Consider the following 72089-nt stretch of genomic DNA (forward strand, 5'->3'; position numbering starts at 1 on the left):
AATTCGTGATCCTATTTCTCAGATAGCCTGGTATCGAGTTCTGGTGATTTCAGCTATTCGCCAGAGAACATATGGGGTTAAAACAGGCAAATAAACCCCATGTAGAAACTGATGGACGGACACTTGATGGCATTGACAAGGATCAGCAATAGACTATGGTGAATGGGAGTGTTACGGTGTTGATTATATCGGTCATTTGTGTGCCCCCCCTCTACTGAGCAATCAAGTCTCCCATCTCTAGCGGTCTTCTAGGGAACGCGTCTTTTGCCGATGTGTGTCGGCGCAGAATTGACTGAGAGACGAAGAGAAACCTCACTAACAGAAACAGCCCACACAGCGGTACTATAGGTGTAGACATCAATCAGCCGTTGACATATTCTGTTCGTACAGTTACACTTTTATAAAAGAACAACTGGTCTTTTTCAGGAAACGTTTCAAACACCAGAGAAGTGTAGGGGCGTCTTTTTTCTTCATAAAGCAGGAATGTAGATTTTCAGACTGCGGATCCTAACTGCATGGCTCTATATGTACATGATTATTTGTTCAGGAATATTTGTTGTTCAAATCCGTTTGACCTGGTACAACAGACTCAGGTTCGTCTTCTGGACGATCCATTACCTCTGACTTTGGTGCACTGAAATAAACACTGGACGTGAGTAGTCTGTCGATAAAACAACACTACATGAGCCTAAGAGTCTCACATAACGGCTCAAACAGCCAGTTGATGAAGATTAGCACTCCTATCAATTCTGATAAAGCTTCAGTTGTAGAGACACCCTACATTTATGAACAAACTGCCAAAAGAGAACATTTTCTAAAACTGGTCGACAGCTGCGCTCTTTGCGGATTTCTCAGTGATAAAATTGCTATCTGAATTCATATGTCATTGAAAACGTCGTTATTAAAGTCATTTAATAAGACAATGTACAAGATGTGAACAACTTCTCCCATTCTATTATGTTTGCATTTGTGTGTATTGTATCTAAAATAGCCAATTATAAATAAAACACGCTGATCGCAGAAATGTGCCCTGAATATACATCAACGGCTGCCAGTAATATGATTTATGAAATTAGATAAGGTTGTTATGGCCTTGTGAGTTTGGGAAAGACATCGTCAGTCAGTGAAAAAGGAGAAAGTCGTACGAATATATATTCTGTACGTGCATGTGTTGCAGGTAACCCCTGCAAAGCTGGGGTAACCTGTAAAGCTGAGGTAAAATGTAAAGTTGGGGTAACATGTAAAGCTGGGGTAACCTGTAAGCTGGGGTAAAATGTAAAGCTGGGGTAAAATGTAAAGCTGGGGTAAACTGTTAAGCTGGATTAACCTGTTAAGTTGGGTTAACCTGTAAGCTGGGGTAAAATGTAAAGCTGGGGTAACATGTAAAGCTGGAGTAACCTGTTAAGCTGGGGTAACCTGTAAAGCTGAGAAACATGTAAAGCTGGGATAACCTTTTAAGCTGGGGAAAAAGGAAAGTTGGGTTAACCATTTAATCTGGGGTAAAATGTAAAGCTGGGGTAAAATATAAAGCTGGGGTAACATGTAAAGATAGGGTAAAATGTCAAGCTGGGGTAACATGTAAAGCTGGGGTAACCTGTTAAGCTGGGGTAAACCGTAAAGCTGGGGTAACCTGTAAAGCTGAGGTAAAATGTAAATGAGTGAGTGAGTGCTTGGGGTTTAACGTCGCACTCAACATTTTTTTCAGTCATGTGGCAATGAAGGACGGATTTCCACCGCTCTTTTATATAGTGCTGCTTCACTGAGACGACTTATCCAAGGCAAGAAAGCCGCCCCGCCCGAGCCGTTATACTGATACGAGTCAACCAGTCGTTGCACTTTCCTTTTCATGCTGAACGCCAAGCGAGGAAGTTATAACTTCCTCTTTTAAAGTCTTAGGTGTGACTCAACCCAGGAATGATCCTGGATGTACCGCTCTACCAACTGTGTAATCGGGCCGGTTGGTAAAATGTAAAGCTGGGGTAACATGTAAAGCTGGGGTAACATGTAAAGCTGGGATAACCTGTTAAGCTGGAGTAAAATGTAAAGCTGGGGTAACCTGTTAAGCTGGGGTAACATGTAAAGCTGGGATAACCTGTTAAGCTGGAGTAAAATGTAAAGCTGGGGTAAACTGTTAATCGGGGGTAACCTGTAAATCTGGGGTAACCTGTAAAGCTGGGGTAACCTGTAAAGCTGGGGAACCTGTTAAGCTAGGACAACTGTTAAGCTGGGATAACCTGTAAAGCTGGGGTAACCTTTTAAGCTGGGGTAACCTGTTAAGCTGGGGTAACATGTAAAGCTGGGAAAACCTGTTAAGCTGGGATAACCTGTTAAGTTGGGGTAACATGTAAAGCTAGGGTAACAAGAAAGTTGAGATAACGTGTTAAGCTGGGGTAACCTGTTAAGCTGGAGTAACATGTAGAGCTGCGGTAACCTGTTAAACTGGGATAATCTGTAAAGCTGGGGTAACATATAGAGCTGCGGTAACCTGTTAAACTGGGATAATCTGTAAAGCTGGGGTAACATGTAAAGCTGGGGTAACCTGTTAAGCTGGGGTAACCTGTAAGGCTGGGGGTAACCTGTAAGCTAGGGTAATATGTAAAGCTGGGATAACCTGTCACGCTGGGGTAACCTGTTAAGTTGGGGTAAATGTAAAGGTGGGATAACCTTTTAAGCTGGGGTAACATGTAAAGCTGGGGTAACATGTAAAGCTAGGGTAACAAGAAAGCTGGGGTAATATGCAAAACTGGGATAACCTTTCAAGCTGGGGTAACATGTAAAGCTGGGGTAACCTGTTAAGTTGGGGTAACATGTAAAGCTAGGGAAACAAGAAAGCTGGGGTAACCTGTTAAGCTGGGGTAACCTGTTAAGCTGGGGTAACATGTAAAGCTGGGGTAACCTGTTAAGCTGGTGTAACGTGTAAAGCTGGGGTAACGTGTAAAGCTGGGGTAACCTGTTAAGCTGGTATAACCTGTAAAGCTGGTGTAACCTGTAAAGCTGGGGTAACCTGTTAAGATGGTTTGGCGAGGTGTTCGTCATTTACATTTAACTTACACAACAGATGCTGTTAGTATGAATGCTCCTCGCCTAACTTGCTTAGACATTATTTAGTGTGAGAAACCCCTTTCGGGTCACAAGCCAATTCTGTCTGTCGGGTGATTTTCTTATGGGATTAGAGTCCTGTGTGGAATATCATCAGGATTCTGTCGCCGATGCGTACCCATTAACCAGAATCATTTTCTCGGCATAGCGGCGGCTACATGCCCTGCTAATAATTGTTTCTGAAAGGCGATATATTCGTGGCAAACGTCTAATTTCACCCATGCGATTTATGGAAAGTGAAGGCAACAATATACTATGATAGCATGGTGAATATTGCATTCTAATGGAATTTTTTCATTTCTTTCGTAAATATTAGCGTAGAAATGCGACCCCTGGGGTCAGGTGGTGTGTGCCGGGAATGGGAATACAGACTAATGGCGACTCTTCTTTATTCCACTTCGTGAAGGTCAGAACCGTGGCACCTTTTTTTCGTCTTGGGAAGATTGCGGAATCGAGTCGAGGCTGCGGATTGTGGACCCCTGCACACAGTTCCTCTCAGGTCGTTCAAGCCGTTTTACCTACGCATGTCAGTTTTAATTATCCAAATGCCCGCCACAAACAAACCAATCTACCCGTGGTTTATGTGGATGTCAGTCTGGTGAGAGGCGAGAATGTTATTCAAAACAGAATTATAACAAAAACTATCCAAGTTATTTAATGAGGAATTGCGCCATTCGTTAGCATTTCTTGATGATTCCTAACGACTTAGTTTATTTCCGCGGGAAGACACACTTTTTGTAATCTTCAAATTGGACTATAATAAATTAAAAAAAAAACACCATAAAAATTCTTAAGGAGTGTTCATAAATGGCACGTAGTTAAACAATATTGGTATCTGATTTTTATGTTCGATTGATTAAACGGCGTTATTCTGTATTCAAGAATATTTTACATCCAATGGCGGCCATTTTCTTGGATGAGTGAGCCCATGGTGCGTGTACTAAACAGCTGGACCTACGACTTCTGCCTGGCGGTTATCGCTTGGTGTGTCAGCCGCAGTCAAAGCCCAAGACTTGTTTTTGCTAAGGTTGTTTTTTTACCTGGATGGCACCGTAACAATTTTCCACGAGTTTGTTCGCTTTGATACATGTTTTTTTTTATATATATGAAGATAGTCAAGTTGATAAACGTAATTCTCTATACACGGATTAATATCCAAGATGCATAACTTACCATTCCATTGAATATGCAGAAGATGGCAGCTACAAGGAATCCCTGTGAGAGAAAATTAAAACAAACTAGAAAGAACTGAATAAAGATGTTTTCTTAAGTACACTCTCTGGCATGGAAGTAACGACTGTCTCTGTTTAGACAACCATTCCTTTACCCAGGGTACAGCGTGTATGAATCCAGCTCGCACATCATCGGCTGCGACCTCATGTCAGGAGGTTTGACAGGTACGTGGCGAGATGCGGTGTTTTCAGGATCGGCTGTCTTCATGTATAGCCGTCATAAACGTAATATTACTGGGAGCAGCATTAACACCAATCCAAAATAGAATCCAAATAAAAAAGAATATCAACACATGAATAATAAATTGTTCCTTGGTATCTCCATCAAGTATATCTCCATACCTTGATATAGCAAGGTAAAGCAATTAAACTGTTATCTAATGAAGGCTATTAAATAATGCCAAATGGATGTAAAATATAAAGCAGCAAAATGTAGATTTAAATGTATTATTTTATATAAATTGGCCTTAGTTATAGTTAATTTGGAAAGGTCCCATACCTCACCTAAAGTGGAAACAGAATATGTCGTTTATGCCTTAAATCACACTTAAAACTAACCGGAGCCAGTTGTGAAAATCACACACTGACGCGCGAAGTAGTCTTACCCTGGTCAGTTATGATGCAATAATCAACTAGGTAACAAAATGAAAACAAAACATGATCAGCTTTAGTTTATATGCAATCATATTATTTCGTGATTATTAAAAAAAATCAGCCTCTCCTGTCTCTATTTCAGACAAACTGAATTGATCTGCGATCTGTACATCTAACACAGTGCATAAAGATTTGTGATGAGACACAAAATATGAAATAACGTAAACGTCACATTACCATATGGAAAATTTTGCATTTTTCTTTTGCAAAACGCAATATCAAGTCTTTGATAGGTTTCTTTTTAGATAAATGTGTACAAAATTATACTATTTGCTGGTGGCCATGTTTGTTGTTTTAAGTTCGGTACATGGCTGTCCTGTTATCGACAGCCTCAAATAACCAACCCCCTAAAATCACTAGGTGTGCTATCTCTCTATTTGTCATCTATGTTCAGCATACTGCCTGATATTTATGATTAAAAGCTGACCACGGCAACTAGCACAACATATACAACCTCCGATGAACTGATTTAGGAACAATATTCACTTTGGTGTAATAACTATTTTCAGGTATAGTAATTTGTTGTCAAATAACGGACAGCATCACATGGCCACCTGATTAAGGGTACAAGAATTTGTCATTTTAGCCTAGAATATTCGCATGGTCATTGCGCGATCAATTTTAACGAAGCAAAATTGCCGTATCTAATCACCTATTTAATGAAGCAAACTGTTTTGTATCTTATCACCTTTTTAATGAAGTAAACTTGTCCAGTATATCACACGTGGATAGGTAGCTTAATTTTATACCTACCTTCATAACTACGTGTATATTTTGCGTCTTCGCAATGAATCATTTTTTTCTTACCTGTGAATTTATGACTATAGATGCTATGTATTCATACACCAGAGCAGCCTTTGCGTCAGGGGATGGGCGATAGATGATGAAGACAAGCTGTATACCGAACAAAGGCACCAAGGTTACCGTGGCCCGAAGTGCTCGACTAGAACAGATAATTTACACAACGACTGGCTGAGACACATGTATTAACAATGACAAGTTTCACATTTAAACCGCTAAAAAACTTATCAAAAGCTCAAAGGTGAAATCCCTTATTTTTACCAATTGCCCATATGTGTGTTCGGTGATGAAGTAGAGAATGTCACAAATGTCACTAAACAGAATCTCATACATAGCTCTCTGCCACCCGTGTCATTTACCACATAACTGTGCATGTAGAATGACTCGCTTTAGTCAGACGTTGAAAATCAGACAATGAACAGATCCTCGCGGAAATATATAATGTGTTGTAATAAAACTATCACCCTGTTATGAGATTAACCTGTCTTTAACTGTTATCTCTGTGAATAGTTCTATCACAGTGGAGTACTAATACCGTCATCACTGCCCGTTCAGGAGCGAGGATGTCCTCCAAAGGTTGAACGAAACGTTACTTACCGGTAACTAGCATTTTCTGTGGCTTGACTTTTTATTCTTTGCAGAAAGGTTTTCAACAAACTTGATAAAAATATGACGTTGCACTGAAAGTGAAAGCAAAGGTAGTTTTCATAGAGGTGAAATTTCATGATGCAATGCGGTTTATTGTAAGAGTGTAACGTACAGAGCTTTTAGAAAAGGTTTCTGTCTTAGTTTTGAGGAATATGTTCACAACGTTAAGACCTGAAATTCCTCTAATGTGATGTGTGGTCATTTTCATAGTGTATATAATATATACTGTTATGAGAATCTCAGAATCAGTATCTCAGAATTACCATTTTCAAATGCATACAATACAAAATATATTTGTCGCAATTTTCATCTGGTTACAGAGAACTACAGGGATATGAGCAAATCATGCTTTGTACGTCAGAGATCTGACAGCGTCAGGGAAAGACGGCACACCCTTGACAATGGAGAATTGACTAAGCTAGGATATCTGATTTATTTCTACATTAAAGTTCGTTAATGACATCGGGAAACTTGCTTTACATCTTTTTTTCATGGAGATTATTGTTCGTTATTTCCGTCATCGTGACAGCTTCCAACACTTGCAACTTCCATCCATATCGAAAAAGGTTACCTGACGACTGTATTGCTTTCTTCTCAGGTCTGTATCCTTAGATGAAACAATTTATTGCGAATCATAATCTATGAAAGTCTACTGACCTCATATTCCTGACGACATTTTTTGACATGCAATAAAAAGAGGGGTAGCTTTGTGCACCTCATCAATATCTGGCCTGAAAATAACAACAACCAGTGCCTAAATCATTTCTGCCACAAAAATGTAATCTATTACACCGAGCTCTTTATCTCATCCAGTTAACTTCCGGCGAAGGGAGGTCACTAGTCACTTACTTATCCCTGAGGATCTGGTATCTGGAGCTGATCGATTTAGGTATATCAGTAAAGCATCACCTATGTGTAGTTGTTCAATGTAATCTGTGTTATCTCCCCACCTCTAACCCAGGTACAGACCTGCGGAGCTAAGCCGGTCGGATCAGCTCAAGTGCACCGCCCGAGATACGAACTGTGATGTATGAACAACACAGAATGATGAGGACTGAACTTACCGCCAGACAAATCAGATTAGGGGTATAAATAATCCATTCGAAGTTTCCGGCGTTTTTCACCCAGCAGCTGATGAGAAAGATGGAAGCAAATCATAAAGAATCATTTATGAAATAAACGGAGTAAACCAGGCACTACGACAGACTCTTTCTTGAGCACGAATTGTCGAGTCAACCAGCTCTTAATCTCACAGATAGAACTTCAAAGGCACGGATGCCATTCTGAAGCTGATAGCAAACTAACCGATAACCTGGGTAATACGTACAGTCCCTGTCTATTTTCAATTGATGGATTGAACACAGTATAAAAAAGGGAAAATCAGCAAAAGGGCTGGCTATAGCAAAATGATAACAAATGATATCTTTAGTCCCACCGCGCGGTCTCGTTATCATTATACTATAAATGTACAACCCAAAGATATTCAATGCACATCTGAGAGCAATAAATACAGTGTAAGGGCATTTCAGCTTGAAATAAGTGAAGGTTTCTCAACTTAAGCAGCAAGACAACACATACGCATATGTATGTGACTACGCATGCAACAATGCGGCAAACAAATGTGAGAAGATTTACACTGAAGCCTCTGATCTCCTGTCTACTGTGCATAGACTGTCCTAATAGCCACTTGGGTATCGAATGGGGAAGAACATAGAAGGACACTCAGGTATTCGGGAGAAAACTTCAGTCTAAAACACAGATTTTATGCATCAGGTTTAACTGATCTAATATATGACGTCTACAACCACCAACACCCCAGCCCATCTTGTCTCTATACGCATAGATACTGATAGCATATGTCAGTAATTTTGTGGATAACTCATACTGGCTACTGGCTTTCGTAATTATGATCCAACGTCAATATGCCACTGGATAAAACCTTTGTGGAGACAGTTGTTACAGGAGGAACTACGTCTTTCCTGGGTCCAGGATGAACTAAAAGGGAAATATTTGTCCAGTCTGATCAGACCTGTCAGTAAGTCTGTGTTCAAATTTGGCTTACCTGTCGTCCGCATGAAGATACCGCATTATACAGTACACCCCCATAGGAATAATCGGGCCCCCTGTAGCAATGAAAACAGTTGCCAAGCGTCTATTAATGTGGTGAAACAGACGGAAGCATCGGGAATACTCACTTCATTGCCTCTGGCGTGTACAACACACAATTACAAAAAGGGTTTCATGTCTATTATAGCGTTCTGGATAAAAAAAAACAGAAAGAGACTGGTGCAATGTACATTTCATATGTAGAGCGGAGTAGACTGCAGGTGGTAAATAGCTACATATTAGGGTCCCATTGTACAAAGGTATTTATGATTTCAGTGCCCCTTTATAGCACAGTTTTGGATCCTAGAAGTCAAAACAAATGCGTCAAAATTTCAAGTTCCATAATCAAACACTAAGCATTAAAACCAGATAATGTCCATATAACGCTGCCTCACTCTAATCATCACGTCAAAGACACCTGACAAGAAATCCCAGCTGACCAGCGCGACGCTTTCGCTTTTACCTCAGCGCTGAGAAGGGTAGCACTGGCTCTTCACACTGCTTCCACCCGGCCTCTAAGGGGCACATTTCACAACGCGCGCACAGAGCATATTTAAGTAGCTTCCACGGCAACCAGTACGGTAGGTATTACATCGCCATGGTCGTTATGTGTGTCATAAGAGTCTGAATGTTTATCTGGTTTGTTCCAGGCACTCTGCTGCCCTCCACTCCTACACCCGATCGCTGTCACGTTAGTGACAATTCCTTGGGTATTGCCTCACTCACCATTCTAATAAATAAAACCAATACCGAGTGTAAACGGGAGGAAGAGGAGTTTTTAGAATCTTTGGTATGTCAGGACCAGGAATTAGTTAAATCGTGGTATGAGGAGGACGCTTTTATTCATGGGCAAATAGGGTTAGTACAATATGCCCATATGTCAACTAATAGGGTTAACCCTGATACCCAAGCTCAGGGAATTACTCTAGTCTTACCCCAGGCAAATATAACCATCCCCAGTATTGACTGGAACATACGAGGAGCTCTGACGACGAGATTGTGCAGGAACAAGCCTTGGCAGAACATCCAGAAGAAGTTCGTACATCGGAAGTACCTCGTAAAAATGTACAGGGCTTTACAGGAACCCTGTCGAGCAGTAATAAAGAGAACATCAGTTTTTCGATGAACAATTACGACAGGCAATGGACCTACTGTTATCACCACTTCATTCTATACGGATTCGTACACTAACGACGTCAGGTTTATCTGCAGCTTGACACGCTGTTCCTTATTATCACGTTGTTCCACGTGATCTCCGAGTTTCACATGGAATCTGATTTGTTCGGATGATTTTGAATCAATTACCGAATATGTATAGGAATGTCTAGTTGGATGCTGGATTGCTTTGGGAATGTCATTTAGACGTATTCACTTAGGTCACTTTATTACAAAGATGGCGAAATTTTCTTCAAAGATCCTAAAATCCTGAAATATCTTTGAGTACGACGTAAGACACCAATCAAATAAATACATAAAAGAAAGATCATAGTTTGCGGCTGCGTCTTTACGTGAGGACGTGTTTCAGGTACTTGACAAAGACTCTGTCCGGTTTCCTTCATCTACAAAGCTGACCTCCACCACGAAAAGTAATACATTGTTGATTACGGCGCAGTACACCATTCCAGCATACCGACAGAGAAGCAAACACATTTATAAAATATAGCTGTTAAAGCAGCTATGCCGATGTTCAAGCATATTTCCATCCTATGCAACTTCACTTCCGGTCAAGTGAATGGCGTCTTTATGCTCTGGGAGATAAACGACTTAATTAGAAAGTGTACATTCTGGCTAGCCATCAATCTACGTGACGATCTACGTGTAATTATGCCAAACATAGTAAATCGTCTTGAAACATCTTGAAATCCTACAAGTCCTGTATTTATTCATAAACTTTAACGACTTTAGACACAGACAAAAGATACATGGACTTTTGAACGAAGCAACTTTCAACTAAAACAGTTTACCCTCGACCTACAAATGTGAGAAAATTGGACAATTTCGCACGCTGATCAAACTATGCGACAGCCGTAAAATACAGAAAAGAAATAAGACCCAATTTGTGATCAGCACGTCAAACTCTTTCCGGGTGCATACGCATAATATTGAAAATGACAGTTTTGATCACGTGATAAATATGGTAATCAGCCCACAGTATTCAACATATAAATGTAATTTTCTCAAACTATCAAATTAACCGCTTTGGAGAAAAAAGACCTCTAAACGTTTCGTACCGATGGCAATATGCTGGCATGCATTGGCATATTAAATGTTATTCTTCTTATGTCTCTAGGGTCATTTTGTAAAGGGTATACTATTGCTTCGGTTTCGATGGCATCATTTCTGAGTTGAATAAGTGTTCACTCCTTGCATTCTAATGCTCTTTCCCCCACATCTCTAGGATGATTTGTAAAGGAGATACGAAAACTTCAGGTTTTGATGATGTCACTTCCGGCCCGTTAAAATCACAATTCAGTTTATATGCATTTATTTTCTAATCCACTGTGTGTAAATTTTTAGAGGAATCATTTATTGCTCTGCTCTCCTGTTTTGTTCACTGACAGCTCAAATTTCCTCCTGGCCATATCCGGGCGCATTTATAGTGCAGTTTAAATCCAATTAAAATCGCTGTGCAAATCAAGCCATTCATTAATTTAATACGCTTTTTGTCACACCATGATGTTTACAAACATTTTGGGGTATTCTTTTTTTTAGTTCTACTTGCGTGTTTAACTAATTTTGACCTTTTATCGCATGGTCCCTTTTTTATCTGTATTAATGACGAATGGATTCGAAGACACTAAAAAAAGTTCGGGTATAGCAATTCGGCTCTGTAGGTTCTATGTAAATTGCACTGGGAAACAACAAATATGAAGAAACTGAGCACAGAACGCGGCAAAAAAGGAATATACAGGATTTGAACCGGAAACTTCCAGGTATCACATACAATGGGTCTAGGACAAAAGGCCAGTATGGCGATAACTCGGCTTTGATCCTCTGCTCATAGATAAAAAACAGAAGACAGAAACAACACATTGTTGCAAGGTTCAACGCGTTCTCAAGCTGAACTACAATATATAGATTCATGCAGTCTTGCACGAAGCCCACATTTTAAGTAAGCAGAGACTTTTGAAGAATTTTGAAAATTTTTGTTGCTATTTGCATGAAAACAATACTTAACAGCAAAAAACTGATTGCAGATTCACGATCCTCACATAAAACTATACTAGACAATGCTTTATTCTGGTTATTTTACAGGGTTATTAAAATTAACTCACTTTTGCATAATTTTCAGATCTTAGTCAAAGATTAATCTGCGTAGAAAAAAAATCCGAAAACTACAAATTTTGGAAAAGATCATGAAGAAAGCATCTGCACTATTTTCATATTCGCAGATTCATTCGTCTTACAGGAGATTCAATGTAAAGCGGGTTTCATTAAATCCAATATGGCCGCTAAGTCACGAGTCCGAATTAGCCCAAAAGTTTCGAGGTACACCTTTAACTCATACCCTAAAACATACTAAAGTTTATTTTTCCCTACAAACGTGACACTGTTTTGTGGAAAAGAATAATAATTGTAATACTGACAATAGGGCTTCAAGGCGAACGGCTTGAACCCCTATGTAATAAACAAACAGTCTTGTATTTACTTCCAGGTGGATGTATAGATCTCGGTAGACTAGGTTAAAGGATTTTTTCCATCATGTACTGTGCACAAGATAAATGTCTTAATCTATAGGACAGGTCTTTGAAGCTATCAAATTGCGGTCTTCCTTCAATGAATGGCCTCTGGCTTTCGATTACTTCGTAAAATATAATGTAAGCCAGCGCTGCCGATCTCTTGAGTTAATTAAAGAAGCGTGTAACGAGCCAATGGGGGTGGATTGAAAATAGATCTATCAGGTAGAAGCGTCCGGCGGGCCAAGCAGATTGATGGTGTGTCCATTTCCTTCCCGAGAGACGTACCACTGGTGGAAAATTTCAAAATATGTTTTTTTTTAAAATTTAATTGAATAAAGTGGTATTGGTTAGGAATTCACCACGTTGATCAAGACAATCCTGCTGAAGTTTTTATGAAAGATTTTCATTGTAACTTTGTCTACTTTCACGTTGATTAAGGATATTAAATGATCGTACTTACCGTATTTTTATACATCAAAGTTTCGGAAGGTGGTCGCACAAGTTGGTCGTAGTAGACCAGAGCATCCCACAGAACGTTGGCCAGGGCATTGAACACAAATGACGTCAGAAAGTGGGCTCGAATAGTCCCTCCGGGAAGACCACGTGATTTCCTGCAGACGTGATAAAATATGCAGTATTAAAACCTCAAACTTTTGTAATAACCTTTTCCTGGAACCGCATGAAATCATTTAATTGTGTCTGTCGAACATTCTCATCACTTTAATACATTTTATCTGAGTCATAACCATTTACGGGAGATAGTTATAGGATAATGTTTACTAATTTATGGATGATACATGCACTGGAATGATCTTTTAGATCTTTTCGTTGTGAGAGGGACAATAACAAGAAGATTTTTATGTCTACCTAAGTCTGGTTAACGGCAGTTAGCTTTCTGTAGAATAAAGGCCATTTCTGTAATGGAAGTATCCAAGTTGAATAAATTTAATCAATATAAAATTGAATATTCAGATTCTGGAGTTATGAATTTCCCGATACCATCATCTATTCATTGGTTGTCAGAATTCTGATTCACATTAGTTCCGGCTCTGGGTGAAATTCAGATGTAATAATATGTTCAAAGTGTCCACTGCAGATGGCAATTTTCTAATGACGCCTGTATCTTCCTGAATCCATTGTATTTTCCTGCTCGCTACACCCCGCCAGAAGACCCACAATCTCCTAGCAGTGGCTACGTTCTACTATGTCCTCCAGTCATCAGTCTGTACTCAAAACTAACGGCGTTGAGAAATTCTGGTTTTCCATTAGTTTGACGCTAGCCAATTACTGTGGTTGTTTCAGAAACTCGCCGGCGTAAGATGAAAGCCCCACAGTAGCAGATATGCTATTGGGAATCTAAAATAGACTGTTCTGCAAGACGACTGAAGCATGTGATAGACTACTCTGAAAATCTGCCGCCTCCACCAGCCGCATGTTCCTCGGTTATTAAAGGAAAGGTGTTCATATCGTTCTAAATACGACAAATTAACTTCACACGGTTTAAACACAGAGCATTTGCCTTCAAGTCATTAGTGGGTGTGCACCTTAATTACAAGCTCTGCAGCCCACAAGTTCAGGAAATAGTGCTCTTGAAAGACCCGTGAACCCTTGTTGTTGATTGTAATAACGGTTGTTCCTGTAGGTGCATTGTTATCCATGACTTTGGTAGAAGGTACTGATCCGAGTGCCCTTTAGGCTGCAGGAAGCTGGAGCCTAGATTCGGCAGCGGCTGAGACGCCATGGGCATTGTGGACCCAAACCCAGAAACAATCGGCTTTGTACTATGGAGTCTCGCAACAAGTCCTTTAAATCTGCTATTTTTACAGTGTGGCTTACGGCGACATAAACCGAAATTGCACGTTAGACGACATAAGCGGGGTGGATATGACAAAGATTTATTAGCTGTTCATTCCGGCTTCCATGATGTCAATACTTCCAAGCGATGTTAACAACTGTCCTCTTGCCAACTTTTCATGTGTTCGAATAGCATACTTCACAGGACAGGCGCCATAATCCACCGATTAGCCACCACTTCAAAGCAACTAAGCCCTCAGCACGATTCCAGACGATCAAGAGCAGTTAGTTGTAGTTAATCCCCCACGCTCATTTGAAGATAGAAAACCCGTGATAGTCAGGCCCATAACGCTTTAGTTAGCATACAATGGCTACTGTAAAAGTTTGAACAGTACGCTGCGTTATTCAGGAGCATGCCATTCGCTTGTATGGCTTCATACGACCCATTACGCACACATTGTAAGTTACCTGCATTCTGTCCAGCAAACATTATTGCTTACTAACCTATAGCCCCCAACAATACCAAATAAACATTAATGTCCCTTGAAGAAAATCTCATGAAATCCGAAGATTTCCTGATGGGTTGATACTATACTTCTTGATAGTATCGAGATTGATGTCAAAGTTTATAATGTTAATATAATGTCCTGTGCAAAGCTTTTGGTCCTGTACTTAACGTTCCTGACGTTCTGCTTGGTAAGATAATTTGAAGATGCATACCTCGTGGGGTAGGACGATGGCAGTCTACTGTATACGTGCAGATGTCTGCTGATAAGCGCTCCTTCCACTGCATGGTTTCAGTCCCAGCCTCTGACACGGACTTCCACAGATTCCCCTACTTCCACGGCTCTAGAGGCCATGCATAGCGGCAATAAGGTAGTTGTTGGAAATGGCTTGTTTTCCCCCAGTACCACATTCGTGTGTAAGTCATATTAGAGAAAGTTCTTTAATTGCTTACAAACAGTTACTCCTGGCACTCCACTTTCCTCCAAAATGTATCCCATCGAATAAGGGGATTATTCTTGTGTAAGACGTAAACCCCAATCAAGAAATTCTATATAAAAGAAACTTCCAGTGCGACAGAATCCAGACTGCACCTATTCGTTTCTAGTGCACATATCTATTATGGCTTCAGCCATTATTATGACCGACTTAGCAGGTTTCATTTTCCTCTGAAAGTGAGTCGATCACGCGTGGCTTACGTTCTTACGTACTGAGCCACAAGTAAAAAATGCTCTAGTGTAGAAAACACTCATTCGGGATCACGTGACTACTTACGAGAAATGGGCGTCCGTGGCTCAGTTGGTTAGCGCGCTAGCGCAGTGTAATGACCCAGGAGTCCTCTCACCAATGCGTTCGCTGTTAGTTCAGCTCATGCTGGCTTCCTCTCCGGCCATACGTGGGAAGGTCTTCAGCAACCTGCGGATGGTCGTGGGTTTCCCTCGGGCTTTGCCCGGTTTCCACCCACCATATTGCTGACCGCCGTCGTATAAGTGAAATATTGAGTACGGCGTAAAACACCAATAATAAAAAAAAAAAACTTACGAGAATTGGCTTGATCGAAAATAGGCTCGTGGATAGATGGACACCAACGTGGTGGTAAAGAGAGCTGGGAGATGTTATTTGTATATCCTATATTTTTACTTGATACATAATGAGAATTCAATAAGAAGATTTTAAAACTCTCCTAAAAAATTTAAGTTCAATCTGGACTGTATTTTATACGCCACGCGGTAAGGCTTATTGCAGCCAGAATTTTGATTCTCTATATACTGCATAGGCTTCCCCACACGTGGTGAAGTCTTCCAACAACCTGAGGATGGTCGTGGGTTTCCCCCGGACTCTACCCCCCCCCCACCCCCCCACACACACACATTATGCTGCCAATCCATAGGAGGACAGATGTTCGAAAACACTCATAGTATCATGAGAATATACAAGTATAATGACAATAAACTCTACGTTTACAAGAGATACAGAGATCAATAATCTATTTTCTATTACGTTCTGATTTCGTCGCGCAGGCATGGTTCTAGTGTGCCATGAAATGAATCATAAAGATAAATGATCAAGTTATGAATAGAACAGTAATGGATGACGATTGATGGTTGCAAAAGATGACAATTAATAACAGGAGCATAACATAATAGAGAGGAATACGATGTACAAATGACAAGAATGAGGATGGCAAGCCTGCGGGGAAATATTGTTGAAAGTAGCCAAGCAATACGACGGGCTTGTTATTATTGCTATGTGCGGCTATTACATACTCACCTATCAGCCAGAGTGGCAATTAGCATAGGCAGCAATAAGGCGATGCTCAACACGCTACAGGTTAGCTTCACCGCCAGCAAGGACCTATAGATCTGTAACACAATCAAATATACATAAGGAGATTTATCCAATGTCAGAAGTCTCTTTCGAATTCTCTGGACACGTTGAACCTGTAACAATATCATATGTATAACATTGATAAGAATCCTTTTGCAACACACCAGGTCAAGTGCAAGAGATACCTGTTACACCATATATTGCGCCTTTGTGGCTACCATGGGCATGCGCCAGGTCACGAGCAAACAACGTCACCTGCAAGAGTCATCTGTTAACACACATTGTGACTACCAGGTCACTAGCAAGAGTTATCTGGTAACACATTTGCGCTTTTGTGGCTACCATGGGAGTGGACCACGTCCCGTGCAAAGAGTTATCTGTTAACACATTTTGTGCCTTTTTGACTACCAGGTCACTAGCAAGAGTTATCTGGTAACACATATTTCACCTTTGTGGCTACCATGGGAGTGCACCAGATCACGAGCAAAAGTTTTCTGGTAACACACATTGCGCCTTTGTGGCCGTCATAGAGGTGAACCAGGTCACCTGAGTTATCTTGTAACACGCATTGTGACTAGGACCGCCTCGGTTGTCTAATAGTTAGAACATCCGCCTGTAAGTTGGAAGATCGGGGATCAAACCCGGGTCGGGTCATACAAACCACTATTACAATGGCATTGTTGTTGTCTCTCTTGGTTTTCAGCGCTGAGAGATTAGGGCAAAGGAAACAGGGCCGGTTGGCCTGGTGTCAGTATAATGTTACCAGGTGGGATGTCATGTTTGGTGTGTTCGGCATGATACTTCAGTGGCGGCAGCACTTTGGCAGCACTTTGGCCGCACGGACTCGCCGCGCTACAAGAAGACACAGTATATGTGCCCACACCTAATGATTCGTCGTCATATGACTGAAAAAAGTGCGACGCATAACATAAAGCATACAAACATACATGCATATTCATCATATATACATATACAAATATATACATACACTGTGACTTTGTGTGCATCTGTTCTCTGCTAAAACCCATTGTCCATGTTTGTTTATCTGATCATTTGAATTCTCTAGCAAAACATATTGTACATTTCTGCCATACTCGTGTACCACCTTGTATGGATTTTCTGGTAAAACCCATAGTAAAGTTGTGCCATATTCGAGTATCACCTTGTCAGAATCCTCTGGTAAACCCCATTGTAAAGTTGTGCCATACTCGTGTACCACATTGTATGAATTCTCTGGTAAACCCCATTGTAAAGTTGTGCCATACTCGTGTACCATCTTGCATGAATTCTCTGGTAAACCCCATTGTAAAGTTGTGCCATACTCGCGTACCATCTTGCATGAATTCTCTGGTAAACCCCATTGTAAAGTTGTGCCATACTCGTGTACCATCTTGCATGAATTCTCTGGTAAACCCCATTGTAAAGTTGTGCCATACTCATGTACCACCTTGTATGAATTCTCTGGTAAACCCCATTGTAAAGTTGTGCCATACTCGTGTACCACCTTGCATGAATCCTCTGGTAAACCCCATTGTAAAGTTGTGCCATATTCGAGTATCACCTTGTCAGAATCCTCTGGTAAACCCCATTGTAAAGTTGTGCCATACTCGTGTACCACATTGTATGAATTCTCTGGTAAACCCCATTGTAAAGTTGTGCCATACTCGTGTACCATCTTGCATGAATCCTCTGGTAAACCCCATTGTAAAGTTGTGCCATACTCGTGTACCACATTGTATGAATTCTCTGGTAAACCCCATTGTAAAGTTGTGCCATACTCGTGTACCATCTTGCATGAATTCTCTGGTAAACCCCATTGTAAAGTTGTGCCATACTCGCGTACCACCTTGTATGAATTCTTTGGTAAAACCCATTGTCCACTTGTGCTACACTGGTGTATCACCTTGTATGAATTTTCATTTAAGGTGAGACACAAAATCCACTGTCTAATCTGGCTCTGATCCGCTCATCCATGGTGCTGTAGATGCTGTTTTCAATACTCCTATACAGTTTTGGAAATGAAATAAATGATACCTCACGGGGTAATCGTTCAGGAAACTGACACCCGGGAGTATGGGTGTTACTTGATCCCCAGCAGCATCGCTTCATCTTCATTAAATCTTCAACTCTAGAGAGATCCCTAGAGGGGTATTTGTCACCTAGCTCCCCCGTGTTGTCATTCAAAATCTGGCTTCCTCATAGGCTAAAGGTAATTTGGAGGCGTGGCGGTCGAGCGGTCAATTCACCTGTCCTAAGTGGATTTTCCTGAACTCGCAACTTTAAGGAACAGTCTTCGACTTTTAATCTACAAACACTCTTCTTTACCCAATGAGGCTCCAAAATGTTGGTATATGCATACTTTTGCCCCAAATAGCAGGCACTTATATAAACTAAACTGTATTTTCCCACCTTTTGATACCATCCTGTTTGGAACTACTTAATTTTGTTCTCACCATCTATTTTGCCCGTTTGACTTTAATGCTTAGCTTACTGACATAACTGCAGTTTAATGCATGATAATGAATGTGACAGATCGTGTATATGGCTGGTGCTCAGACAAGGCACAAGTGAATCCAACTGGTCACCGAGTGTACGTGCATGACAAAAGTTTCTACAGACAGGATTATAAGCTATTGATGTGTATCGGATTCAATACTCCTTATAGGCAGCTTTCACTAAATCTCCATCATAATCCCGACAAGGACTGACATTCCCAAAAGTCACAATAATCTGAAAGCTGGATAATGTTACTTACTTACTCTTTGTTGTTATAACTCCACTTAAAGGCATTTTCTGAGAAAATGCATCTTTTGTCCCTTTGAGTAAGTATTAAAAACATGAGCTTTCGTGTTTTCGTGATTCACTTAGTCGATTGGAACGAATCATGATACACCCCGGCTTAATATTCATAGGTACACTTTCGTGATTACATGAATAATACGTGTGATGTACAAGCCACACAGTTTGATATGTACTACCAAGCCGATTTCAATAAAAGAAATATTTGCTACTCGGATTACTCTCTAAAGGTTTTAAGACATCTTGTCTCGGGTGTTCTTTAGGAATATGTATTCACAAGCTTTCATTCGCGATGGTCCGATGACACTAATGCGTCTGACGACTTCAGTCTGTCTGACCGCACTACTCTGATTGCTCCAGTATGGCTTATCTATGCTGGACGCTCCGGGTTGACCACTCCAGTCTAGCAGCTCTAGTCTGACCGCCCTCGTCTGACCACCCTAGTTTTACCGCTCTTTTTTGACCCCTCTAGTCTGGACCGCTCTAGTCTGGACCGCTCAAATCTGGACGGATCTAGTTGGGACCGCTTTAGGCTGGCCATCCTATCTTGACCGCTCTCGTCTGGCCATTCTCATCTGGTCGCTCTAGTCTGGTCTAATCCGCTCTAGACCGGTCACTCCAGGTTGGCCGCCCTTGTTTGACCACGTTCATCTGGCAACTGTAGTTCGGGCCAATCTACTCTAAACTCTGTAGTCTAGTCACTGTACTCTGGACCGCTCTAGTCTGGACGGTCTAGTCTGAGCGCTCAAGTCTAGCCGCTCTAGTCTGACCGCTCCAGCCTAGTCGTTCCAGCCTGGAACGCTCTATTCTGATTACTTTAGTATGTCCTATCTAGTCTGAAAGCTCTAGTATGTCCTATCTAGTCTGACCGCTCTAGTATATCCCATCTAGTCTGACCGCTCTAGTCTGACCCATCTAGTCTGGTCGATCTAGTCTGCCCTATCCAGTCTAGCCGTTCCAGCCTGAAACGGTCCATTCTGACTGCTCTAGTATGTCCGATCTAGTCTGGTCGCTCTAGCCCGTTCGGACGTTCTAGTCTTGCCGACTTCGACTGGTCAGCGGACTGTTAAGTGCTGTCAAAAACAGACAAATAACACTAAGAATGTTCAGGACAAAGGAATACAACTGAAGCTAGAAGAGTTGTTCTTGCGTCACGGTGCAACGAAAAACAAATCTCTCTCACCGTCAATGTTAAGGGAAAGAAAGGGATGAGATCGATTTTCAGCAGTAATCCTGGCCGATCCATTTAATCATCAATCTCTGATGAGGAGACAAAGAAAAGAAATCATCGAAAACCCGATGGAAGATGTCAACCCTAATACTGGATAGGGTACCGGCGCTCTTCTCCCACGATTGTGTTCATCAGACAGTCTAGGTGGGGGCGGAGAGAGAGGGTGGGTTTGAGGGGGTGGTGAATGCTGTCTGACAGAAAAGATTACAAGGATGTCCAATGAAAATTAGAAATTAGCCACATTAAATGCTAATTTGCTGTATGCACCGCAAAGACCAATACTTAATATGACTGAACAAATGTTTAATAAGCAGTATTTTAATAAAAAAGTGACAATTTACATTAACAATGACATGTTACTGCAAGGTGAGGAAGCTCTGAAAAAATTAGTTACGTTTTGCAAAACAATAGGGGCACCTGAATGATTTCAGGCATAGCCTGGTGCAACTACCCAAGTCAAGACTGATGAGCGGGGAAGTCGTTGGCTTAACAAAATAATGCGCGTCCCCGTCTATTTTTTGAGCAGGCAAAGAGAACTTTTAGCTGTCCGCCGTTTCTCCCCGCTTACCACTCGAAGAACTTCCGAGAACTACCACTAACTTGGTGTTTTTTTTCCGATCTTTTTCATGGACAGAACATCACTTATGTTTTCGACTTCCAAAACTTTTTGAGTGTCGCATTTAGGCTTGGGATGCCTGTCTTCTTTTCACCTTCTCCTTTTTTCGCAAACGACAAATTTCGTGACCTTAGCATTAGAAACATTCAAACGATATTGGTCATGGCATGCACTGTTGGCTGATATTCCAGAAATACGCCGATATTTTAGATTAACTTCAGACACACATAGTCTTACTTTATGATCTCGAGTCTGTGATAACATTACTATCTGGAGATCAAAGGAAAGCATTCATTGCTAGCTTATGCTTTTTCTATCACTGAAGCAGTTTATACTTAGATCACAAACATTGCAAGATGTTTCAAGAGGAAATCCCACAAACTTTAAACTAAGCTTACGTGGGGGTTTCATTATATACAGGCCTAATCTAGAATTATTAGACATGTAAGACCAAAAATTTTCATAGATCATAAGCAGGCCTAAGCTCAGAGAAATCCCATGCAATGTACATGTAAGAAGGTGCTGGCGTGTTTTTCAACTTACATCAGTTATCGTAAAATCACAGAATGACATAAATATAGATTGATTACAATGTCAGGAAAATACCAGAAATTCTTACACCCACATGATTTCTTAAATTCCTATTTATGTCACCAAATATTAATTAAAAAGAAAATCTTAAAAAAATACAATTACTGCAATGCACACGTAATTTTAGACAACAGAAGAATAATATTTAGTCCAATAAATCATAAAACTTGTGGTTTCACATAATTATGACCTCATTTTGGGAGAACTTGTCAAGCCGATATAACAAACCATTTATTGCTAAAAACGTAGATAACAGAGAAAGAGTATACTATTAGTTTGTTAGTAAAAAGTATCACGAACAGTTTTAAAAACAATTAAATGAACGATCAGTGAATAGTTTTGAGAGAATACTGTTTTATCTGCAAACGATTATCAAAATTCGAAAGCCTTTGAACATAAAAATCTAATTCTGTTGGCCTTGAATCCTCGCAGCTGTTCATGATGGTGATATATGTGAGCCTGACAATAGTCTATATCTTTTAAACATTCGCCTATGTTAGCTGTCTGTAATTGGCGTGGGGAGTAATTTGTTTTACACTAGGTGCACCAACATGCGGTTAGAACAGATTCCACACAGTAGCACAGCTACACTACTGTCTCAGCGAATATATCACATTCTTTTTATAACAGAATTTCCTAACATGCATCTCTAAAACCATACTGCTGTGAGATCATAAATTTCAAAAGAGCAAAATAAAATTCATTTATAAATGTTACATTATACTAAAACGTTCGAACAATGTCAAATACGGCAATGTCAGAAACAGGGTTTGAATTGGTAACTGGTGTCGCCCATCGTCAAAACATATTAAACTCCGTTCAATATCCAGCATTCCATTGGTTTTTGAATAATTATGACGTCACCCAAGGGAATGGCTTCTCTGTGTGGAAACAAGGTTTATGGAGTTTAAATTTAAAAAAAAGTGTTCTAACTTCTTTGCAAGAATGTGGACTTCCAACATATCAGTGTGTAGAGCTTGTGTTGTTACGTATCACTGGCAAAGGTAATTTAGGTTGCGAGTATGACTGATTTTACAGACAGCTGAATATAGGCGACTGGCTAAAAGAAACAGACTATAATAGTGTCCTGACCGCCTCATTCGAAGTTTCTTTCGGGTAGGGGTATGGGTTGCGGGAAGGAAGAGATGCGTGTCCTTGCTGGGGTGCACAGACTAACATGCGGGCTTACCTCTATCTTGACGCAATCACCGTAAAATGTCCACTCCATATTTGTTAGCGGATTTCTCCACCACGTGCCGTTGTCATCACAGTCCTTATAAGCCATTGCTAAAATACAGAGGAAAACCCATGTGATAACATTGCTACATCACGGAGTAACAATCATGTAATAAAATTGCTACAATATACATACACGATAACACGACCAAAACAAAGAAAGATGTCACGCTGATACAGAATTTGTTCAGTGGCAAATATTGCTACAATACGTAAATCTGGAAACCACAACATCGCTACATCATAGATATTCCAGTGTTACAACAACAATATAACATCGATACTGATATAATAACACTGCTGTGACATAAATACCGATACTAAGATACTGACATGATCATATTGCTACAGCAATAAGAGATGCTTCTGTGACCGTAATGCTGGAGCATAGGCACTGATATCATTACAGTCTTACAGACCTCCACCATGACGTTAATGTGATATAAAGGGATGAGACTTCACCATTTTAAAGCAAATTTAAATCGAAAGCAGGATAATCAAGTTTTCCAGAAAGTATCGTATTTTATTTTCAGATATGATTTCACCCAGTTAATACAGGGCAAATGGCTGGTGTGAATTGAGGTAGCCATCTTGAAAATTTTATCCGATCAAACGCGCGGCTATCTGATTGCGCGGTCTAAGTTGTGACATAGCCATCACCCATTCACTTTGTAAATGGACAACTGATTAAATTGGATTAGTACGTACGACATGATTATCAGATGGTTTGCAACGATTTAGTTACGTGTAGTAGATCGGTCCTTTCGTACAGTGTTGTGGTACAGGTACGGTCGTTAATGGAAGGTCTATTTCACACAGAGTGTTGTCGTACTGGTATGGTCATTGACCAAAGGGCCATTTCGCACATAGTGTTGTGGTGCAGGTATGGTCATTATCTGAAGGGCCATTTCACAATGAGTGTTGTCGTACAGGTATGGTCATTAGCCAAAGGGCTATTTCACACAGAACTATGTGGCACAGGTCTGGTCATTAGCCGAAAGGCCATTTCATACAGTGTTGTGCTACAGGTAAGGTCATTAGCCAATGGGTCATTTCACACAGATTGTTGTGGTTCAAGTATGATCATTAGTCAAAGAGCCATTTCACACAGAGTTTTGTGGTACAGGTATGGTCATTACCCAAAGGGCTGTTTCACAAAGAGTGTTGTGGTACAAGTGTGATCATTAGCCGAGGGGTCATTTCACACAGTGTTGTGGTATAAGTATGATCATTTGCTGAATGGCCATTTCACAAAGAGTGTTGTGGTGCAAGTATGAGCATTAGCCGAAAGGCCATTCGACACAGAGTGTTGTGGTACAGGTATGGTCATTAGCCGACGGGCCATTTCAGACAGAATGTTGTTGTACAGGTATGGCCATTAGCCGAAGGGTCATTTCATACAGAGAGTTGTGGTACAGGTTAGTGTTATTTACTGACCACAACAGATTTACAACTCGTGTAATATTCAACGGCGGTGTCACAAATTATGTGGGAAACATATACTGTCTCGGCTCAAACCACATTCATTTCCCAAATAAGTACAACACATTCATACTGTCCAGAATACAAAAATATACATGTGTGCATGCAGATGTTGTTGTTCATTTTAGTGTATATTAAGCAGCTTGTAAAACAATGAATGTCCAAGTCACTGAAAATGCCTTAGGGATGGAACTCATCGTATAATGTTTCTGGCAGTAATAATTTTTTTCTTACTTTACCTTAAGAGAAAAATATTAATTTGGCTTTTTTATTACTTTTTTGCGACTACGACTGATTTTTTTTATATTTTGTTATTATAAAGTGTCATAAAATTATTCCAGCACGTTTAACCAGGCAGACCCTGTGGTGCTTTCTACCCTCCACACCCAGCTTGGCTAGAAGGCAGATCTTAGAAGCCACTTTGGGAAAATGAGACTTTCTCCATTTCTTGACCCATTTCTTATCACACAGTCTTACCTTATTACTTTATAGTACCTGTAATTTTGCAGCTTGACTGTTTACCAACAGGTCACAAAATGAAATAAATAATGTCCATGATCTACCAACAGGCCAGACATTGAAATAAATAATGTCCACGATCTACCAGCAGGCCAGACATTGAAACAAATAATGTCCAAGATCTACCAACAGGCAAAAAATCGAAATAAATAATGTCCAAGATCTACCAACAGGCGGAACGTTGAAATAAATAATGTCCAACATCTATCAACAGGCGGGACGTTGAAATAAATAATGTCCAAGATCTACCAAAAGGCCAGACGTTGAAATAAACAATGTCCAAGACCCACCAACAGGCCAGACATTGAAATAAATAATGTCCAAGATCTACCAAGAGGCCAGACGTTGAAGTAAATAATGTCCAAGACCCACCAACAGGTCAGACGTTAAAATAAATAATGTCCAAGATCTACCAACAGGCCAGACGTTGAAGTAAATAATGTCCAAGACTCACCAACAGGCCAGACATTGAAATAAATAATATCCAAGATTTATCAACAGGCCAGACATTGAAGTAAATAATATCCAAGATTTATCAACAGACCAGACATTGAAATAAATAATATCCAAGACCCACCAACAGGCCAGACATTGAAATAAATAATGTCCAAGATCTACCAACAGGCCAGACATTGAAATAAATAATGTCCAAGATCTACCAACAGGCCAGACGTTGAAATAAATAATGTCCAAGACCCACCAACAGGCCAGACGTTGAAATAAATAATGTCCAAGACCCACCAACAGGCAAAAAAATCGAAATAAATAATGTCCAAGACCTACCAACAGGCAAAAAATCGAAATAAATAATGTCAAAGATCTACCAACAGGCCAGACATTGAAATAAATAATGTCCAACATCTATCAACAGGCGGGACGTTGAAATAAATAATGTCCAAGATCTACCAATCAGAATCGATTCTGACTGGTTGGTGTGAGAGATAAGGAGGTCCAGGCTGTGTCTTGCCTAAGCTGAATATTAGGTATGGTACATGTGTCAAAGCATGACTAAGGCTGCAACATTTGACCCAGGAAAGCCCATTTCCATTGTTAATCAATTGGCGTCGATTTTGCATCCCTTTAAGGGTGTATTCGAATAACGAAAATTCACGACTGGAGAATGTCAGTGTAATAAAGCAACGTCTGACACCATTTTATCGGGTGACCTTTTTCGACGACCCACAGGTACCACTGACGACACACATTGATGGTAGTATGTGATAGTAGAATAAATTGTGGATTAATCCGAATGTTCCAAATAAACTGTGTTAAATGTGGCCATCTGAGTGCAGTTTAACAAAACTTTTGTAATTGTAAATCAATTTTTCGTAAATTTCTCGCAAATCGTCACTTTATAGCGTGATAACCTAGGCAAACGTCATTTTCGAAAAATGTAAAACTTATTTACGAAGGTTTGTAAAAATGTCCTCTCGGTTCATCTTAGTCAGGTACAAAGCCCCTGACAGAGGTTTACATAAAGGTTTCAGTCTAATTTCACACTGACGTACCTCAGTAAGTCTTCAACTGGTACATTAAACGTCATTCAATACATATGGGGAAATGGCTATGGAACAAACAGAACTTAAGATACATTTGAATAAAACTCAACCTAATTACTGCACAAGGTGTCCAGCGAGAGCGTTAATTAGTGGCGTTCAAAATGCCAGCTGTAATGTGTAACCATTATGACAGGCCTTAATGAGGTTCACGGAGGTTCACAAAGAGACTTTGTACTACAAAGTACTACGAATTATATATACAAGAAAAGACACATTACACTTTGGTTACGATTGACCGTTACTTTTGCGAACGGTGCTAATCTTGTTCACAGATTTAGGGCTGCTGTGATGATTTCACAAATCATCTGTCTGAATCTGACATAACGTGTAAGTTGATGATTTTTGACAAGTATCCATGGAGCGTGTCTCCAGGACGTATTAAATGTGTACTGCATGCGCGACTCCAACCCGGCCATACATGAGAGGAGGGGTAACTCCTAGCGTTAGGCAGGGAGATTTTAGATTCACTGTCTCACTGATCATTAGTCGTGGAATCTTTATTTATCTGACCTTGCGCTGGCACAGGCTTGTTTTCGTTAATAACCAGTTTTTTTCACCAATATCATGATCACACGTAGAATATCATGGTCATACGTAGACTATCATGGTCACACATAGAATATCATGGTCACGCGTAGAATATCATGGTCACACGTAGACTAGCATGGTCACACGTAGCATATCATGGTCACACGTAGACTAGCATGGTCACACCTAGACTATCATGGTCACTCGTAGAATATCATGGTCATACGTAGACTATCATTGTCACACGTAGCATATCATGCTCACACGTAGACTACCATGGTCACACGTAAAATATCATGGTCACAGGTAGAATGTCATGGTCACACGTAGACTATCATGGTCACAGGTTGAATATCATGGTCACACGCAGACAAGTTTGTCAGTAACTTGATAAAGCTCAGTGCAGTTGTTACTGGGGCTGACTGACTACCCTCATAAAAGTGGAAATAAATGAACAGGTACATAAATAAGTATATCCTAGTTGCCAAGACAACTGTATACTTTTCAGAAGCAATGCTAATTTCTTAACTTGTCTCATTGGCGCATTTCAGACGATAAGTCTGAAAGTGTGATAAATTTTGTTGTCGCTGGACCGAGTGAACGAAAATATGCCTTTAAATGGCTTCAAACAAGTGAACAAGAACGTATCAGTACATATCCTTGTTGGGTCATCAGTTACATTTGCGACAACATCCGATAACATTATTTGAACATGCCCCAAGCGGTAACGTTCTAGTATAAACGGCGATTTCCATGTAAAGTTTCATCGTGAAGTGCCACTGTGAGATGTGGTAGAATCGATAAAGGCAAGCGCACTGGAGGCAATAGCTGTGTACTATGAGGACACAAAAAATATGCACAGCGAAATTGTAGCGTTTATTATCACATTTTATTCATATCAAATTGGTAAATCGTTGAATGAGTTGATAACCACCGTGAACTTGTCGGAATTGGGTCAGATTGTTACGGTAGCAGTTTTGATTTAGCTTTAAAATTGAAAATGGAATTAAAAATGGTAAATATGATGATGAATTTCCTTTATTTATTTTCGTATTTAGAAAAGATAAATCCTAAATACAACTCGAAGAACTGCTAGATGTTTGAAACATTGGATTGTCTCTACATCATTATTTTCAGCAAATAAATGTTTGTCGACTATTTAAAAAATAACAATCTACGTTGAACGTCTCGATAAAATTTTCTTAATTCTGATCCTGCCCTATGATATAAAACAATATTTCAATGCCTCGATGCTGAAATCTGTTGTCACTGATTAGTTGTTTTTTTTTTGTATGGACGCATCTCTGTACGCCTGCCATTATCATCATCTGTGTTAAGATCTTTACATCCTCGTAACAATACCATATACCACACCCCGTATTTCACCTAGGTAAACTTAAGGAGATAATATTCAGTGATATCTCAATAGAGTTCTTCTGACAGACAAAAATGCGGATCAAGACTGGTCTGTGGATCATAGGGAAAATGCCTATGTGTAATGGATGGAACAGGGCAAAATGTAACACGCCAAGTCATGTATGAAAAGAAGCAATTACCAATGATGAATAGACGGGAATTAGCTTGTGGGTAATCATTGGGAAAGTACGTCATAATTGTCGTGTTATCACTTATCGCAGCGGAAGTTGGCGCTCTGTTTCCGCGAGCTGATTCAGAGCACAAAGCAAACCTTGCTTGGTCACGTGATCATACTAGTCATGATCCTTGTTCCTTGTCCGCGTGGCCAGAGGCGACGCATGGCCTTCACAGGTCAGATAGTGATACATTCCTGCTGCTTTGTTCAACAATCACCGGACACACTGTCGACGAAGACATTCATAATCACATAAATCGTCAACTAACGAGGCATTTCCGTTCGTGCATCTTCTAGGGATGATGACAAAATGGCATGACATTCCTGGTAGGAATTTCAGTTTTGCGTGCGATGTCTTTTTATCCTTCCGGCTTTTTCTAAAATCGGAAATACATTTCATTCAAACTCTCTGCTTGCAGACAAATTCATTAAGTTACTCACCTATGTTTCTTGTCAATCTTCTCCCGCACTTAGCGACGGTGACCTTTAGGTTGGATATGGTTAAATGTTAACCACTTTTCATTAAGAATTATTTCTACATCTGTTACGTTCTTCTTAATTCCTAATGCATCTTTTTACTAGTATCCCTTTTAACAGGAGTTAAAGCCTTGCCAAATGTCTTCTCCTTCACCCGCTTATGCGTTTAAAAATATCACTGAATAAAAAATCACTGGCCGTTTATAAAACATGGGAGGTTTCAACACTGGCCGTTTATAAAACATGGGAACCTGCGGATGGTCGTGGTTTTTCCCTGGGCTCGGCCCGGTTTCCTTCCACCATAATGCTGGCCGCCGTGGTATAAGTGAAATATTCTTGAGTACGGCGTAAAAATAAATAAATAAATAAATAAATAAAGCATGGGAGGTTTCAACACTGGTCGTTTATAAAACATGGGGGTATGAAACACGGCCAGTATGAAAATACTTTATTGCGTGCTGCATTCCTCAGTAACTGAAACACTTTGGGGGCAATGCTTTCATGTGGTTTAAGGTATATGGTATGTATGTTTAAGGAAAGCTAACATTTACTGCCCCAATATCACAGCGGTCCTCAGCTGTGGTGAGAGTATAATGTTAGTGTCGAAACTGACGGAGGCAGAAGCAGAAGGTTGAGGGTGTAATGGGAAGAGATGAACAAATAGCACGCCATAGGTGGGGACGGCACCAGAGGACTGAGTAACGATCTTTTCCCAATTCACGCTCGTTTTATTAAAGTTTTGGAGACAGATTGCTTGGACAGTTTGTCTGAACAACACCGCGATGATAGGCCTTTGACGCAGAACGATTTTGTTATAGTTAATAAATGGACAACCAATATAAATGCCCTCCGTTTAGATCCTGGCTCAGACAACACAAGATTCCTGTGTCGATTTTTCTCGAATAATTTCAAAAGGTACAGCTTTATAGAAACTGTCTGGCTCTACCTCAAGGCAATTCAGATATGTTAAGTCGTGGGAGGTAGATGCTCACTGATTATATCTGTCAGGGCCTAGGCATCATGGATCAATACCATTGATTTTTTCCGCGCATACACCAGACAGTGATTGACAGCGCACCGTGTTATAGTGGCAGACTTGACCGAATCAGTGTAACATAACTGACTCATTCATTAATTGTTGATGTGCAAGCTAATGGAGAAAATCCAGTTTCTGTGAAATTGTCGAGACGCCATGATCACCGTTTAACTAACAGACATTTATATAGAGACCTGAGAACAAGGGGCTATACCGTACAAACGAAAAACAAAGAGCTATTCCTGTCAAATGAATTCGCCACTTATTTGACTTCAGTTACATCAAGAAACAAACTGAAGGCATTTTAAATAACTGTTCGTTAAACTCTAATACATGTATAGATTATTAAACTGTAAATCACCGGAAGCTCTATGTTACGAGCACCTTGTTGTACTCCCCAGGCTGGGTAACCGTTTTTCACCGCAGGCCGCGAACGTAGGTGTGATCGTTAGTTCATGTTACCAGTGACACCATTAAAGGAACATGAAACTGTTGTGGTTCAGAAAACTACGGCAGCGCGGGACAAATCGCGTTCCCGCGATTGATGTAATGATGTAATCAACTGCTTCACTTCGGACTGGACGTTTACATTAGGTACATCAAAACACTGAAATTAGAAGTCCAAAGCAATTCTGTTTGAATTAGCAGTTGAAAATATAGTGGCCAGACAGATTTTTTAGAGTGTTTCTTTGAAATTATTTGGCAAATATGGCGTACCACGTAGAATTATGTAGAACAATTCTCAGTCTTGCCATGTTATTTCAATTTCATTCTACTATTTTGTTTATTGTGTATCTAGCATTTCTTATAATTCGCAACGTTTATTCTTCTTATTCTCTTCTTTTCTCACATCTGTAGTAAAACGGTTAAACTATATTTACAGAAAGAGACTAGTAAGTTTTCTAGCACCCCAATTGATTCCCAATCCCATTGTGTATAAAGCAATGTGTTCAATTAAATTCTGCCATCTTCTAGGGCTTTTCCAACACATTTCCAGCATTCTTAGTGCGACAGAGACGAGGAGGTAAATGCCGTCATCAAAATGACAAAAGCTCACACTGTCAGAATGATGGTGAAAATGTTTAATTGTGAAACGTACGTCTTTAATTCCCATGCTTTAAACAGAATTGGGTTGAATCAACAGTGTATACTTAACTTAACGGTATATACTGGATCTACGAGGGTCGCAAAAAGTGCATGTCAGGCCATACTGGAATTGCAACTCCATTTTCCTCACTAGCACAGAAAAATGTGCATGTACTATTGACGTCAAGCGTTATAGTTTCGACTATCCACGGATTTTGTGCCGGTACAGCGCCATCGCCAGTTACAAACATCCTAGGCTACTCTTGGGCGGTCAAGCGTGTGAATAAGCAAACGGGGAAAATGGAACTTTCGAAAGGCGAAGACATCCTTCAAAGTGTCTGCTTGTTGCTTTGCTCCCCAATATAGCGGGATCATTCCAGTGTGGAGAAAAAACTAAAACGTGAAACCTTAAACCGTTTCCTGCTCATCAAAAATAACCGAATGATTTGGCGAGAATCCGGAACTAAACTATCCACCCATTGGCAAGCTGTGAGTGCGACCTGGTGCACTTGACATTACCTTAAACTGAAAACCAGCTGCACTACATCTCTTTTGTATACTCAGCCCGAGAGGTATCATGAAGTTAGACATTTCACTGATGTTTTGAGGTGTGCATATTCAGGGGACTGAAAATTACTCCTCCAGGAGGACTGAGTTGGGCTGACGGTCTAGATCAGACAATCACCGCTCATCATCAGCGGAAAGATTTTTAGCAAATATATTTGTAACTAGGGTATTGTTTTATTCCTTTTTATGTATTCCTGTATTTCTGAATGTACTAGTAAATCAATGTAATTGTATTCTGAATTATTTTCATGCATTGTTTAAACTGAACCATCTGGCGTCGTTATAAGATTGTTTAACCAGTTATTAAACAATCCAGCTCCGGTGGTTTACTAAAATGAAAAGCAATCTTGCCCCGAGCGTGTATTTGACAGCTGTACCCATACCGTGTGATGGAATCATAACGCATGTGATATGACAATTTGTTGATTTTCGTCAAGCAAAATATTTCCGTTTTCAGGTGAATATTACCGGTTTAGCACTTGGTAGACGACGTTCACTGGCCATTTACATAGTATCCACAAAGAAAACTTCGACCGCTAACGATGTTATCTCTTGTCATTTTCATATAACTTAATATGACGTAAAACTATACCCAGCTCGTGTTAGATATTTGTAATAAGAATGGAATAAACAAACAGCTCGGCTTGGTTTACTCATGCACTGATTTGGTTTTCTGGTGCAAAATCACTCAACAGTCTTTGTTAGAGCGAATGGAGCGTCAAACTGCCGTCACATATTGATTCGTATGCTGATAAATTTCCTTTTTTATGAAAAAAGCTTGGGTTCTCACGTCACTCTTTTGTGCAGCTTGTAAGTGAGCGAATATTACTGGTGTGTAATAACCGGTTCTCGTCAGCTGTGTTTGTCTGGTGGAATTATGACAACTTTTAAGATGTTCCAGGGCTACTTGATACCTGTTGGCAATGTAAATAGTTCGATGCCTGTTTGGCTGAGATACTAAACTCTTTCTGAAAGCTTTGATGTGGTGGCCTGCCATCAGAGTTAATGAAAATGATGACGATAAAGATCGTCTTACTGGTTAGACTGTGACTTAACGTCACGAGGCTTGCGAAGTACCTGCTGAGGTGCGATTGTCCTTCTTTTCCGGCTTAGATTCCTTCATTCTATCCGCAAACCTAGTCAGCGTCACCTTCAGTGGAATGTTCTTAGCTACGGCGTGAAACATCAACGAAAGATCGAAATCAATTATATTTGACTTTTTGTCACTTGTGTGACGTAAGTTGATGAGCCAAAGAAGTATTACTCAAGGAATTCATCAATGCAAAGTAAAGGTATCAAATTTTAACGTCAAAATACGGAACACTATTTTACTTGTAAAGTGTATGAATGTGTGTGGAGTTTAGCTTCGTATGCCTCCACTGAAGTATCATTTCGAAGACATCAGACATGACACCCAGTCACATTATACTGACACCGAGCCAACCAGTCATGTTTTCTTGGTCTAATCTCTCAGTGCCGAGCGCATAGCGTGACAATAGCAAGTACCATTTTAAAAGTCTTTGGTATGATGCGCCCCGGGTTTGATCTCGGGTTCTCGACTTTGAAGCGGACGCTCTAACCATTAAGTCAGCGAAGAAAAGGACACATCACGTCTGTTAATGTCGTATCTTTGAGAATTCTGTGACTAATGAAGGATAAACCGAGCTAATGACGTGACAACGGAATGTTCTCCATAGCTACAAATGAAGCTTTAGGAGCAGTCGACGAAATTCAGTCGACGAAGGCCAATAAGTATCCTTTTCTATTTGACTGGACTGATTTGATCTCCAGCCCAGAATAACGTACCTGTAAAGATATTGCGTCACAAATCAGACATTAGTCTACTTTTATCGTTGATGTAAGTCCCCTGATGGGCCTCGTTTCCAGAACAACAAAGTCTGCTCGCTTACGACTCAAGGAGTACTGCTATACACGTATTACTAGGTGCCTTTATCTCTAGTTCGTTGTAGTACTAGGCCTGATTTTCTTCCAGCAGCGCATCAACACGTACCATCACCTGTAAGCTGGACCAGGGTGTAACTTGGCCTACAGATGACTTATGATTACTCAGAAAATGTCTGACTCTGAGCTGCCGAAATGCTCCGGTTCACATGTGGACAACACGAAAGACTACAGCATGGAAAGAAAACCCGAGCAGCGACGACAGTGTGACAGCAGACAAAAGGTCACACGTAATCGGTGAAATACTGCCTCTTCTCAGAATACCTCAGTAGGGGTTTTAGCCTAACTGTCCATGTAAATGCCTAAAAGTTAATGTCTTACTCACCCCCTAGCATGGTAGTTTAAGTAGAATTTGCCTGATTAAAAATGCAGTGATGTTAATTACCATGTACTAGGCGCCACTAGTCCAGAATCACTCAAATGCTGTGTTGTCAGTCGCTCTTCGAAAAACTCTCACACTGAAGGACAAAAGTGATTTTGGGGTTTGACATGAGTAGATGTCTACACCTATACAAGTGTCATCAATGTGATCTGTTGCAAATCTATAACCAATCTGGCAGATGAACTGAGTAGTTTATAACGGACGAATTCCTTCACCATGTAATTGAATGTCTTCGCTTTGAAGCAGAAATACCTCGATCACTGCCTTATATAATTCTTCGATCTCGTGTTATCGTCAGGTAATATCCCGTGTTACAAGGCGGAAATGCCGTCAACTGTCAGAATTTGATGAGTTATACCGTGCAGCAGCCGCGACTTGGCTTACATGCGTAATGAGTTATCAGTTTTCATTGTCAACAACGTATCTAAACATCTTGAAATTCTCCAAGGCAATTCAATCTTCGACTAGCACATGATTCATTAGGTAAACTGATAGGGAGCGGAGCCAATGCGCTATGCTCGAGTAGCATCCCAAGTTTACAGCAGAATGTTAACCCTTTTGTTACAGTGCAGAACGGTTTAACCTGCCACCAAAAGCGATGGCATTTGCACAATGTTTTTTATCGGTCACAAATGTTGGAATGTTGTCCACAAAGTCCTAGAAAATTCAGAATGATTTCAATATTTATGTAAACATAACTGCAGAACCAGTTGGTGTTGTTTAAATAATGGATTGCTTCAGCGGTCTTCAAAGAGCAGGTTGAGAGGAAGTAGCAACATTGCAGACCTGTTACGTAAATAATTCTGGCATTTGAAATAAATCTTGTCCTCCAAATTCATCTTCAAAGAAAACTCCATTAGCAGCCTGGTAACACGAGATAACATGAAGAAACTGCAGAGAGAGTGTAATTGACCTGAGCAATAGGCCAACGGTTCCCTTCTCCAGGAATAAAATAGATGTAGTTTAGATGTATGATCAGACATGGAGCTGTTTGAAGTGTAGCCTATGAACACAGATTTGGGTTCCCACGATGTACCCACAACTAGGTTTGCTTTGAAGTAGTTTAAAAGGTATACATTTTCGTATTATTTGTCAGAACACTGGATGCCTTGACATGCCATTTTCAAAACTTAAACTATATCGTTGGTGACATAATCGGTGTTTTTTGTCCAATAATTACATCAAATTATTCACACATCCTTTAGGCTAAACAAAAAACATGTCGATCTATTCAGACTTTCAGATTTCAGTTATTGCCTGCACCGAATCGCTCCTGTTTGAACGGAATATATCTGTGTTTAAGCAATGCAAAATGGTGATGTTTATACACCTTAATGATGAAGGCAAGTTAGCGGATATGTTACGGCTTTGGCAATATTTAATATTAACACGTGTCCAGGTGGTGAACAGAGAAACTTATCATGATCTTCTAATAGGTCAGTCATGTTCTAGTAGGTCAGTGATCTCTAAAGAGGTCAGTGATCTTCTACTTGGTAAGTGATCTCTAATAGGTCAATGGTACTCTAATAGGCCAGTGATCTTCTAATTGGTAAGTGATCTCTAATAGGTCAATGGTACTCTAATAGGCCGGTGATCTTCTAATTGGTAAGTGATCTCTAATAGGTCTATGGTATTATAATAGGTCAGTGATCTCTAATTCTACTCAGTAAACTCTAATAGATCAATCATCTTCTAATAGGTAAGTGGTCTCTTATAGGTTAGTGATCTCTAATAGATCAGTGATTTTTACAGTGTTACCACACCGCCTCATGTGTGTCCTAATGATTTTTCTTTTTGTTTCTTTCGTTCATGTTGTTGTTTTTTTTTTAGTATCAAAGAATATCAAATGAATACTCAAGCCACTGGCAATAACATTCCAAAATGTTAATGTCATGGATGTTGTGTACTTGAGAGTAATCAATGCACCATGGTTGTAAAACACTAATGACATAAATAATAAATGTACGACATCATGTAGTAATAACATGAAATTGCAATGTACGAAATGGAGGTAATTGGCACTAGCGGTAAGGCAGTGTCACACGGGAAGTGTGGTATGGCACTATATAGTACTGTGTACTTTGGTAAGGCAATGTTGTATGGTATCAACGCACTATCGCACGGTGTAGTCTATTAAGAGAGAGTCGTATAATATAGTGTGGTACTGTCGTACTGGGAACTCTGATAAGTCACGTAGTAGTCTGCTAAAGCTCTGTGATATACGGTGTAGTATGATGAGAAACGGTCATAAGGTGTAGCCTAGATAGACACTACCATACTGGAAACTCTGATAAGTCACGCAGTAGTGTGCTAAGGCTCTGTGATATACGGTGTAGTATGATGAGAAACGGTCATAAGGTGTAGCCTGGATAGGCACTATCATACTGGAAACTCTGAGAAGTCACGTAGTAGTTTGCTAAGGCTTTGTGATATACGGTGTAGTCTGATGAGAAACGGTCACGAGGCGTTGTACTGTTAGGCACTATCATACTGGAAACTCTGATAAGTCACGTAGTTAGTGTGCTAAGGCTCTGTGATATACGGTGTAGTATGATGAGAAACGGTCATAAGGTGTAGCCTGGATAGGCTTTATCATACTGGAAACTCTGACAAGTCATGTAGTAGTGTGCTAAGGCTCTGTGATATACGGTGTAGTATGATGAGAAACGGTCATAAGGTGTCGCCTGGATAGGCACTATCGTAATGGAAACTCTGATAAGTCATGTAGTAGTGTGCTAAGGCTCTGTGATATACGGTGTAATCTGATGAGAAACGGTCACAAGGCGTAGCATTGTTAGGCACTATTGTACTGGAAACTCTGATAAGTCATGTAGTAGTGTGCTAAGGCTCTGTGATATACGGTGTAGTATGATGAGAAACGGTCATAAGGTGTAGCCTGGATAGGCACTATCATACTGGAAACTCCGATAAGTCACGTAGTAGTTTGCTAAAGCTTTGTGATATATGGTGTAGTCTGACAGAGCACTGTCGCTCGGTGACTCAAACCTGTACGTAAACCACTGAAAATACATTGTCTAATGGCACTATCAGCTACCAACAACCATCCTGAACTATACGTTACCTTATTGGATACAATTTCACAAGACAGGGGTAAGACATATTTATGACTAAATGTTAGGTTCGTAGTGATCCTGTACGTTGTTCCTGCTCAGAAGTTTAGTGTATTTGGAAAACACCCTAGTCATTAGACGGAGTCTGTGCACCACAAACAAGAAGTGCAATGACGCTGATACACACTGTCATGTCAGACAAACTCTGAGGTACACGAGGCTTAACCATCCGCGCTAGGCGCAGCCTGGGCCTGACCGACGAATTTGAGGAAAGCGGAAATGAGCTGAGTGGGGCAAAGAAATCGCCAACTTAAACCAGAGTAGGAAAAAGGACTTGTCATAGCAGCTTTATCAGGGAAAATTTTAGCATGGCAACAGCTAAGGTCAAAGTGCACAGAGACATTTTCAAAGTAATGTATTGATCAGCTACTCTTTCCCATTTAAAAATGACACTTTTCCTTAAATAAACTCTCAACAAAATGTTGAAAATCATTTGTGCGTATCTGTGGCTATTATTAGACACCGGATTGTGGAATATCATTGAAACGTGTTTTGCCAATTTGCATTAAGCATGTAGTGGGTTTTCTTGGGGTTTATTGGACTGCTGTTTGACACAGTAGTCAAGAATACCTTTTTGGGCCAAAAAATATATCAGCCACAAAGCCAGTTACATTTCACAATACGTCCGCCTCGTTTGTGCATGTGTTAATTTTGAAAACAGGTAAAATGTCTTCTGAAATTTATAAAACGAATCACATTATAATTTTTTCAAACTTTGGATTCAGATTAACACTATGAATAGCACAGGTACAAGTCTGATTTCCCAAAATCGGCCGTCAAATTTATGGCTTAAATTAACGGGTCAGAGCAAGTACAAAAATAGCGCCTGGCAGTGCTCACGAAATAATGGGGGGGGGGGGGGGGGGGCTCCGTGGTTCAGTCGGTTAGCGCGCTAACGCAGCGTAATGACCCAGGGGCCTCTCACCAATGAGGTCGCTGTGAGTTCAAGTCCATCTCATGCTGGCTTCTTCTCCGGCCGTAAGTGGGAAGGTCTGTCAGCAGCCTATGGATGGTCATGGGTTTTCCCTGGGCTCTGCCCAGTTTCCTCCCACCATAATGCTAGCCCCTGTCGTATAAGTGAAATATTCTTGAGTACGGCATAAAACACCAATCAAATAAATGAATAAAATACGTGAAATAATGGACGTCTGTCAAAAGAAAATGTAACCATTTTGTTAGGTAAACGGAAGGAAACATTGTCGAGTTTGCGCGCTTAATGACATAGCCAAAAGAAGAGGAAACTGTAGAAAAGCAACATCTTAAAGTCACGATTGATATTACTCCGCACACTGATATTACACCGCACAAGCAGATATTACACTGCACACTGATATTACACGGCACATGCAAATATAACACCGCACACTGATATGACACCGCACACGCAATAACGCTATTTCTCCTGGCCATATTGTGGTTCAGACGATCAGGGTTAATGTCGTTACAAATGGAGCGGTCATCCAAAAGACACTTCACGCAATTTAAAATTTGACAAATGTCCAGATTTGCCTTTCAACTTAAAGCTATTTTTACTTCCGAGTTTACAGTTGCCAATCGCCTGATAATTGAAAACATTACCAAAACAAAAAAACATTTTACGCCTTTTTTTCAATCTGAAATTTCCTACGCTTGTCTTTCACACTTAAACTTCACAATTCATACATACTCATGTTTGCCCTATGGTTCTTCAACAAAAAGTAATTGTTTTCTTAGCGGTGATATGACCATTCGAAAATAATATTACAAAACCTCACGCAACGGAAAAGAAACAGTAGTTTACCTACCTCTTGAAGACCATATCATGATAATGAGTCGTCATATAGGTGGCTTACCTGTTGGGTACACGTGCTGGATAAAGGTGGGGCAATACTGATATATCCTCATGCCCGTGGGAGCGGGGTCCCAACAGGCGTAGCCGTCCCATGTCCCGGGACAGTAGTCCTGTGACCCACTCCCGGGATGAGGATGTTTTTCACAACACTGAACCGCCGCCGAACAGCAGGTCTGCCATCTCTCACACTCGTCACTGGACAAAGTTTGACACACAGTCTCCACAGTGAAGTTAGCGGGCACAGTTTTGGGCATCTGAGGAGGTTGACCTTCCATCTGGACCCAAGTGCCATTCCAAGAGGATTCCTCCCCGTAACGTAAGAACTCCGAGTTCTGGACTTTACCCTGGAATAAATACCAGTAACACATCAGGCAGCTCCATTGTTTGTAGTAGGAGAACTCGTGCAGGTTAAAGCGATCTCGGCAGAGCATGGTGGTTGGAGAGCGGACGGACTGCTGTGGCCTGTCCTTGCTCACTGCTGCCCGTCATATATCGATCTGAAGGGCGAATCCTGGCTTATACCCACCGACTTATCATGAGCTGTAGCCACACGTCAGCCACTACCCCTCCGCGCCACTTGTCCTTCACCTGAATTTGCAAAGTGTTTCTCAGATGTCAATCGGTTGTCAGCTGCTGTACGCCTCCCTGACGATCGGGGCACAGCCCTGACAGAACAATGGCCATGCTAACGTCCTGTGTGTCCACGTTACCAAAAACACATCTTCCGCCGTTATGCGAAACCCCTGATGAGGCTGAAGGAAACTATTGAACAATCAGTAAAACTAGCAGGTGAGAGAACAACGGGGAAATCTTGATCAGAAAACGGACATTTTTACTAGACGTAGTTTTTGTGTTGTCCTTGTCCCAATGCATCGGACAAAGTTCACAGAATAACTTAGCGATTTGGTAGTTTAATGAATCAAACAGGCCAACAAACCAAAAAAAAGTAGAAATAAAAAATCTATAAATAAATGTCCTCGACAATAGTTGACTTTTTATGACAGTTTTAGCTGATCCAATAATTTTCCTCCACAATTTGTCTACCCTTGTCAAACAGCGGCAGATATGTTCTCTATGCATGCCTTTTGGATACGCTCTCATGAAGAGTAGTGTAATTATCCAGGCCTCTAATGGAATACTTCTGATAGTCATCGATTGAAATATATATCCGTCCTGCAACATGCCTTTGCTTTAGCTTTTAGCCATTTTGTGTTGAAACCCCCTATCAGCTGACAGCATAAGTAATTTATGTCTAAATATTATCCAGAAGAGAGACCTGTACCTAACTAGATATCACGGCAAATCCTGTGTAGTGAAAGAGCGCCGTCATCTTGTTGCACTGTCTTGTCACAACTAATCTCCTGTATATGTATCTCCACGTGCTATTTTCAGCATCAGCTTTAGGCCGACTTGTTGAACAATTCTGGAATTCTACTTACTTACAACATTTGCAAGGACAGCACGTTTGAAGACACATGCTGAAACTTACAATATGAATGGTGATTGTATGACTCGAACGTAAAACTAAACAGTGATATAAACAGCTGTGTTCATAGACGTGTTTTTTTTTTAAATAACGTCCGTTACTTCGTGTAATTTTATATGTTATCACTTTCATATGGAACATCATATGGTTCACTTGTCCCGACATTGCCATGATGGGGCTGCAGTATTTATAACGTGCCGTTAAGCCTTAATCATTCATTGTCATTGTACTGTTATGTAAAATGTATAGTGTTCCGGGGTGAGGCCTCCATGGCTCAGTTGACCCAGGAGCCTCTCACCAATGCGGTCGCTGTGAATTCAAGTCCAGCCCATGCTGGATTCCTCTTTTGGCCTCTTGGGACGGTCATCTAGCAGCCTGCAAAAGGTCATGAGTTTTCCCCCGGGCTCTGTCCGGTTTCTTCACACCATAATGCTGTCCGCTGATGTATAAGTGACGTATTCTTGAGTACGGCGTAAAACACCAATCAAATAAATAAACAAATAGTGTACCAACTTAGACAATGAAGCAAATTTACTAACAAGGTAATTAATTGGCATCATCTGTAGCTTTACATAATACTGGTACTATAAGAAATCCCTCACAGGTAATATCGTGTTAAGGAAATAGCCGCAATCGGCAATAGCCAATCTAATCAACAAACGGAGGATAATTGATTTCTATCGGTGACGTTACCACCATGACCGGTCCTTACGGTCAGGCTTTCTATTCCTTTCATGCATAAGAAAAGTCCATCAGTCACTAACTGCTGACAAATTACATAAGAAATGCGTGGAACGACGTTGGGAATGGAGTTGAGGAAGACCCAAGGCTGATGATTACCTTGTCTGTTGAGGAACACTGTCCCCATAATACTTCAGCCTCTGCACGCCACCTCCAAGGGATTAGACCTCGGAGGAGCCTAGCGTTGTGAGAAACAGTACCACCATAATACTTCAGCCTCTTCGCGACACCCGCGGGCTTACCGCCGAGACGAGTTAAAGGTTAGCTGTTGTTATGTCGCTTATCGGTAGGCTATTTTTTCTCGGATGTGTTTTAAGTGATCTCCAATATCCGGTCTCCCTCATCTTCCGTGGGCAGAGTGCGATAAGTGGATGAGATGAAGCCAAACTTTGAGGACGAGGGTGTGATACGAGGCTGGCCTGGGGGCAGTGAAGGAGGAGAGGGCCAGCCACCCCCGGGCATCTCATGTGAGGCATTGGGGAAAGGGGTCGATCTGTCAACAGCCTGCTCTAACACAGCTCACCTGTCTATCAGGCTGTCACTAGAGGCACACAGAATCCCTGGACACATTTTACTCTTTACGCTTAGCTTGGAGCTTTTAGAGGAATTTACTCTTGACGTCGTCTTGGGAAAGCGTTTGTGGATTAAAGTACGACTAGAAAATAACGCTGTATTATGTCTTCGTTCAGCCTTCACGAAAACAGCGTAATTCTTTACCCTCTGGCCTCTAATGAAAAATTCAACGTTTGATATTGAAAGGAAAATTGGAAGCCACCTACTCCTGGGCAAAGCGTTAGCGCTGAGACTCCAAAGCTGTGTTGTTTATAGTGATAGCCAATTCACATAGCACCCTGTTAAAATTGAAATCACCTTTAGAATAGGATTTTTTTCTACTTTTGAAAATTTGCCATTTAGCCAAGAGTTTTGTGTTGACTAGTGATGACGGTAGTAGTCATTGTGGTGAATGAGGTTTGGGGCCTGAGACATCTCTGTAATGACCAGGAGCAGAGAGACTATTTTAGTCATCCTTTGACGTCAGCGCAACCACGAACGTCCTTTAAAAGTTTTCCTACATATAAGGAATTAACATCAGAAAGGAACACAGCTGTAAAAAGATGACGGTTACATAGTGTAGCAGAAGGTGGTACACAATGGTAATCAAGAGGATTTTTTTTTAAAAGTCTGCAAAAAATGAATGATTTATTTCACTTATTTTATTTGAAAAAAAAATACACCTTGTGACCGTTTCTCATCAGAGTACACGTTATGTTTTACACTATACTGAATAGTATTTCACTTATACGTCAGCGGCCATCATTATGGTTGGAGAAAACCAGTCAGAGCCCTGTATAAGAATGAAAGATAATTTCCATCTTTATCGCAAAAAATTACATACATACACACTTAATTGGTGTAAATTCATTCAGGTGGTTGAATTCTCAGGCGAATGCATTATGACGTAACATTCGTGACTAAGACTGTTCTTATGCAAACTTTAACAACCACCTCACGAGCAAAGCGACCAGCAGCTTCTATGAAGCTTTCTATTTCCTGTAAACCTATAGCTATTCTATAAAAAGAATTGTGTACATTTTACTTCTTCTTTGAGCTCGTCTCTCCGTTTGGATTTTCATTATTTCCCCTAGAGGTCTCTTCCAATTTGTTGAAATTCGCTGACTTAAAAAAACTTTATTGTGAATAGAACTTGTGACATCAAACAAAAACGACAGTATATCTTATTTCCCTCAGGCAGCAACGTCCGGTTGGAAATTAACGTGAATGCTCAAGGACTTCTAACCACTAAAAGCCTCGAACTAGTTTTAGTCATCAGATGTAGCCTCAGCGCTTCAAACAATTTGACACTGGTTTTTGTTGTACAGTTGTGTGGTTCAATGTGCTTTTGAAAACTTTGTCCGGAACTCGGCCATCAGATTATTGCATATACTTTTACTTCTTGTAGCCTCACATGTATGCTCAGGTAAATCGTGGATGGACCAATTCCCATACAATGACAATAAAATTGTTGTCACATTTCTGAATGGCGTAAGATCTACTAAGGAACGGAGGGAAATATTCAGGCTCTAGGACACGCTCGCCGTCCTTGAGTGCGTTGAAAAACAACCCTCATTAATTCAGAGTAGACTGCGAACAAACGAAGCCACTGCTGCCAGACGCTTGCGAGGTGAGCTGTGGGAGGTTTGTTTGGCCTCTGTGTTACTTCTGCCTAATTGTAAAGACAACATGGCTATCTTGTGCATCGTCCACTTTCCGGTCGGACACAAGCCATTTCCGGGCCGGTTTTAGCATCATGTATTGTCCATGCCAGAAGAGTGGCCTGGAGAGAACATCTCGTGATTTGCCTGTGATTGGTCACACGGTGCAAATATGAAACCTCCGACTACTGACACGAACCAGTTTAGCTGCTGACTGCTGATGAGGGGGAGATACCGCCTGACAAATCTACAACACTAACGTCATGGACTTGTCGCTGATTGTCCGTCTGACAAGTCTTACTTTTCAATAACTACCAGCTGGCATTTAAAGAAATGCATAATACATGATTGCGATAAGGGCCTGGCTTGTCCTAGCCTTTTCCTTGATCATAACATCCACCCTTTGATATTTTCGTATTCACAAGTCTGGAGAACAAACACATCTGAAAACAAGTAAACAAAATAACCACTGACTGCCCTCAACTACAGAAAATAGCCCTCAGCAGCAGGTGAAAACTCTCTTAAATGGCCGACGATCGACATGTCCTTAAGTATGCAAGCACACTAGTGAGGATGCCACATATAGGTGTGAGAAGATGGGCTGTCTGATTTCTTTAGCGTCATGTTCAAAACATTTTCACTTATTTGATAATAGGTGGAGGAAACTGGAAAGCTTTGAGTAAACTAACCAAATCCTTACGAACCTTTCATCGTGTGATATACTGTCATATTGGTCGAATACTTACAAATCCTCAGTAGGTATTATACCCGATCCATGTCCGTATTTTCCGGGGTAAATACAAACCCTTAATGGGGATATTGCCGACACGTGTCCATATCCGGGCTATGTACAAACCCTTAGTGGGGGTATTGCCGACCCGTGTCCATATCAGGGCTATGTACAAACCCTCAGTGGGGATATTGCAGACCCATGTCCATATCCGGGCTATGTACAAACGCTCAGTGGGGATATTGCCGACACTTGTCCATATCAGGGCTATGTACAAACCCTTAGTAGGGATATTGCCGACCGGTGTCCATATCCGGGGTAAGTACAGACCCTTAGTGGGGATATTGCCGACTCGTGTCCGTATCCGGGGTAAGTACAAACCCTCAGTGGTTATACTGCCAACCCGTGTCTGTATCCGGGGTAAGTACAAACCCTTAGTAGGCATATTGCCGACCCGTGTCCGTATCCAGGGTAAGTACAAACCCATGGTGGGGATATCGCCGACCGGTGTCCATATCCGGGGTAAGTACAAACCCTTACTGGGGATATTGCCAACCCGTGTCCATATCCATGTTAAGTATAAATACACAGTGAGGATAATACCCTACCCGGGTTCATATCCAGACATCATATCCATATCCAGTAAAAGCCATCAGTTGTGATACCTGCCATGTGGCCTATTTCATTATTTTGTAAGGTTTACACCCTCAGTGGGGTTATGACTTAGGCTCTGTTTATTTTCGTGAGGATAAAATTCCACAGTGCATGAGGGGCACCCAAAGCTGGAAAAAGCATGACTGTTTTGTATTTCCTCTGTGAGTAACACCAACACCGGGAAATTAACCTACTGGTTTTGGTATTTTCCCACTGCGGGAATTACTTGGCCGGCTTGGTAGTTCCGTAGTAAGTATACATCCACAGTTATGATAGCCCAAAGGGGATTGATAATTCCAGCCAGCTTGCTATTTTCGTAGTGGATACACACAAGAGTAGGAAATACGCAGCGGGCTTGTTAGTTCCATAGTAAGTACATACTCAGAGTTGGAAATAGCCAGTTGGATTTTTAGTTCTGTAGTAAGTACACGTTCGGAGTAGGAAATACACAGCAGCCTTGGTAGTTCCGTAGTAGGTACATTCCCGGCGTAGAAAATGCCCTGTCGGTTTGGTAGTTCTGTAGTAAGTACACGCCCAGGGTAGGAAATACCCAGCCGGCTTGGTAGTTCCGTAGAAATTACACACTCGAAGTAGGAAATGCCATCTCGGCTTGGTAGTTTCGTAGTGAGTACACATTCGGAGTAGGAAATACCCAACCGGTTTGGTAGTCCTGTAATAAGTACACACATAGAATAATAAATACTCTGTCGGCTTGGTAGTAGGAAATACCCAGCAGATTTGGTAATTCCGTAGTAGATGTATACTCAGAGTACGAAATGCCATGTCGGCTTGGTAGTTCCGTAGAAATTACACACTCAAAGTAGGAAATGCCATCTCGGCTTGGTAGTTTCGTAGTGAGTACACATTCGGAGTAGGAAATACCCAACCGGTTTGGTAGTCCTGTAATAAGTACACACATAGAATAATAAATACTCTGTCGGCTTGGTAGTAGGAAATACCCAGCAGATTTGGTAATTCCGTAGTAGATGTATACTCAGAGTACGAAATGCCATGTCGGCTTGGTAGTTCCGTAGTAAGTACACACCCGGAGTAGGAAATACCAATCCGGCTTGGTAGTTCCTTTGTAAATACACACTCGGAGTACCAAGTACCCAGCCGACTTGGTAGTCCCGTAGTAAGTCCCACACCCAGGGTAGGAAATACCCAACCGGCTTGGTAGTTCCGTAGAAATAACAAATTCTACAACACTAAAGTCATGGACTTGTAGCTGATTGTCCGTCTGAAAAGTCTTACTTCTCAATAACTACCAACTGGCATTTTAAAGAAATGCATACTCGGGATAGGAAATGCCCTGTCGGCTTGGCAGTTCCATATTAAATACAAACTCGGAGTAGGAAATACCTAGCCGCCTTGGTAGTTTCGTAGAAACTACGCACTCGGAGTAGGAAATGCCCTGTCGGCTGGGTAGTTCCGTTGTAAGTACATGCCCAGAGTAGGAAATACCCATCCAGCTTTGCAGTTTCGTAGTGAGTGCACACTCGGAGTAGGAAATACCTGGCGTGTTTGGTAGTTCTGTATTAAGTACACACACAGAGTAGGAAATGCCCAGCCGGTTTTGTAGTTCCGTACAAAGTACACACCCATCCGGCTTGGTATTTCCGTAGTAAGTACACACCCGGATTAAGAAATTCCCAGTCGACTTGGTAGTAGGAAATACCTAGCGGGCTTGGTAGTTTCGTAATAAGTACACACACAGAGTAGGAAATACCCAGTCGGCTTGGTAGTTCCGTAATTAGTACACACCCGGAGTAGGAAATATCCAACCGACTTGGTAGTTTCGTAGCAAGTGTATACCCAGAGAAAGAAATACCCAGTCGGCTTGGTAGTTTCATAGCAAGTACGTACCCAGTGAAGGAAATACCCAGTCGGCTTGGTAGTTTCGTAGAAAGTACACACCCGGAGTAGGAAATACCCATTCAGCTTTGTAGTTCCTCAGTAAATACACTTGGTAGTGCCGTAGTAAGTACGCACATGAAGTCCAAAGTACCCAGTCGGCTTGGTAGTTTCGTAGTAGGTACACACACGGAGTAAGAAATATCCAGCAGGCTTGCAGATTCTATAATAAGTACACACTCGGAGCAAGAAATACCCAGGCAGTTTGGTAATTCCGTAGTATGAACACACTTGGAGTACCAAGTACTCAGTCGGCTTGGTAGTTCCGTAGTAAGTACGTACCTGGAATAGGAAAAACCCATCCCAGAGCCAGAACCAGAGCAACTTAGTTTACCGAGTGTTAACGTTCTGGTCAAATGTTACTCGATAGGTTGACATATTTGTATGTCTACCTGTCGACACACTTGATAAGTGTAAATAAATCGAAACATCGTGTTAATAAACCAATAAGTTGTAAATCCATGAGAAAGACTTTCCCAGTGGACACATGCGTAGTTAAGTTAAAACCCACAGTCCGAAAATAGTTGTCAGGCTGGCATTTTCCTTGTAAATATAAATTCATTTGATAGTAGTTTATGTGAAATTCGATGATTGCGAGGCACAGTGTTGAATGTGACAAGACACTGTAGTCATGCGTGTAAGGCACAGTTTTGAATGTGACAAGACACTGTAGTCATGCATGCAAGGCACAGTGTTGAATGTGACAAAACACTGTAGTGACGCGTGCAAGGCACAGTGTGGATGACTCTAAGACGCAGTAGGCCTACTTCTTCATAGCATTGACACGACATTAAACTCCAAGCACCCACTCACTCATAGGGTTGCAAGCACAGTATAGATGATTATCGCGATAAGCTAAAGAAATATCGCGGAATATTGATAAGTTCATTACTCTCCTACATTTTTAACAAAACACAGCATTTTCTGGAACAAACACTTCATCGTATTTGTGGAGCAGAGAGTCCTTGATCACAAGGTTTAAACAGGCCTTAAGCCACCGATTGTGGGCATTCCTCTTATCTAACTGTCATGTTATGTTAACTAAGTTGATGTAAAATCCGTCTCACAGTAACCTTTCCGTATCTATGTGATGTGTTTTTCCTCGGATAAAATCCCCTAACCGATAGAGAGATCAACATGAATCATCCACGCCACAGCATGTATGTTTTTCATAACATTGTATATTTAACGACTCGTATATCTATATGTAAAGTCGACACCCTGATTGTTTCGCCCGTGTATCTGTATGTGATATGTAATCTCGACATCATGACCCGTATATCTGTATGTGACGTGTAAACTCGACACCACGATTGTCTCAACCACATATCTGTATGTGACGTGTAAACTAGACACCATGATTGTCTCGCCCGTATATCTGCATGTGATATGTAAACTCGACACCATGATTGTCTCACCCGTATATCTGTATGTGATGTGTAATCTCGACACCCTGATTGTCTCTCCAGTATATCTGTATGTGATATGTAATCTCGACACCCTGATTGTCTCGCCCGTGTATCTGTATGTGATGTGTAATGTCGACACTCTGATTGTCTCGCTGTTTCAGGATCAATTAGAATGGAGGCTAGTCGGTATAATTTGGAGAGTTCTACCCCAGCTATACGCGCGCACAGGACAGCAGACAAGGAGAAGCTGTTATCACCTAGAGGAAGTTGTTAAGTACAAATTTCCACAGAGACAGATCGACATGATCTTTTTTCAGCATGCACGTTTCCCTAGAACGTTTCATTAAGGCTATTGACACAGTTTGAACGTGATGTTATTTCTCTCGGTTTATTCTAACAGCAATGTGGGATACAAATATTAGTGTTTGCATCCATCAAGAATATAAATATGTTTAAAATTTAATACATTTTGCATATTTTGTTTGAGGACATGTGTTACCCCCCCTCGCCTCCTAACTACCCCCCCCCCCAAAAAAAATACTGTTAGTTTGTTGAACAGATTTTGTAATTTAGTCACGTGACAAACAAAACGTAACTCGCACATTCAGTACAATGATGTAATGACGACACCACTGGCGTTGCAGTACGATTTAGTCACGTGGGTTTGATACTGATGCTGATGGAACTCCTGTGACAACATATAGTGAGGGACATCAAAGACAGGTCACCATGAAAAATGCTCTTGGTGTAATGATTGGTGCATAAGTGTGTGCTCAAGAATTTTCCAGAAAGTTACATTTGTGGTGCAGTGATTATCTCGCTCTACAGTTTCTAATGCAAAAAAAAGAGAGATATTTCAGTGTGACTGGAGCAGGCTACCAATTTTTCGATTTTATGGCCTATACATTGCTTCAATGCATTCTTGATATATTAACAGGAAAAGGGAAGTAACATAGATCTGAAAAAAGAAACAGCCTCACGAGTGTGTCAGCAGCTGACAATCACAGCTTTAGTCGGTTCCGCTTCTTGAGGTGCTCAGTTTCTTACACTGGGGCCGATTCCCCGTCTAACCATACAAGGTCCTTTCAGTGTCCGAAATATTTATCTTGGTCGAAGCGCCCATAAAAGGCATAAAAGATATGATTGCATAGTAATAATCCGTCAGAAATGCACTCATGGCTACAACGAGGCAGGGTATCTTTCATTGACTGATTGAAGATTGACGTTAACCAGAAAAATCTTCTTACCAAAACTTTCTTGAATGTATTTCTACGTGCTGTCAAAGTTTAGTTTTGGTTAATATTTACCTTCACATGTAAAGCAAAAAAGTTATAATGTGGTCACTTTTGTCATAGTGTTGCAAATTTAAAAATTAGTTTTGCCCAAGTCTGTAAGACATCCTTAGTCAGAGCCAAGGAAGTCACTGCGGTGAATAGGTAGCACCTTCAGAAAGAGTTCGAATCTTAGTCTTAATTTTCCTCGAGTAAAAATATAGGCCATCTTGCATCAAATAAGTGTAAAAGAGGATTAAAATCAATAACATATTTTTTCAGTTATTTGATTGTTTTTTAACGGAGTATTCAACAATTTTTCAGAAAGTTACATTCTTCCACAGTGTGGAATACAAAAAAGATGTGTGAATGGTCATAGTTTTGACTTCATGGCCTATACATAGCTCGTTGGATCTTTGGAGCTTTATAAATCGCATACTTGCCACATAACAGGAAAACATGAGTAAAGCAAAACTAAAAAAAGTGACCTTACGAATTTGTAACAAGCTTTCATTCACATCTGTAGTCAGTTTCGCTTCTTGGAGTGTAGAGTTTCTTGCGCTGAGGCGACCCGCCTTACCATACAAGGTTGTTTACAATGGCTCTGTGTTAAGGATACAGTTTTCATTCTGTACACTAGGTTTCTTATACTGGCAAAATGCTGAGTCTGATTTTTACGCCTTTGCAATGTTTTAATTGTACTGCTATCAGGTCTAACCACTGTATGCTGCAACGGTGCCGAAGTCTACCATGAAGTCTGCTAAATATTCCTCGTCGTTCTATAATATCTTCCAAACTACGTGCGTGTGGCCAATTCGCTGTCATAAGCCGTTTGTGATAAGTGTAGCCACATACGTACAGCCTGCACCAGACTTTTCCCTCACACTCAGACAATGCTTGCTATTCTATTCCTCCATAACTATCAGCCGTTAACAAAAACACTCAACCAGTTAAGCCTTCTGGTGTTCGAAGAGCAACGCATCGATATTTCTGTTGGTGGAAACAGCTTTTGGCCAGAAGCATATGAATTTCCTGTTGTCTATCACTGACCTAAACAGCTACCGAGAAATAAATGTTTCAAAACAAGCAAAAAATAATGTGTCAAAAAGTACAAACTTTGGACACGTTTCCGGGCAACCATAGGAATGATCCATCATGCAAACCCACACAAAAGCACAAAAAAGAACAAAAGACAAAGGCAGCAAATACTGTTGCGTACATTCTAAACATCACAGAGAACCCCGTGCAAGCGAGATAATTACGGCAAAATATATAGGCATCATTTTCGACAGTAGAATTGTGCAGGTGAATGCGTTGTTTAATTCGCACGCCAAGCCCGCTCAAAATTCATTAACAGCACCGCCGACTAGCTTCAACGTCACATAACAAACAACCAATGAGTAAAGCCGCCATAACCCGCTAGATTTGAGTAAGCCCGCAGACCAAGATATAAAAAAGGTTTCTTTTGCCTTATTATTAGGTACGTTCCTCAGTAAAGAAGACACATCTGTACAGTAGGCGGTAATTATTTGTACAGTAGGAGGTAATTATTTGTAAAGTAGGCGGTAATTATTTGTACAGTAGGCGGTAATCAATTGCACAGCAGGAGTTAATCATCCGTACTGTAGGCAGTATTCATCTGCACAGTAGGCGTTTATCACATGTGCAGTAGGCGTTAATCATCGGTGCAGTAGGCAGTAACCATGGCTATATTAGGCGTTAATCATCTGTACTATAGGCGGTATTTATCTGCACAGGAGGCGGTATTTAGGTGCACAGTAGCCGCTATTTAGCTGCGAAGTACGCGTTAATCATATGTGCAGTAGGCGGTATTCATCTGTACAATAGGCGGTAATCATCTGTAGGCGGAAATCACCTGTATCGTGGGCGGTATTCATCTGCGCAGTAGGTAGTGTTTATCCGTACATTAGGCGGTAACCATCAGAAGCAACCAATCAAAAAAGCCTCAATATCCTGCTTAAGAGGTTGCAGTAAACCAGCAGAATAACCAGACAAAAACAAGGCGACATTGGTAAGTACGGTCGGAATCGTTAATATGTAAAGTGGTGGCATTCATTTGTACAGTAGGTGGTATTTATTTGTACAGTAGTTGGTATTCATTTGTATAATAGTATAATTGTTTTGGACAGTAGGTGGTATTCATATTTACAGTGAGTGGTATTCACTTATACGGTAGGTAGTATTCATTTGTACAATAGGCGGCATTCTTTTGCACAGTAGGTGGTATTCATCTCTCTCATCTCTCTGTGGTAAAAGCGCTATGGGACTCGGAGATTCACTGGGACCCAGGAATACGAACGTAGACGGTGGCTGATGGCTAACATCACAACGTACAAAAGCCTATCATAATCTAACTGGAAATTGAGTAAAACATCCCTCACAAAAGGTGAACCCTTAAGAAACTAGAATTGCTGTAGCGTCCACAATAGATCTCAGAATTTAATGATTCGCCCCACAGCTGACATAATTTCACGTATGCCAAGTATTGTAAGTACAATAAGTATTCTGGACTGCAATTACAATGAGCGCTTGATCAACCATGTATGAACTCTTGTTGTCGTGCTCGCCATAATTGTTGACAGTTTCCATTGTTGTTATAGGTGTTATAGGGACACATCCGACGATTGCCATGGAATTTAAACAACACATTTTCTTTTCCAAAGCAGTATGGACATAACATGGTAAAAATAAGAAACCCGATCTGGCCGAATCTAGACTGTAATATAGCAAACTTTGTATTTCCTGGGTTTTGCTGGGTTAGGTGTCAGTGAACTGGCTTGAGCGTGTCGTCTGGTGTCTTAAGCGTGGAATTTCAGTCAGTCAGCACTACAAATATGATGACATTAGAGATGGAAAGATGACCCCGTTATTGCACGATTGGAATAGTGTTGAAAGAGTAAGGTAAAGAACGTTAAAACTCAGACAATACAAGAAAGTGACTAAGACATGTTCCCAAAAACGTGTTCCCGAAAGACTAAATAAAACTCTAAGGTATATAAATAGGCAAAATTCATTTGACAGATAGACAGTCAGGTGTTTTCAATAATGCGAATAGGCACTGAGCTTCCCAGTCCCACAAATCACCCTAGTCATTCAATGAAAGACAAACATAAGTACTGCAATTCAGAAGCCTGTTGCAATTTTACATTTGTATTATCGTGCCAGTGTTTCTTAGAACCCTACGCTATCAAAACGTTGACTTTTTATGTCAAACACCGGTTAAAAAGAGTGCCTGGTTAAAATCATGAGCTATCAATCATGACACAGCAGTGCCCTGACAAGATTTCCCATAAACCATTCATCATCAGACCCATGGCAAATTTAAATCGCAGCGTTTTTTTTAAATTCTATTCCCACTGATGTCATCAATCAACGGTACTTAACATCTTCAAGAAAATAATCAATTTAACGTGTCAAGAATTCAATTACAGAAGATAGGAACTACTGTCCGGATGGGGAAAATCCCCTGTGAGGATGCAATGACGATCGCAACATACATGTACATGGACAGCTAATTTCTGTAAAAAGTTTCAACACAACTGAATCCAGAGTAACATTAGTCCGAAGTAAATGCTTTTAGGGCGATAGGTAATGTAATCGTGATCGTCAATTGTATCAGATAGACGTTCATAATCAGAGTTTTGCTTCTTTACAACACGCCTAAAATTGACCACATATTTTGTGAAGTCAGGTATCACATTAAAAGTACAGGATTGAAGGAAAAAATACGTCACGCTGTCGTCGCTGGTTTTACCATCGATGCTGTAGTCTTGAATTTTATTTAACAACTGGCTAATACTGGTATTGTTTTTGATTATTTCATGTAAAGTTTGTTCTTCTGAACATTGCTGTTATAAGTGACATCTGTGGTGATACTTTTTCAAGATGGGGCCATTACTCTTATAAGTGACATCTCTAGGTTGTAGTGTTGGGTTGTAGTTTGATCTTTTTTGCTTTTCTTGAGTTATCAAGCATTTTTGGTATGGTGTGTGATTAAGCACCATTTTAGGCATGTATGACATAGTGTCTCTGCATGGTATTGTCTTATAATTTGTTATACATTCGTAACTCATATCTGAAGAGAAATGTGGTGGAGGCAGTAATTGGCAGAATCCTCATGTGCGCTTCACTCACACCTTCCAAGCGGTATCCCGAAGGACAGATTCTTCATTTGTACTTTGTTCATCGATTAAAAATGGACTGGAATGAAGATTTCGCATTCAGTGACAAACACAATACAGTGCTGTGAATAGCGCACTGATGAAAGCTGTACCAAGGATATCTGTTCACAATACCCAAACTCTTCTGCACGTGTAAACCACAGTCAGTACTTCCGGCTTGTGTCGGATGACAAAACGGAAGTCAGTTGTCAGGGAGATCGATACAAAACTGAATAATGGCATTGAAACAGCTGAGCATACTCACCGTAAACACTGAAGACGTGATTAAACTATAGACTTGAGCTACGCCATGTACCTACTGTGTAAGGTTTATCACAGTCATCAATGTGTGCAATGGATGTTCATCTTGATTGGTCTCATCTTGAGATTATTCATGTCGGGCGAATGAGTGGCAGCCAAAAGAAAATGACTTGAAATTATCATTTTCTTTAAAATCAATTCTGTTTTGTTCTGGATGTGACAATGTCCTGATATTTCCCTAACTGTGACATAGCCCTGACTGTGACATAGTCCAGACTGTGACATTGTCCTGACTGTGACATATCGCTGACATTGTCTTGACGGTGACATTGCCCTGATTGTTGTGATATTGTCCTGACTGTGACAATGGCCTGAGTGTGACATTGCCCTGACTGTGACATTGTCATCACTGTGACATTGTCATCACTGTGATATAGCCCTTAATTTCACATTGTTTTGACTGTGACATTGTCCTGAGTGTGACATTGTCCTGGTTGTGGCATTTTCTGTGACATTATCCAAGATTATTGTTCTACGTGTTAGGATGTGTCCATGTCTGTGGGTGTGTCTACTTGTCTGTAAATATCTTTGAGTTTGTTCCTTTGTTTGTTTGTTGGCCAGTGCAGTACCGATTTATCATTTTATCTGTATGGTTGCGGAGAGGTGGCGAGAGTACAGCCTTGTCACAATCGGTACTAGGACAACTCCCCAACACATAGGCACAGTTCAGACCAAGGGATGCATAGTCCAGTCTTTTGTCTCGGTGCAAACCCTAACTTCTGACATTTGCATGATTCCATTATAAGGAATTGGCCTTTGATGTATCTTTTGCAGATCATACAACATGCACGTACATCTCTTAGTATCTCAGCACTATTGTACAATGTACAAGCGAATTAACACGTGCTCTAACGGCCACAAACAAAAAGTTCCCTATGCCGCTAATAATGACAAATTGGTGTCAGGTAGTTCAGGTGAAAAAGTGCTTTCGAGATGGATAAGAGGGAATCGTTGGCGAAGAGACTCAAAAAGAAGAACCAGCAAGTACTTTTGCCCCAGCCAGTACAACAGGATTTGCGAGCAGGAGGTTCGATTTTCTTTGACATACAAAAGAACATATTCACGAATGGAAACTGCTTCGAGCAATATTGTCCATTTCCACTTGAGAGACGCCTTGGTGATGTGTCTACACTGGTGCATGTGAACTTGTGATGGCAGGCAAAAACCTTCCTGTGGTTAAACGAATAATTACGACATGTTCGTTTTCTTAGCTTGTAGGGGCCTCCGTGGCTCAGTCGGTTAGCGCGCTAGCGCAGCGTAATGACCCAGGAGCCTCTCACCAATGCGGTCGCTGTGAGTTCAAGTCCAGCTCATGCTGGCTTCCTCTCCGGCCGTAAGTGGGACGGTCTGCCAGCAACCTGCGGATGGTCGTGGGTTTCCCCCGGGCTGTGCCCGGTTTCCACCCACCATAATGCTGGCCGCCGTCGTATAAGTGAAATATTCTTGAGTATGGCGTAAAACACCAATCAAATAAATAAATAAAATTCTTAGCTTGTCCATTAACACAACGGTGTAGCGCTCCAACAGCTCCACTGTTCCACATGCATTACGACAAATAAATAAGTGTCGCGTATCGCAAAACAATTTCGGGATATATCCTAAATATGTTTGATCGCTAATATTATGTTGCAGAAGTATAATTTCAGCCTAATTTGATCATGCGGCTTCAAATACTTTGTTTTGTAAAGAAGATTAAAACTTGTCAGCATAAGGTCAAAATGACTGGAATAGACCCCTAGAATGTTGTTTTCGTTTCCATTTTCCACTGTTAAAGTCTCCTTTCGTCATAAATTACAGACAATCATCGTACTGTGAAACACAATCATGTGATAATAATGAACTGGTAGCCTGTTGCATTGGAATGCAGTAGTAATGTAATTATGTTAACAATACCAATTGTGCCTCAATTACTGCTCCATCATTTTAGTTTTAATCTGAAACACAATAAAGTGTTTAGTCCACATGTAGCTAAGAATCAGGTAAAGTGTGTTGCAAGTTTGAAGTATTTAGTGTTTAGCGTTCGAAGCCGTATCTCCTCTTCACTCTTGGGAATGAGAGAATATGAGAAAAACACGCCACTGACCTTTTCTGTTAGCTAGAAGCTCAGTGTATGGGCATTATTTAGTGGCACAAAATCCGGTGTGTATCCCTAGCCGAGTCGGGCTGATCTTGTCTTTTAAATTGAACCTCCTCTGGAGTTGAGGGTCTTGGGGCAATGTACCTGTCTGGTGCTCAAGATATCTTCTTCAACCATGTAAGTAAATGTTATCGCTGGAAGGATTATTGCGGAAGGCGGGACTGACGAAATACTTCGGTGAAGTTGCTCCCGCTATAGGCTATATACATTAATATTGTCTTGCGTCTCCTCGTATATCAAGAATATCTCTACAGCCTAATAACCAACATGAGATTTACAAATAAAAGCCGGTGGATTTAGCAAAGACTAAAAGCTGGAAATTCCCATTTGGCGAGTTAGAATGGATGAATGATTGGGTTTCTATCGTCCAATGGGATTATTTCGGCTATGTCTTGACGTATTGTTCTGCATTGTGGACTTTTTGTATATGAATACATAATAAAGAACAAAAAAGAACAAAAAAAACTGTGATAAAAACTAGCCTTCTGTCCTAAAGAAAAGATTTTAGTGCTTTTTGGATGGAATGTAATTCCAGACGCACAGCATACAGGGTAAAATCAGACCAGCGACGACAGTGAGAAAGCTGACAAATGGTCACGCGTAACTGGTGAAATACGGCTTCTTGTCAGTTTACCTCAGTCTGTATTTTATTCTAAATGTTCATGTAAATACATAAATAGTAGCAATTTACACGCCCGCTCGCACCATGGTGTAAGCAGAATTAGGTAAAACAACAATTGCAGTGATGTTAATTGCAACGTATTTGACGTGGTGTTGCCATCACATTTAACATACAATCGCCTTAAAACAATGTAAAGGGACCAGGCCTCGGGGAAGTCACAATTCATAATGTAGCACTTGGAGTATTCGGTGAGTGAGGATGTTTGTTACGTAATGAATGCACACTACTTACCATATACACGAATCAAATTAAAGGTTGACAGATGCCTTGTTGGCGTTCTTGAAAGTAAAATTTCTGTCTAGATAGCGTATTAAATATTCACCTTACAAATCACCTATAGAGACCAGAAATATAAAAACTACACTACACAAATTTGAAATACGTGAAATCCGGGAGTCTTTGGTACGAATCACCTTCACTGTAACTATGGAAAACCCAGTTGTCAGAGCAAGAACTGCACGAATTTTTCAACTTTTATTTTTTTACTCTAGAGGAAGAGTATTACACAATCGTGTTTTATGCATTATACATCCAGTAGATGAAACATAATGTAATACATATAATCAACTCTTATCGCAAATTAAAATATAATGCTGACAGCTCAGTGTTATATCCCTAAAGCAGTCTCTATTTTCATAGCACTCATAGGACAGAGATCAGATCTTGTGCGCTGTCCTTCCGTCACCTGCATAGAACTGTATATATTCTGAGCTTACCACTGGCGTAAACTTTAAACATAGACAGGATAATCAGATTGAGTGTAATGGCGCAGACATCCAATTCCACCATGCTCTGTGTAAAGGTTATTTAAAAGAATGTCTAAAGTAACCTTTTGATGGCCGAATTTCACAGTGGTTATGTGTAGAGAGATGTGTGTTTCATTGGCTATATGCAACGAGATTTGACCGGTTATTGTAGACCAGATTTCATCTGTTATGTTTAGCGAGATTTTTTCTCTTATCTATAACCAAATTTCACAAGTTATAATGAAACCTTACCACTCATGTTTAACGAGATTTCATGAGTTATGTTTAACAAGATTTTCACTGGCTATATGAAACGTGATTTAAGGAGATTTCGACAGTCGTTTGAAAGGAGATTTCAAGCCTAACGTGTAATGAGGTTTCACCGGTCACGCATAACAATATTTCACTGTCTAAGTTATGTATAACACAATCTTGGCGGTTATGTTTAACTAGATTTCTCTAGTTATAGGAAACGAGATCTCCATGGCTATGCTCAACGTGTCAACGGTTATGTGTAACAAGATTTCACCGGTCATATGCAACGTTTTCAAAGATTGTATTTCACCGGTTATGTTCAACAAGATTTCACCGGTTATGTCTCCCAAGATTTCAACTCTTATGTGTAAAGAAACTTCACCGGTTAAGATTTGAACACTTATCTGTAATCGCATTTACCTTTCGTGTATAATAAAATTTCAAAGTCTAAAATATGTTTTACCTGTTATATGTAACGAGATTTCTCCAATTATTTCTAACAAGATTTCAACATTTATGTGTAACGAAACTTCGCCTGCTGTATTAGGAGGTTTTAAAGGTTTTTTTCTACCAAAGTTTCAACGCTTATTTGTAATAAAATTTGTCCGAGTATGTGTAACCCTGGTTAAACTCAATTTGCTTCACGCTTTTTCTCCATTGTGTTTTTGTGAATACGAGATATTGAGATCAAAGCAAAAAAAAGATCAAAAGACGGTGTGCACAGGATATGGATTGTATACAGATCTATAACAAAAACACGCTATGCGAAACAGTCTGAAATATCTTTGGCACAATTAATTTTCCTGGTGATTGTTCTTGACCAATGAAATTGTGTGTAGATAATGTATTTCAATGACAGAACGTTTGGAAACACGTTGATTGTTTTAGACACTCCTTTTGTAAAAGTCCTCAGTACAAAGACGTTCTGCATCAGACGAGCACTAGTAAGATGAGCAACATCATTACATTTCTATCCTCTAAAACGATTGGCTCTCGATTTCGATGTAAAGGTTTAGCTCCTCGTATTGTTTTCCAAGAACTCCTCATAATTCGAGGTCAAGTTCCTCATTCCCCTCTTAAGCAAAGAATGGGGACGATGTTATATATGATGCAAGCCTTGATATGACCGTGTACATTGTTAAATACTGTACACAGTGTGTTGTACAACCTTTTCTACTTGATTTGGTTTAATACCGTTCTGTGGCGTTATTATGTGGCTGGACGCTGTACTTAGCATTATGAGAATACTTGGGGGCTAACTGCACAAAGGTATTTACATAAGAAACCTTTACTCTGTGCAGTGGACAAAGATGACTATCTCTTACTGGGTACACAGTCACGATGTCCTCACGATGCTGTTCCTTTATAAACTGATGAGAGTCGTCGAGACTGAAAGCTGAATTCTATAGTACAATCTACCAGACATTGTATATATATGTGTTATATTCTATCCATAAATGTGTTCGTTCTGTGATGCAGACGGAAATCGGTGTTCAAGAAAAATTATTATCAAAAACCGTGATACACACCCAAGAATAAACCAGACACAGCTGACTATAACTTCTCTGCCTCTGTGGTTTTCATGTACCAATATATGACGAAGTTTTAAATTAAAGCATTTAATATATAGCAACTGTGAACAGAACATAAAACGCCTTTCACTGTGTCATTGGTATGGATTTTCCGTGATCACAAACAAGTGCTCATGTTCTGTTATGTCCACAAATGTTTCTGAGTTTGTTATTCCGGCGGTATAGGTGGCTACTGGGACCATTCTCTACTTATAAAAAGCCTTTGGCACAAAACAACACACATATTGCATTAGTCTTATTGCACTAGCACAAGGACGTTTTTCGACTACAATAGAATTGCCTGTACTTCTTTGTTTCTACACAGTAAATTTATTGCCCTTGAAGAATCACACAAGCAGTGAGCAGTTCATGACACCTACATGTACTTTGGCAGGTCTCTATGTTAATGTGTATCTATGCTCGTCCAAATGTCATTTTGTGCGTCGAAATGTGTAATAAATTAGTATTGGGTCATATTTCAGACATGAATTGTCCAGACCGAGGGACAGCTTTCACTGTCCACAGTATCCGCCTGTGTAAAGTGTCACACCATTCCCTAACGAAACTGAACCAAACTGAACTAAACCAAAACCAGTAGCTCCCTCTTCTCTGGAAACACGGCTGGACTAAATAATGTCAGTTATGCTCCACAAGCAATCTTGCAATTTTCTAGAAAATTTGTTGGATTTACGATTGCAAAAACTGTGTTTAAAGTGTTTAATTCTCGATCACGATTGCTTAGTTTTGTGCCTGAGTGGTATTTTTCTACAATTCTAATCGTCTGTGTCAGGCGTGAAGTGTTGTCAACAGAAAGCTGAAGGTTTGCAGGATGTCTTTATCCAGACTGATGCATCTCTACGGTAAAATGTTTTGAATTGTAACTTTTGCAACCCTAGGTATATATTGGCCAAACTTTAAATTTATTTTAACTAATTTTCAACGATTATTTAATCTGATTAATAGTTTGCGTTATTATAGAACTTGCTTTCATTTAATTCATATAATCCATGGATACGACAAGCTCTGACACACAATTGTTTAAAAGTAGCTAGCCCTTGGAGGTGAACGTTTCTGGTTAAGATCTAATGTCTGTGTGGATAAATGGATTACCCTCATACCCCACATTAAGATCAAATAAGTTATAGTGAATTCAGGATCTGGAGAAACAGTGTATATGTTTATTTATTCATCCCGTTCTTATGCTGTCGTTAAGTCGCACTTATTCGGCATGGGTCAGGCTTAATGGTGAAGGCCAAGTAGAGCCAGCTGGGAAATCAGCACTGGTCGCCAGGGATCTGACCTCGTGGAGAAAAACTTCCACGACAGCAAGAATTACAGCTCAGTGAGTCTAGAAGCAGCGCTGTAGCCCGATCGACTAGAAATTATAGAAACTTTCACCAAACTGTATAAAACTGTCTACTTTTTGTGTTGAATTGTAGATTTTAAAGATAAACTGGACAGCATATTTAATGCCCGCAGGAAAATGTCGAATCTCACTATGCATAGTATTGGTAAAATTGTAAAGATTCTTGGCGTCAAAACGACGTTCAACACAACCCACTAGATAACTAATTAGCTATATAGAGTACGACATAAAGACGAGTTCGTAGAAACAGAAGAAGTCAACAGTTTTCAGTGATGTTGAAAAGGCGTGTATCATTCCAGTTTATAAGTAGATTGCATATAGAAGATAATAGAAATATCTCTGTCGTTTGCGATTTGATTGCAGCTGATATCCAACGTGGTGATCTAATTCAACACCAAGGAATGTAACGCTCATTGCACAAAGGTTAACCAGAATTAGATCCTGAACACTCTGTCCATACTTAATTACAAGAGAACTGTACTCATCATAAAACTGAAGAAACATAGGGTGAAGTCGTTTGATGGAATAATCTTGACACACCAGTTTTGCAGTAATAACTTGTGACTTTGGTAAAAATCGTCACACAACACACATGGTGTAACAAATGATGCAAATGCTGATATGTACACGCCATATCCATAGCCATACTGCTACCCAAGTAAGGAATGAATGAATGATTATGTCTCAACTCCACCTCCGCAATATTTCAATCATATCGTGGCGGCCCGAGTAAGGATAATTCAAAATTGAATCTATTCCTGTATATTGTCGTAATTTTGGTGTCTCAAGAAACCGTTTTTGGCTTGTACAAATACAAGTCAAGAACGAGTATAGGTCAGCGAAAATGGGGAGGGGTGGTCGTGGCGGTAGAGAAATCCACTCTTCATAAGTGTGCAGGACTGTCTAGTTCTTCAATGAGACGTTTTTAGTTTTTAAGCTTACACATGAGGTAAACACCTGAAATTTTGCAACTGTAAGTTATACCAGTATGTTGCGTGGATATACGTTCTAATATTTCGTCGAGAAAATATTCATCTTCGAGACGAAATATCAGGCCGTATACCCACGCAACACGCTGATACAACGACTTTATCTCAAAGAAGAGCATCGTGGACAGCCTTTCTGCAGTTAATATCGACACTTCCGCCAGTTCACTCTAATCACAGACGCTTTGCTGTTGTGCGACTCACATGAGGAAAAGAAATGTGCATGGTCCGACTCGGTGCCTATTTTAGCCCGGTCTTTGTTGAGCTGAGAGAAAATGCTTGCCACAAGTAAACTGCTGGATAGACGCTTTCAATTCAGTTAGCAAAGGAGTGCAATTTACAAATGTGTGCACTTCTAGTAACGATGTTACAAGAAGTTCTTCTACATTTGTTGTTGGCCGCCGAATCATTAGAAGGTGAAAATAAAGGAAAGGACAGTTATTCATGCATACTTTGTCATCCGGCACGTATGTCCTCAGTAAGTATACGTAAAAATAGTTAATGCTTGAGGATATATTCCTTGCCTGATTGGCTCATGTCGCATTCGGAAGCATAGAATTTTTTTCAAAATTGGAATAAACGTCAGACCAAAATGTCATAAGTACAGGAACGCAGAAATACAGGGATACCAGAGTACCAAGATTACAGGAGTAGCGGAGTACAGGAGGCCAGGAATACCAGTGGACATGGCAACAGGAATACAGGACTAGGCTCCTGCGGGAGTACTGGAATACAGGGGTACAGGAGTATCGAAGTATCAGAGTACAGTGAGGAATGCACAGGATAGGGAATTTATACAGATTAGTAACACAAGAACGATTTAAAGACCTCGCATCTACAACCAACCGACAAGCAAACCAATCTCAACCGTCTTTGATGAACTTTCTGGGTGGTTGTAATGTAAAAGGCCTCCATGGATGAGAGCTATAAGCGGAAATTTTGGAAGCTTCTCTTAAGCAAGGAATGGAGACGCTGTTAAATATGAAACAAGCCTTAAAATGACACTGTACAGCACTAAACACCGTACTCTATGTATAACCAATAGAATTTGTATTACACAGGTCTGTGACCTCAATATGTGACTTTAACTTTACTTAATAATACGAGAATAATTGGGGGCTAAATACTTAGCATTATTTACATAAGAAACTTCTAGTTTGCGCATTACACAAGAATGACTTTCTCTCACTAGATACATAGTCACGGTATCATTATATGCTGTCACTTTTAAGACCCCTAAACATGATCTATAGATGGCAGTGGTTGAGACTGAAAGGTGAATTTAATAGCAGAATTTACCGAGGCTTGAAATTGTGCATGAATTTCTATTAATAAATACATTCATTTCTCGATGCAGACACAGATCGGTGTTCAAGAAAAGTCATTATCAAAAAACATGATACACAACTCTGGAATAAACTTAATTTAAAGCTCAGGAATAACAGACGATAATTACAGCGATGAGGGTGGATGATCTGAGCCAAGAACGTGGTGAGAAAAACTAAAATTGATTTGATGGCAGCTATTTCAATCGACGTTTAACGTAGTAAGCAATCTGTTTGTTTCCTGATTTAATATGTTGACTGTTGGCTGAAATTATGTGAATGACAAGAGAATCGTGTTTCAAACTGAAGTCATGCCATCGGTCAGACCTTGGATAATTTTGTCTCTAAAACTGTTGTCACGATCCAAAATTATCCCGTGTCAGAGTGTCCTCAAGGGCGACAGACTTAATACTGCTCTTGGTTTTATAGCTAACTCAGTGATACTCAGATTCCTCAAATCAGCATTTACTTTGCCAAAAGGTGTGGCAGGACCGGTGGTCATGATGAGGTCATATTCCGTAGGCGTAACACGCACCTGAGCACCCGTATGATATCCATCAAATACCACTGATTTTTTGAATAATTATGACGTCACCAGAGGCAATGAGTTCTTGCCGTCGAAACCAAGCTGATGCAGGTAAACATTGTGACTTTGAAAAAGTGTTCTAATTGCATTTAGCATAGTTAGCACGTCCAAACCGCTTTATCTCCACTGCATTAGGTTTACTGTCAATGGAGATAGCAGGAAGAGCCCAGTGAAAGCCATAATACAAAGTACGGAACAAACCTCTTCAGTTTAAGGAAAACATGACGCAGCTGGAGCTGGATTCAAACTCGTAACCTGAGGGCTAAGGAAACTGTAGTTCTCTGACTAGCGATATATTCAACCCCCAGTGCATATGGTCTTGATACTATTTTAATACAATAAATCATTTGCTAAAACAAAACCATTTTGTGTTTCAATAATTGATTTGAAAGAGATAATGCCGATTCAAGTCACTTCTTTCTTGTGTATGAGCTAAACTTTGAGCAAAGTCGATTTCTGACTACTTATGTATATAAGATAATGGGGCTCCCAATGAAGAACAGACGTTCAGGGACGATAGAAGAAGGCAGGTGAATTTGATATGGAAAATGATTTAAATTTAAATCATTGGAATCCGAAAAACTGTAAACAAGACATCAGAAAAGTCTTTCTAAATATGAAATATGTTGTAATAAACCCATGGTCTCTTTAACTAACTAGTATTTTAAAGTATACGTCAAATTTCTTTTCTCAGTCATGTCTTTGCACGTTTCTTTACAAACACATGACTGATTTTGAATTTTTTACTCGTCAAATGTAGCCCCCTTTTTCGACAAACAACCTTTCTATATAAAACTTAGACGAAGCCTTAATTTGTATTTTCCTTTAATAATGGATAGAGGGTTTTTTTTTCTCAATAAAAGTGGTGTCATTGGTAGGAATTGTCCTAACCACAAATAAACTGGGTTATTCGAGTAGGATAGGAGGTGTGGGAGTGATTCTCGAATTACAAATAATCTATCACAAAGAAAAATTTGAGTCGGATTGGGAGAGCATATTTGTAGTGTGATCATTGTGTTGTCTATTAGCTTCGTTGTACTCGCATAAAACCCCAGTAGTCAGTAGGCGAACCCTGTGAATACCTTAACTGAGAATGCATCTACCTGCTGCACCTTAAATATACAGCTCATTAAGAACAGTACAAAAAAGTGAGCAGTTTGTGAAACATACATTAACTCTGGCGAGCTGAGTTCCATGATAAAGTTTTTTCTATACTGGAGGCATGTCATCCTGAATAGTATTTGGGCATATTTCGGACAGATGTTCTCCACGCCCAGACAATAATCGATTGTCAAGTGTACCCGCCTGTCTAACATGTCACGCCATTCCTTAACCAAACTAAGTCAAACCAAAACCAGTAGCTCTCTCATCTCAGCAAGCACAGCTGGATTAAATAATGTCAATTATGGTCCATAGGCATCCTTGCCATTTTCGAGAAAATTCGTTTGGTTTACGAATGCAAAAACTGTTGACAAGGATTTAATTCTCGATCACGATTCGCCAGTTTTATTTCTGTGTAGTGTTTTTCTTCAATCCTGATCGTCTGTGGCTAGGTTGTCCACAGAAAACTAAAGGTTTGCAGGATGTCTTCATCCTGACTGATCTACGCGTGTGAAGCCATGTATGCCTGGAAGCACAACAAGCCGTTTTTGTTTTGCAGTGGAAAGCATTTCTGCAGTAATTTTATTTGAATTGTAACATTTGCAGCTCTAAATATGTTTTGGCCAAACTAAATTTATGCCAGGATTATTTACAGAGATTATTTGGATCAGATTAATACTGTGCCTTGAAGCAGTTGAAATACTGTGCCTTGAAGCAGTTGAAATACTGTGCCTTCAGGTTTAATCCATACATTCCAACTGACACAAAAATTATTTAATTGTCATCTAACTTTTAGCAAAAGCAGCTAACCTTGGAAGTGAAGTGTTTCTGGTTAACATTCATATCCCAGGCAAAAATCAAAGTAGTTAAGGTGAATTTAGAACCTGTCTAATCAATGCGTGTATTTATTTATTTCTCCCGTGCTTAATTTGCACATATTCGGTGTGGGTCAGATTTAATGGCAAGCCAAGTAGAACCAGCCGGAGAATCAGCACTGCATGGTTGCCGGGGAGCTGACCTCGTCAAGAAAACTTCCTAAGACAGAGCTACAGACGAGCCCAGGGCAGCAATGTAGGCCGATCGACCAGAAATTATGAAAAAAACTTTCACCCAACTATATAAAACTATACATTTTGTGTTGAATTGTAAACTCTTAAGACAGACTGAACTTAATATTTAAGCGTCTGTGCGGGAATGTTGAATCTCACTATGGATGGTATTTATAAATTTTAAGCAAGTGTGAAGTAGGCACTAGTTGGTTGTATTTCACTTTGGTCATGTGGAACAAGACTTCACACTTGTGTAGATCAAAATGACATAGTTGTTTCCACACTGTGATTTTACACAACTTACATGACTTACTCCTCCATTGCAGTTTTTCCGATATACGGCAATGTGATGAGAGAAAGTGATCAAAGCACGACAGTACAGAAGTATAGGAATGACGAAGTTCCATGAGTGTCATAGTACAGGAGTAGTGGAGTACAGAAGTACTAGAGTAGGCTCACAGAGATACAGGAGTACCCCAATACCGGCCCCAGAATCACGAAGCTGTCTTGCAGTTACGTTAGAGTTAGTTTCGGTCTCAAAACATTTTACTGCCCAAAAATGGCGACGGGGCCTCCGTGGCCGAGGAGGTTAGCACGGCGGGAGCCTCTCACCAATGCAGTCGTTCTGAGTTGAAGTCCAGTTCATTGTGGCTTCCTTTCCAGCCGTATATGGGAAGTAACCTGCGGATGCTCGTGGGTTTCCCGGTTTCCTACCACTATTATGCTGGCCTCCGTCGTATAATTGAAATATTCTTGATTACGGCGAAAAACCCCAAATAAATAAATAAACAAAATTTACCTCACCTCAACGATATTTATTCTAATACTAAAAGCTGTCTACCTCCATGACAAAAAATTAATGAAAGCTTTGCGGTTCAAATCTATATGTTCCAGAATAATACCACAAACTAAGATTAAGACTGGCTTAGGTCTAAGACAGCTTCGTGATCTTAGAGCCCGAATTACAGGGCACAGGAAGAACGGTGTACAGAAATACCGCAGCACAGGAGTGTCGAAGTACAGAAATACCAGAATATCGGTGTACAGAAATATCGGAGTACAGGGGGAACAGGAGTACATAAATGCTGGAGTACAGGTGCACAGGAGAATCGGAGTACAGGTGCACAGGAGAATCGGAGTACAGAAATACAGCAGTATAGGATTCAGGGGTATCGGTGTGCAGAAATACCAGAATAGAGGAGTACAACAGTACAAGGGTAGGCCGACAGGAGTGCCGGCATACAGAAATACCAGAATAGAGGAGTACAACAGTACAAGGGTAGGCCGACAGGAGTGCCGGCATACAGAAATACCAGAATAGAGGAGTACAACAGTACAAGGGTAGGCCGACAGGAGTGCCGGCATACAGAAATACCAGAATAGAGGAGTACAACAGTACAAGGGTAGGCCGACAGGAGTGCCGGCATACAGAAATACCAGAATAGAGAAGTACAACAGTACAAGGGTAGGCCGACAGGAGTGCCGGCATACAGAAATAGCAGAATAGAGGAGTACAACAGTACAAGGGTAGGCCGACAGGAGTGCCGGCATACAGAAATATCAGAATAGAGGAGTACAACAGTACAAGGGTAGGCCGACAGGAGTGCCGGCATACAGAAATACCAGAATAGAGGAGTACAACAGTACAAGGGTAGGCCGACAGGAGTGCCAGCATACAGAAATACCAGAATAGAGGAGTACAACAGTACAAGGGGTAGGCCGACAGGAGTGCCGGCATACAGAAATAGCAGAATAGAGTGAGTGAGTGAGTGCTTGGGGTTTAACGTCGTACTCAACAATTTTTCAGTCATATGACGACGAAGGAATCATTAGGGTGCATGCACGTGTAATGTGCCTCCTTGTTGCAGGACGGATTTCCACCGCTCTTTTATTTAGTGCTGCATCACTGAGACGACTTACCGAAGGCAAGTAAGCCGCCCCGCCCGAGCCATTATACTGATACGGGTCAACCAGTCGTTGCACTATCCCCTTCATGCTGAACGCCAAGCGAGGAAGTTACAACTTCCTCTTTTAAAGTCTTAGGTGTGACTCGACCAAGGATTGATCCTGGATCTACCGGTCCCGAAGCGGACGCTCTACCAACTGTGCTATCCGGGGCCGGTCCCAGAATAGAGGAGTACAACAGTACAAGGGTAGGCCGACAGGAGTGCCGGCATACAGAAATAGCAGAATAGAGGAGTACAACAGTACAAGGGTAGGCCGACAGGAGTGCCGGCATACAGAAATACCAGAGTACAATTTAATTACCTTATTTATTTATTTTTTTATTTATTTGATTGGCGTTTTACGCCGTACTCAATAATATTTCACTTATACCACGGCGGCCAGCTTTATGGTGGAAGGAAACCTTAATTACCTTAAATATACAAAGAACAGATATGTTAAAGAATGTGAATCATGAACAAATCATGTTTCTAATGTAGAAGCGGTTCAGACAGAACAACACCGGTTCTTAACTAATGGAATTGCATGTCCACGATGTATTTCAAAGCTTGGAAAAAAAACGTCGATTATTTTAGACACTTCTTGTTTAAAAGTCTCAAGTACAAAGCTGTTCTGCCTCTGGCCAGCACTTGTAAGATGAAGAACATCATTACATTTCCATCCGCTAAAACGATTGGCTCTCGATCTTGATCTAAAGGTTTAACTCCTCGTATTGTTTTCCAAGAACTCCTTATAAATCGAGGTCCTTACGAGACTGTTTACTACGGGACAGACATCACTTAGGGGGCTTCTCGTAAGCCAGGAATGTAGACGATGTTATATGTGAAACAAACCTTAACATGACACCGTACATCATTAAACGCCATACACCGTGTGTTGTATAACCGCTTGGATTTGTTGTATTATACATGTCTGTGACGTTATTACGCGGCTATAATTTGGCATGACTTTGGCGCTTTACATAATATTATGAGAATTCTTGGGGGCTAATTAAATACCGTACATGAGAAATACGTTTACATGAGAAACTTCTTGTCCACGAAATAAGGTTTACACATTTATGGATTTTGTTTAAGTTTGTGCTTAATTCAGAAAACGTAAAATAATTTCGCAAATGTGATCTAATGATGTCCAGATTTACTTACCTATAGGTAAATATTTACGTCAGTCCTTTAAACTCAGTAATAATCTTGTTTTCGAAACTATACACTGAAGAGTGCTCATAACTTCTAAGCCTAGCAGCTCTCAACGGAAATTTATTTATTTATTTATTTATTTGGCGTTTTACGCCATACTCAAGAATATTTCACGTATACGACGGCGTCCAGCAGTACTGTGGGAGGAAACCGGGCAGAGCCCGGGGAAACCTACGACCATCCGCACAATTATGCACAAGGCAGTATTTCATGCAAAAAAGAAACAAAAAGAAGATTACAGTTCATAACAACAACACACAAGCGCAACTCCATGCCTATACAATTAACGTCTCGATAAGCCCAGTTTTACTCAATACTGAACGTAAGTTTACTTGGATTGTTTTAATTAACCAAAAAACAAACTTTAAATCGGTGCAGCCCAGTTGCAACGTTTTCAGTAAAGGTTTACCACAAAATGTTTACAGTGTACTCGGTCACGATATCCTCACTAATCATGATCTATTCATGGGAGTGGTTGAGATTGAAAGGTGAATTCAGTAGCACAACATGCCAGGTCCTTTATCTGTGTATGAATTTCTATTAATAAATGCATTCAATTTGCGACGCAGAGAATGTTCGGTGTTCAAGAAAAGTCATTATCAAAAAACATGATACACAACTCTGGAATAAACTTAATTTAAAGCTCAGGAATAACAGACGATAATTACAGCGATGAGGGTGGATGATCTGAGCCAAGAACGTGGTGAGAAAAACTAAAATTGATTTGATGGCAGCTATTTCAATCGACGTTTAACGTAGTAAGCAATCTGTTTGTTTCCTGATTTAATATGTTGACTGTTGGCTGTGATTATGTGAATGACAAGAGAATCGTGTTTCAAACTGAAGTCATGCCTTCGGTCAGACCTTGGATAATTTTGTCTCTAAAACTGTTGTCACGATCCGAAATTATCCCGTGTCAGAGTGTCCTCAAGGGCGGCAGATTTAATAATTCCCTTGGATTTATTGCTACCTTAATGGTGATCAGATTCCTCAAACCAGCATTTACTCTTTGTCAGCTGTCATGATGAGGTCACCTTCTGAAGTAGTACGCGCAACTGAGCTCATGTGGAGGTTGGCACCTTACATCTTGATCACCATACCCGTTACACATAAACTCCCCACGGCCGATCCTGACGATTTCTGCCTCTAACACCTGCGCTATTTAACAAACAAACATCTTAAAATTATACAGGTTAGCGTAACTACTGTGAAGACTGGCTGATATGTATTCAGGTATTAACTGTCTAGTTCAGCGATAGATGTGTTATCGCAAGTTTAACGGGTCGAGATGCGCCGGCTAAGCGGCATGAGTAATAGTTTTCTTGCTAGGTTGTTGAACTCTCTAATTTCCAGATAGGCGGATTTTTCTGAATATTTATGTGTATATGATTTTCTCAGCTGGTCATGCCTAACGTCCATAAGCCGCTTAATTTCCCATGAGTTATGTTTACCGTTGTTGGAGATAAAATGAACATCCCAGCGGAAGCCAGAACAGGTTAAGCTTAAGCAGACGTCCATGCAGCTGGGCCTGGTTTCGAACTCATAACCTTAATTATCAAGGACACAATAGTTTAAGAAGTGTAACACAGTCAATCTGCTAGTTTAAAGTAACGGAAACAATACTAATAGTAATGCCTGAATGGTAGGTAAAATAACGACGATATTTACAATCCAAACGAATATTCTACATGGAAACACAGCTAATTAAATTACGAATTACAAAAAGCGAGCAATTCCTGTCACATGTATGTAGACTACTCTGGCCACCTCATCTTCGTGTTCTATGCTATGCTATAGCCATGCTTGTTCTACAGTGATAGTTGTGCCTACTTCAGACATGAACTGTCCAGACCGCAGCAATGAAGAATTATTAAAAATCATCCCATTTCTAAAATGTCACACCATCCTTAGCCAAACTAAGCCAAATCAAAACCAGTAACTCTCTCATCTCTGGAAGCCCAGCTAGAATCAAGTAATGTCAGATATGGTCCACAGGCAATCTTGCCTATTTTCGAGAAAATTTGTTAGATTTACGGATGCAAAACTGTTGGCAAGGATTTAATCCTCTATCACGATTCGCCAGTTTTATTCCTGTATGGTGTTTTTCTCCAACTCTGATCGTCTGTGGCAGGCTTGAGGTGTTGTCCACAGAGAGTTGAATGTTTGCAGGAAGACTTCATCCTGACTAATGCAGGTCTGTGTTGCTATGTATGCCCGGAAGCGCAACAAGCAGTTTTTGGCTTGCAATGGAAAGTAATTTGATTTGAATTGTAACTTTTGTAACCCTAAATACGTTTTGGACAAACTTTCAATTTATCGCAGAATAATTCACAGTGATTATTTGATCAGATTAGTATTGAGCCTTGAAGCAATTGTCTTCAAACGTATTTCATATAACGAATGGATGGGTCAGGCTTTGACATCAAAACTCTTCAACTGTTATCTAACCTTTATCAAAATCAGCTTGCCTTGGCGGTGAAACATTTCTGGTTAACAGCTATTGTATGTGTGGATAAAGTGATTACCCTGATATGACTAACAAAGATCAAATTAGGTTTCGTGAATCCAAAACCTGTACTTATTATTTATTCATCCTGTCGTTAAGTTGCACTTATTCGGTGTGGACGAAGTTTAATGGTGAAAGCCAAGTGGAACCCTCAGGGGAATCAGCACTAGTCGTCGGGGAGCTGACCTCGTCAAGAAAACGAAAACAGAGCCAAAGTCGAGTCCACGGCAGCAAGAAACACGACAACATTCCACATTAACTACACTTACAAGTATTTATATAGCAGACATAGAAAAATTGCCAATGTCGTTAAAAGGGCAACACTGAACAAACATGAGTCGCAACAAATCGTCATAGGTGTATCTACAGGTCTGCAAAGAATAAAAATCACCCAGTTAGACGCGACATCAATCATCGACAAGCCGCTGTTTGTCCTTGGCGTGAAGGCTAAAAAAGATTAATGTTCGCCAGACGAACATCTGAAACTGTGCGTAAGGTTACTTTTACTTGCTATAGATTTCTAAAATTTTCTTTAGAGCCATAAATGCATTCCAATGTTAGAACTGTATGATGGACACCAGACAGTGAATACTTGTGAACTCTGGGCTAAGCAGACTTAAGCACTGCGTATGCAACCCAGACTTGCTACGAAAAGCAAGGCTGTGTGAAATATATGCTTCCCTAATACGTAATCATGCGGAGAGCCAGACAGCTTGAGCTACACGCGCT

General features: G+C 40.5%; 1 protein-coding gene across 1 annotated transcript; it reads right to left on the reverse strand.

Moving 5' to 3' along the window:
• Nucleotides 1-5684: 5684 nt before the first annotated feature.
• On the reverse strand, nucleotides 5685-39400 carry LOC135467564 (calcitonin gene-related peptide type 1 receptor-like). Its single transcript, XM_064745336.1, has 9 exons — nucleotides 38971-39400; nucleotides 22772-22869; nucleotides 16289-16380; nucleotides 12681-12831; nucleotides 9476-9626; nucleotides 8497-8557; nucleotides 7499-7565; nucleotides 6384-6466; nucleotides 5685-5928 (listed from the first exon to the last, which is right to left on the reverse strand). The coding sequence occupies exons 1-9, from the start codon at nucleotides 39398-39400 to the stop codon at nucleotides 5778-5780; spliced, it is 1284 nt and encodes a 427-aa protein (XP_064601406.1). The 3' UTR covers nucleotides 5685-5777.
• Between the last annotated feature and the right edge of the window lie 32689 nt (nucleotides 39401-72089).

The sequence above is a fragment of the Liolophura sinensis genome, chromosome 6 (assembly GCF_032854445.1).
Source record: "Liolophura sinensis isolate JHLJ2023 chromosome 6, CUHK_Ljap_v2, whole genome shotgun sequence".
In the NCBI taxonomy this organism is placed as follows: domain Eukaryota; kingdom Metazoa; phylum Mollusca; class Polyplacophora; order Chitonida; family Chitonidae; genus Liolophura; species Liolophura sinensis.

What these genes read in the sequence shown, in the direction of transcription:
- LOC135467564 (XM_064745336.1), bottom strand. Translation starts at nt 39,400, where the DNA reads ATGCTCTGCCGAGATCGCTTTAACCTGCACGAGTTCTCCTACTACAAA. An exon ending in GATGGTTATATTTGCCTGGG is followed by an intron (nt 8,558 to 9,475) that starts GTAAGACTAGAG and finishes TCATTGCTACAG; the next exon opens with GGGGCCCGATTATTCCTATG. An exon ending in TATCTTCATGCGGACGACAG is followed by an intron (nt 7,566 to 8,496) that starts GTAAGCCAAATT and finishes CTTTCTCATCAG; the next exon opens with CTGCTGGGTGAAAAACGCCG.